This window comes from Musa acuminata, chromosome BXJ3-8, assembly GCF_036884655.1.
Source record: "Musa acuminata AAA Group cultivar baxijiao chromosome BXJ3-8, Cavendish_Baxijiao_AAA, whole genome shotgun sequence".
Lineage (NCBI taxonomy): Eukaryota > Viridiplantae > Streptophyta > Magnoliopsida > Zingiberales > Musaceae > Musa > Musa acuminata.
Window position 1 is genome coordinate 36,228,336 of NC_088356.1, and position 72,089 is coordinate 36,300,424.

At 36.7% G+C, this 72,089-nt stretch overlaps 5 protein-coding genes across 7 annotated transcripts; 1 reads left to right on the forward strand and 4 right to left on the reverse strand.

Moving 5' to 3' along the window:
* Positions 1-4,119: 4,119 nt before the first annotated feature.
* On the reverse strand, positions 4,120-4,878 carry LOC135644663 (large ribosomal subunit protein uL24y-like). The gene has a single exon (XM_065162443.1). It carries the CDS (start codon positions 4,814-4,816, stop codon positions 4,355-4,357), a length of 462 nt encoding a protein of 153 aa, XP_065018515.1. The 5' UTR covers positions 4,817-4,878; the 3' UTR covers positions 4,120-4,354.
* A 579-nt stretch (positions 4,879-5,457) lies between these two features.
* LOC135645357 (receptor-like protein 4) lies at positions 5,458-13,984 on the reverse strand. The gene is made up of 9 exons (XM_065163670.1): positions 13,719-13,984; positions 12,583-13,635; positions 12,332-12,482; positions 10,880-10,951; positions 10,267-10,335; positions 9,512-9,580; positions 8,217-8,294; positions 7,022-7,227; positions 5,458-5,872 (listed from the first exon to the last, which is right to left on the reverse strand). Exons 1-9 carry the CDS (start codon positions 13,810-13,812, stop codon positions 5,769-5,771), a joined length of 1,896 nt encoding a protein of 631 aa, XP_065019742.1. The 5' UTR covers positions 13,813-13,984; the 3' UTR covers positions 5,458-5,768.
* A 6,720-nt stretch (positions 13,985-20,704) lies between these two features.
* LOC103994908 (transcription factor NIGT1) lies at positions 20,705-23,550 on the forward strand. Its single transcript, XM_009415371.3, has 5 exons — positions 20,705-20,950; positions 21,019-21,242; positions 21,339-21,648; positions 21,812-21,888; positions 23,017-23,550. Exons 1-5 carry the CDS (start codon positions 20,830-20,832, stop codon positions 23,401-23,403), a joined length of 1,119 nt encoding a protein of 372 aa, XP_009413646.1. The 5' UTR covers positions 20,705-20,829; the 3' UTR covers positions 23,404-23,550.
* Positions 23,551-37,841: 14,291 nt separating this feature from the next.
* LOC135645415 (uncharacterized) lies at positions 37,842-51,118 on the reverse strand. Of its 3 annotated transcripts, none has more exons than XM_065163757.1 (13): positions 50,859-51,118; positions 50,669-50,766; positions 50,490-50,576; positions 50,240-50,402; positions 44,280-44,996; positions 41,700-41,842; positions 41,420-41,608; positions 41,249-41,339; positions 41,010-41,181; positions 39,615-39,725; positions 39,434-39,530; positions 38,509-38,621; positions 37,842-38,038 (listed from the first exon to the last, which is right to left on the reverse strand). In XM_065163757.1, exons 1-12 carry the CDS (start codon positions 51,033-51,035, stop codon positions 38,510-38,512), a joined length of 2,157 nt encoding a protein of 718 aa, XP_065019829.1. In that variant the 5' UTR covers positions 51,036-51,118; the 3' UTR covers positions 37,842-38,038; position 38,509. The 3 variants fall into 3 exon arrangements, with proteins under 3 accessions (XP_065019829.1, XP_065019828.1, XP_065019830.1); XM_065163756.1 differs by having other exon boundaries at positions 39,615-39,731; XM_065163758.1 differs by lacking the exons at positions 37,842-38,038; positions 38,509-38,621 and adding an exon at positions 39,174-39,304 and having other exon boundaries at positions 39,615-39,731; positions 50,859-51,110.
* Positions 51,119-53,533: 2,415 nt separating this feature from the next.
* On the reverse strand, positions 53,534-54,978 carry LOC103994906 (AP2/ERF and B3 domain-containing transcription repressor RAV2-like). Its single transcript, XM_009415368.3, has one exon. The coding sequence runs from the start codon at positions 54,718-54,720 to the stop codon at positions 53,722-53,724; it is 999 nt and encodes a 332-aa protein (XP_009413643.1). The 5' UTR covers positions 54,721-54,978; the 3' UTR covers positions 53,534-53,721.
* Between the last annotated feature and the right edge of the window lie 17,111 nt (positions 54,979-72,089).

Below are 72,089 nucleotides of genomic sequence, written 5' to 3' on the forward strand. Positions count from 1 at the left end.
CGATTTTAGTTGTTTCAATTTATGTGATTTATTTCATACAAGCATGCCTTATTTTTTTATGCTAAATCAAAAATACGTATCATCGTTTAAAACCGAAAAAATAACTTTCATTACGAAAAATATCAATAGTCATAAATCACAAAAATCATCATGTATAACTTCAAAATCTCAAGCATAGAATAAAATCATCAAGCATTGTGTCAAAACTTTTAATATTTTCATTACATCATTACATATTATACATTATCAAAATTGATTTCATCAAACATAAAGCATTTTCAAAATCATTTTGTTTGTTGTAGTAATGCATTTTTCTTTTTAAGTGAATCTAACTTTTCACGCTTAGTGCTAGGAATTAACATGCAATTGTCATGCTCAAATTTTAATTTTTTTAAAATCACTTAGAAAGAGAAGCATGATAATTTTTATATTTTATATTTTTAATTTTTTACTAATTAATTTAAAAATAACTCATGAAAAGCATCAAATAATTTCAAAATAAGGTAAAGGAGTTTTGTTTGAGTTGTTTACCTCATTGTCGAGAGTCATCAAGGAGAAGTTCGTCATTTCGTTTTCATCGATTTACTCCTCGTCTTCAAATGCACTCATTTCGTCCTAAGTCACCTTGAGTGCTTTGTTGTTCTTTGATAATTTTTTCTTTTTAAGTTTTAATATATTTTACCTCTTGATACAATGAACATTTTTATGATAGCTTGATAAATTAATTCCAGGACTATGGTTAGTCGATAATATCTCCTTACCAACACTCTTTAACCATGAGGGAAGAATTTGGTTCCTTGAATCCGTGATGAGTAGATCATTTAATTCAAAATACTTTTGAGTTTGGTTGCATAGGGTGGTTCTTTAAGGCTACCGATTGCTGTAGAGCTTCGGATAAGAGTTAGTCAGAACAAGTGATTTCTTTCTCGATGCAGTTGTGATGTCGCGTTAATCCCTCTCATCTGCTTTGTTTTTCTTGATTGGTCTATCTTCTCTTATGATGTCTTTTATGGATTTCTTATTGAAACTAAAGAATTCGATTTCATCTGCATCGGTACTTTGCGTACATAGTTTCTGAATCCGTGGTGTGTAGCTCATTTGCTTCGAGATAGTTGAATCCAGTTGTATAGGAAGGTTCTTCAAGGGCTACAGATTGTTGCAGTTGATTTGGCGGGGAGTTGATTTGAAGAAATGATTTCTTTCTCGTCGGAGTCGTTATGTTGCGTTCTTCTATTCTCTTCTATGGATTCCTTTCTATTTTGTTCTAATTACCAAGAAAAGCATGACTCAAGTTGATTTCATCTGAAACAAATCTTTGAATGTTGGTAGTTTCTTGAGCCTGGTAATGTGACTACATCATTTGCATCGAGATGCTTCGTGGTAAGGTTAATGCTGGAGAGATCCGATCGCAATGACTTGGCTGGAAGTGAATTTTTTCTTGTCGGATATCTTGCGTTGCCTTTAACCTTCTGTTTCTTTGATTTCATTCCACTTTCTTGAAGTGGTTTCATCTTAATCGAATCGGTGTTATATCATCTTAGTTTCCCCTGTATTCTTGGTTGGAAATTGTGACGCCTAAAAGCCGACGGAGTCAGACAGGCCCGCCGAATGGAATTGGGCTCACGGTAATGAAATGAAGATGACACTGTTGATAAAATGAAATTCGAATGTCGTTGATAAGATGACCCGAGTAACAAAGATAACGAACGATGGTGGCTGGAGATGAAAGGAGCTGGACGGCAGATCTGACCGAAGGAATAGATGCCGTTGAAAGCAGCAAATGAACAAAAATGATCGTCTTCTTTCTCATCTTAATACTAATTCAAAATTAATATAAATAAGAATTATTTTTTAAATAATCAATTTTATTGAAGTCTATTGATTCATAAATCTTAATAACCTTGTGATGCAACCTGAAAAGCATATATGTATATGGATCTGAAGTGAACTCAAAGCTAATATCCATTTGTGAAACATGGTTCAGTTGATAAAGCAAAACTCCAAATATCACGCTCCCTCTCGTGTTCTAATAATGACTGTAATCCAAACACACTTCGGAACGATATGCATATATGGAGCATCAAACTCGGATTCGGATCAAGTCGTACTTAAATTCCACAACCTTCCCCTTTAAGACATATATTTGCTCTTATTTCAAAACAATCTGAAAACACAAAATTTAGAAATTGTGTACCACCCAGTCTCCCCTTGTTATGACCCACGGGCAAAAAACCATAGCATCAATCTGAATATATAAAGCCCCACAACTAAACATCAAAATTTTGGAGGAATGGAGCTCTCTAACTGATATATGCTAGCTTCAAAATTTCCTTGGTTCAGAGCACTACTCCAACAGCCATTAGATTTCACTATTGACTGTGTGCACCATCCATTAGTTTCAATCAGAAACTGACAACCCTAAGGAAGAATCAAGAACTTCAATGATTATATAATTATCAAAATAAAAAACCCGAGGACATGAAACTTTAACGCGCTAGAACTCCCCATGATGACCTACTCTAATAATTGAGCTACAACTATTCATCAGACTTCAAAGGAAGAGCTCAAACGATAGATACTGCCTTCAATATTTATTGGTTCAAACAACTATTCCAAGGAGCTCTAGATTTCAAGAAAGACTATCTCTAACATCAATTGGTTTCAATCGGAAACTGTAGACCCTAATGTAGAATCAAGAATATCCATTATTTTATAATAATATGTATCAAGAACAAAGAAACAACTATGGAATCAGGAATTTTCATAATAATGAAATAATAGAAATCAAGCGCCTGAGAAAACATCGTCAACATATTATGAGATGGAATCAAGAATTCTAAAAACCACAACATCAAATTGTATCCAATTGGATCTACCATGATGATTTGTCTAAAAATAAAGCTACAAATAGACATCAGAATCTAAAAGGATAGAGCTCTAATCCATAGATACTAACTTCACCATCTCTTGGTTCAATAAACTATACTAACAAGCTCTAGATTTCTAGAAAGACTATCTGCATTTTCAATTGGTTTCAGTTAGAAACTAGCAACCCTAATTTAAAAAACAAGAATATCCATAATTTTATATAATATAAATTAAGAACATAAATGGACAGCATTTCAAAGATGGAATCAGAAATTTCCATAATTATAATATAATGGAAATCAAGAAAATAAGAAGATACTGCCAACATAACATAAGATAGGACCGAAAATTTCTAAAAACCACAACATCAAATCCTAACCAATTGGATCTCCCATGATCACCTATCTGAAAATAAAACTACAATTAAGCATCGGATTTTGATAGGATAAAGGTCTAATCAATAGATACTACCTACAATATTTCTTGTTCCAAAGCACTATTCTGACGTGCTCTAGATTTCAAGAAAGACTATCTGCATCATCAATTGATCTCAATCAGAAACAAGCAACCCTAATGTAGGATCAAGAATATCTATGATTCTATAATAACATATGTTAATACAAGATAACACACAGCATTCTAAAAGATGGAATCAGGAATTTCCATAATTATAAAATGGTAGAAATCAAGAACCTAAGAATACACGGACAACATATTATAAGATAGGATCAATAATTTCTGAAAACCACAGCATCAAAATTTAATCAATTGGATCTCCCATGATGACTCAGCTGAAAATAAAGCTAAAACTAAACATCAGAGTCCAGCAGTGATAGAGCTCTGATTGATAGATACTAACTTCAATTTCTTGGTTCAAAGCACTATCCTATACTTCAAGAAACACTATCTGCAACATCAATCGGCCTCAATTAGAAACTAGCAACCCTAAGCAGAATCAAAGAATCAAAGAACATATTAAAAGATGGAATCACGAACTTTCATAATTAGAGAATAAGAGAAATCAAGAACACAAGAATATCCATGATTCTACGATAATGGAAATCACGAACGTAAGAAATGAACAGCCTATTAAAAGATGGCGTACGGATTAAAATAATAAGAATCAAGAAGAATAGAAGAGACGAACAACATAACAGAAGGGAAATCACATACAGTAAGCAGTACGCAAATGAGGACTAACAGCATACCCATCATCAACCTGGAAAGAGTCAAGATCACATGCAATGAATCTAAAAGAGAATGTTCGCATCAAATCCATTGATGTAGGTTCGCATTAGATCTAGTCATAAGAATAGTAGACTTTACTTGAACCATCATCTACCAGAAACAACGCACAGTTCGAAATCAAAAACATCTCTTAGATATCGAAAAAGCAAAGGTAGTAGTGCAAGATGACGACATAACTATGGTCGGTAGGTGATGAAGGACGGACCGATCGGGCTAATCGTTGGAGGGATTGATGAGATCAATCGATCTCCTGGAGAGAGGGCGCACCGGCAACGGCGGCGGCGACCTCCTCGGCCGAGAACTTGCCTTTGGCCTTGTCGGCGGCCCGGCCGCGGGCTTTGCGGTCGAGGAGGGCCTTGCGGTCCTTGTCCAGCTTTAGCTTCGTTATGACGACCTTGGAGGGGTTGATGCCGACGTTGACGGTGGCGCCATTCACCTTCTCGCGGGTGATGCGCTCGACGTGGATGACCCACTTCCGGCGGTATACCTGCACGACCTTGCCCTCGCGGCCCTTGAAGGTGCCCCGCACCACCTGCACCTCGTCGTCCTTGCGCACGGGAACCGACCGCACGTTGTACTTGTTGCGGAGGTCCGCTGAGAGCGGAGCGCTCATCAGCACCCGCCGGACGCTCGACGGGGCAGTGAAGTGCGCCTTCCGGGACTTCCTCCGGGAACTCGACACGCGCGGGTTGTACTTCATCTTGACCGGCGGCTGTGGCGGAGAACGGCGGCGAAGGAATTGCTCTTGGAAGAGAAGAAAAGAAGACGGGAAAATTATTAGTAATAAGGCCAAGGAGAGCTAGGGTTTGGAGACACATGCAATGACCTCAATACCCTCATTCTTAACACAAAATATATGATCAGGCATACCCACGTGCAATTCGCATCGTACTTACATTTTTATGAAGCTAAGGTAATTTACACGTGTACCCTTGAACACTTAACAAATGACATCATTTTCCTCCAAAATTATGGAATATTCTCCAAAAAAATCTTTCACTTACACTCGTGAAGTCATATATAAAATATTAAATTTTATTCAATTTATACTTATTATTATAATATTATGATCAGATTGATTAGGTCAAGCTCAGAATTGGGGACCACTGGTTGAGTATATTATTATTATATGTATTAGAATAATATATTATTATATATATTATAATCTGATTGATTTTATATATAATAATCTGATTGATTATATATATATATATATATATATCTGGGACCAATCGTAACTAATAAAACATCATTAACCAATGAAAAAAGGGGTTAACATTAAGTTACAATAAAAAATATTATTCATCACGACAAGCAAAAAATCTCATGTTTCCCGAGCATCATATCATCTACTTGTGTAATATAATACAATATTTCTCAATCCAACAGCAATTTAATTGCCGCTTGCATACATCTGGAGGATGTATATATTATACATAAATTCATATTGGGAATTAACAAAATTTGGCTGATTCCATGGTCATAGATTATACTCTATTTATGTACACACTTCACCCCTAACATCACACACCCCACGCCTTAAGCTAATCAACTCCACGTTTGCTGCTACCAAGTCATACGTTTAGACTACAATAAAGCCATCTGAAAACCCTTCCAAATCAAAGAATATCTTCTTTTTAATCATAAGACCGCTAATGTGTAGCCGAGGTGCTTGGAAAACCATTAGAATTTGGTGCTTCCATCTCAACAAGCATCACCTTCTGCCTTTGGTACCTATTTCTTTTTGCTGCAATTGCTGAGACAAGGAGAAAGGAAAATGTAGTAAGTGGAAGCATAGTGTACATAAAATGTACAGTTTATTTGAGAGATTCAGAAGTAAACAAGAAAAAATGCCTGTAGAAGGTTTAATCAATCAAGTTTACAGCCAAATACTCAATTACCACATGATGGCAACGAATAAACACAACTCATAAGGTGAATAAAGTCTTCTTGGTTAGGCAGCATGCTAAATTTTCAACTGGGAGACATTAGAGTTCCAATTATGGCTATTTTTTAACCAACGTACACTTAAAAAGCAACTTGATGAAGGTTTAAAAATGAATCAGACGCAAAATCCCAATCCGTATCTTTTAGACTGCAAAGAGACATAATCATTCCCCAAAGTACATATTTACTAGAACACTGATGTTGAGTTGACAAATAAGTGCATGGCCCCTAGAATTTGAACCTTTAAGAATTAAGATATATGAAACCAAACTAATCAAAAAATGCATTATCCTAGAATGGATTTGGTCACTCGAAACATCTTCAGTTACTCTATTTCACTGCTAACAGTATCATATGAGGTAACATGATCTACCTCAATAACCAGGTTAACATAAGTGGATGGAGCTCATTTAGTAGTGATCTATTCCAGTTGTGGTCCACATTCCAGTTGCACTTTGGGAGGATTGTCAAGAACACTAGCAGACTAGGAAGGAGACTCAAAAGTAGTCTGATATGGAGTTAAATCCTCTATATTGGAGACTAGACTAATATTTAAGTCGGAAGGTAAATCAAGCATATATATATTAGATCCCAATCAGTACTGCTCCCCAGCTCCTCTATTATTATGTGATGTCTATCTGATCACCTTATTGTTCAGCTCAAAGTACACCGGAAAAGAACATATGTGGTAATGAAGTAATAATAGATTTTACAGGTATCAGTGTGGCACAACAGAAGAAACATAATAAGCAAAGTTACGGTACCAGAATGCACTAAAGTATGTTGAGCATAAATCATAATACGAGGTATCTTATAGTCATAACTTTTATTTTGATCTTGTTTCTCAATTAACAAAATCTCACTTCTTATTTATGGAGTAGTAATTTTGTTAAGCTAGAAGGATGTAATTAGAAAAGGTTGGAAAACTAAGAACCTTGTAGCAAGTTATCGTACTCACATATTAAATCTTGAGGAAACTCAAAATCATAATCATCGCTTCGCCTTCTTATGCAGAATAAGTAAAGTAGGAGTAGCATGATGAGAATAAAGGCACATGATAAACCAATTGCAATCTTGCCAGCTGCAGAAAGACCTTGTTTGTCCCAAAACAAAGGGCAAGCAGGCAAAGTGGGTACACCACAAAGCCCTTTATTACCTGAGAGACTGAATAAGAAAAATGCAATTATTTCCCACACAACAAAAAGAAATGCAAAATAATGAACCTACAAGTAAAAAAATTGTATCATTCAGAGTATCCTATTTCTGGATATAGAATGCTCATAGGTCCATCTCTGTGCACTAATTCATAAAGGAAGAAAACAATTATCTTAAGTATTTTGAAATTTGGACCTTGTAACAAAAAAGGATTTGTAAAAGATGTCACAGCCTCTTTACTTCCTTCTCAGTTCATCCTCATATTTTCTAAAATTATTTTGCTTTTCTACTCGCTCTCTGTTTTTTTTTTTCATTCAACTCTCAAAAGTGATTTTTCCCATTTAGAAATAATGTAAAATATAAAATAAATATCCAGTAAATTGAGGCACTTGTGGCTACTTGATAGCTCTATCAATCTAAATGATAAACTACCATTAACTTTTGTAGGTCATAGAGTAAAAAGACTGATCTATCAATGTTCAAAGTAATATATGTATCATCTCAAAAATTTGTATGTATGTATAACTACAAAATCCATCCTGTGCATTTAGTTATTTCTTGCATAAAAAAGGAAAGAAAAGATGGTCATAAGCATTGTTCTGAAGCTCCCATGATAATCCTGCCACTTACAGAGTATTAGGCTAGTTGATCATAGTAGTCAACAGAATTGTATTAAAGTTACCAACTTTTATAATATTCTCATCTCTCTCAAATGTAAAGAGAGCCCGCGATGCTCGTGTCTATACATGTCGACCAAAAATATTAGTATGAAAAAATTCCATCACCAAAATAATTTGTGTGTGCATGTGTCTTGTGTCTAACTACTATGTAGACTAGAAAAACTGCAGAAAGTTGGAGAATAGCTTTTCAAAACCAAATGCCACCGAGATCTTATCAGAAAATTTTGAAATAAGAACAAACATGAATAATTCTACAAGAAAGGAAGATCGTTCTAAGAGCAACGTCAGAAAAGGGAGGAAAATTCACGGATAGCTTACTCTATGATTCCACCATGTACACCAATTGAATAAAGTTTCTCAGGAACTTGTCCATCCAACTGATTGTTGTTTAATAATCTGCATGAAAAATTACAAGTTAAAATAAGTTAGAACCAAACAAAATGGAAATTCAACACTCACAGTAACTCCTCTTTTGCAAGGATTCATATTTTTATCTTCTGCCCATTTTCTTGATAAATTTGGATGGGGTTTTAGAGAAAAAATACAGATGCTAAGCTATGAATAAGTAGAAGTTCCTCCAATGGTTGCCTATGCTTTTGTCTCAATAAAAGAAAATTATTGACCAAATTGTTAACAAAGAGTCATGTAAAAAACCAAATACAAGAAGTTAAAAAATGGAGCTTCATGATGATGCTCCGGCAGGACATCGCTTGCTATCTGCCTATTTTTAAAGTCAACCTATCCCTATGTATAAATATGTATTTTATCAATCATGCATAGTGTGTTTCAGTAATATAATCTGTAACAAACTTGAGATGACTCCAATTGAACTTTTACCTTCTGTGAACACGTGATTCATTTGTGAAACCAGATTCTGGTAAGTATTCACTTGAAAATTCATATCAGAATATGTTCATGAAATTAAACAGGGCATTGAAAGCAGCAAAAATGTCCCCAGTTCTATCTGGTTCCCAAAAGAGAATTCCTTTACCAGTATAAAATTGCACGAGCAAAGCATAGCCTACTCTCGGTAGCTGCCTCTAATGTTCATGTGATCAATTACTCTTAGAGTCTCCAATTAAGATAGTCCTTGATATTTTAAGCATTATGGACTAGAAACAGCATTGACCACCTCTTGTTCTATGATTCCGTAAGTCATATGGTTAGTAAGACTAATGCATGCAAGTGCTTCAATCTATATATGCAATAACTTCATCGACATATACTAGCGTACAGTTTACAGAACACTCCAATGGACATGGAATATGTTTGGTTGGTATGCCTCCATCCTTTGGAAGTGATTGGTGTGCCTCCATAACAGCCAAATTCTAGTGAAAATTTGGACACAAGAATGGCAATACAAAGGAAGAAAAACAATTGAATGATATTGTTAATATACCTCATGTAACATATCTTCCTAGAATAGCTTATGTATTTTTTATGAGTTAGTATTTTTCTCTGATTATTTTTGAGACATGGATTAAGGGATAATGTATGGCAACTGTAAGATTTATTGATTGTGACTACTAAAGATCAATAATGTAAAACAAAAAGCCACTTCAAGAGCATTTCTATCAACTTACACAACTTTCAGAGCATTTCTATCAACTTACACGACTTTCAAGTTTGAGGATCCCAAGCTATCTGGAATACTACCAGTAAGCTGATTTGATGACAGATCCCTGATTAGAAAAAGAAACATTACTGAAGTCGCAGAACAAAGTGATAAATCTGCCATACAAACATCTCAAGATAGAATTATAAATTTACTTTGACTATGATGTCATAACTACTCAGATTGATGACATAAAGATATTAAAGCCATAAAACCTTCTGAGGAAGGCATTACATTCTTCTCGTGCCTCATATGGTTGCCCAGTAACTTTGGCATGTAAAATTCAATTTATGATGTCATAACCTCATTTTTATCAGAAAAATTATAACTATAAATTGGGGAAAGGAGAGTATATAATCCATTAATCTATCACCTATAGAACCAAATGGCACAAAGTGTCTTTTACAGTTCTTTTATTTTCTATTTCACTTCAGGTTATGCAGAATTGACATCAACTGACTTGTGCAATGAATCAAGAACCGGAGACCATACAAGAATTTATTAATATGCAGTTTAGGTGCATTCCATCAATTTGGTCTCCAATGCATGGACTCGAGACAAAAAAAGACAGATATGCTGCAAAAAATATATATTATAGTGCTCAAAATATAATTGTCATAAAAATTAAATGCAATAATTTTTATAACCAATTAAAAATGTGTTAGAAGCATATAACAAGAAGTAGTTCACTATGCCATTTGGGGAAAAAAGGCAAATCTGTGACTGGAACATGAACATCAAAAAACAACTCACAAGCTCACAAGTGACGCTCGACCCAGGCCTGATGGCAGACTTCCTTCCAAGGAATTGGAACTCAAATTCCTGTCCAAATTGTTAGCAGTAAGCACGGGAGATAAGAGAATTGATGAACACATACCAGATATATCTAGTTCGAAAATGTTAACAAAGTTAACAAAGTATTCCAAAAAGCTGATATAATCATCAGTCTACTGGTTAAGACAGATGAAAAGGTGTGTCAAATACAGTCTTCAGAAGCATCTAAAATAGATATCCTTCCCAAGTTAGCAATGTATATCGAGATTAACAATTTTTTATTTTATTTTCTACATGTTGATCTACATTAAAATGAGTTTCCAGTATTTAATATTTTCATCACCTATCACAGAGAGAAGAGTTTAGAGCTAAAGGCAATTGGCAGTTTTAGCACCTAACAGCTTCATAAGGCTGGTCAAACTGTCAACATAGACAGATAGACTACAAGCTCTTCAATTTAAGAGATCATATGAACCATATTTGGTACAGAAGCAGCCTTCTGTAACTCTTTTATGAGTAGCAAGTATCTCCACTTGTACAATGCATATAAAAAGTCAACTATAAAAAGCAAATTAGAGAAGCTGATACTTACAAGCTTACCAAGTTTGTTAAAAGACTTATTTTGTCACTAATAGAACCTTTCAAGCCTTGACTGCCTAAATCCCTGCTATTCAGAAATATGTGAAAACAAAGCAGGTCAGCTACATCTGCACCTAAATTTCAGACAGAAGGCACAAAGCTCAATGTCGAGAAACCAATATAGACTAACTCCAATCTAACAAAGTTAATACTAACAAAGTAGCAAGTGCACTAACAGAATCTATATCCATGTTAAAGAAAGTAATCTTTTAACATAGCAAACTATATAAAGGAGTAAAGGACAATAACCAACAATGCTTGATGCAATCATTTGCACAGTATTACCACATTTAAAGATGAACTATAAGGAAAACAAAAAACAAAAAAACTAAATTGTCCCCTGTCTCAATAGTGAAATATGAATGGAGATTTAGGAATAGGAATGGTCATAGGCAGAGTGAAATGCATTTTTATGCAGCCTATGCAGAATTCGACATTGTATGCATAATCCATGTAAGGGTAGATTCCTGAGAAATAACTTCACACATGCATGGGACATATTTGCAATTTAATCTTTTGCAAGGGATGTAATTCTATACCAAAATTATAGCATGTTCGAACAGAATGATTATAGCTGGAAATATGAGAAAGGAGGGATAGTAATACACAATTAAAGAAAGACAATACTTGCAAATATTGCCTTGATAATCATACTCTGCCACTATATCCTTAATTTACACATCACAAGAATATGGGCATAGGTATCAATGTTCTAGGTTGGCATTTAGCATAGTCTTTGAACCTTGAACCTGGTTACTGACAAACTACCTTCAGCCTAGCATATAATCTTTGTTGTCCCAGTGAACTAGGTCGATGTTCGGTCACAAGACAGTAGCTCTGATATCATAATATCTTGAGCCAGACATACAGATCTCCTTAATGTCTTAGCTCAGTAGGAGATTCTATGCAATTTCAAATTAATCCAAACAAGAAAGCCACGTTTCCTACCCACCCACTGTTTACGACCATTCACCTGCCGCTCAAGTCAACAGGAAGCATGACAAACTGGAAAACAGCCACAGCTTCTGCTGCCCAATTCCCATTTCCACAGAAAGCAGGTGAACATGCAGTCAGCTAGGAAATACTGCCTTCACAATAACTTGGTTATAAAATTTCCTACTGAGCACTCATGGTAATTTCATTGATATCTATGGCTTATTTTTTGCAATTTTCCCTTACAATAATGTTAAAGAAAAAACAGAGCATCACTTTCATAGTCATCAAAGATGTGTGACATCAGATTTTCTCTGCCATTGGAAGACTATGCTGGTGAATGAAGCTGCAGATATTAAAGACTAATCAGCAAAACTACAACCAAACACCGCTAGCTGATCAAGAGTATGAATCAAGAACATGCAAAATGGCATTCTAAAAGCTGCTCGCAGAACGAGATTGTGTTGCTTACAATTGGGTTACAACAAGATTCTGTCCATTGTCACTGTGATGACAAGTGACGCCCTCCCAAGAATCCCATGTGGAAGGTGCGCAGGGGTCCCCATGCCAACCCATCCTGTCTGGTATCCGCAGCGATTCCTTTAACGCCTGCATCGCCATCACTGTCAAAATAACAGAAAGAGATTATGTATAATCAACATGAAAGCAAGTTGTTCTTCGCAGTCGTAAGATCATTCCATTTCGAGTTCTTGAATCACGCACCTTGGCTTGGCACCGTGGCAAGATCCAAGGGCACAATGGCGTAATTCTCAAGCCCACAAATGATGGGCTTCCCCACCACCGGCACCAGCTTCACGACCAGCGGCGTGTTTGTCAAGTTCTCGACGATGTAATGCCACTTGAACGCTGTGAACCCTCCGACCTCCTTGTAGATGTCGATCCTCGTCGCGTTTTCCCCGCCAATCAATACGTCGAACACCCTCTGCCCGGCCATGGTCACCCCGGAATCAATCTCTGCGAAGTGGAACCAGACCATGTAATCGAGACGCGTGTCCACCGGCAGCAAGTACATGAGAGCGTCCGCGGAGTTGACGGTGGTGACGGCAGTCTCGTACACCTTGACGGGGAAGTAGTCGGGCGCCTGGTTAGCGCCGAGGATCTGGTGGCCGCTGGTGGAGAGCGCCTTGACGGGGACATCGCGTCTGCGGAAGTAGGCGTCCGGCTGCCAGACCCGGGAGAAGGCGTCGGAGTCGTTGGTGAAGCCGGGACCGAAGAGGGAAGAACCAACGGTGAGGCGGCCGTAGTTGACTAGAATGAGGTCGACGCCTGTGGAGGCGGCGCCGTAGGCGAGAGGGTGGATGGCAGCAACCTCGACGGAGGCGATGACGGGGGGATCCGTGGCGATGCTGTAGAAGCAGAGGTCCGCGTCGCCGTCGGGGACGGCGGCGATGAAATCCGCGTAGGCGCCGGAGCGAGCGGCAGCCTCGGGCCAGGGGGAGCGCCAGGTGAAGACGAGGGTGCCCTCGAAGGAGACGTCGAAGCTGGGGGTTCGCAGTTTGGAGTCGTAGTTGTCGTAGACGGTGAAGGTGCGCAGGTAGTAGCGGCCGGGGGGGAGGGGCACGGAGTAGCAGTTCTTCTTGCCGGCGGAGACCGGGGGGAAGAAGCGGAGAGTGCGCTCCTGCGGCAACCGGAAGTGGTGTGGCTCCGCCACCAGCCCAACGGCCCCGCCGGAGTAGTATCGGTCCGCCACCCAGGGGCGCCCGAACTCCGACGTGAAGTTGGAGGTGCCGCCACAGTCGATGTTCAACCCCACGCCTACGCTTTCCAAATCAAAGAATTGGGCCAAGAGTACGGACATTACAAGGAGAAGTAATGGCAATGTGGGTGGGCGAGCTTACCGGCGGTGAAGGGATCAGAATGCGGGGCGGAACTGGCATCACCGGCAGCGGAAGAGAGGAGGAGGAGAAAGAGTGGGACGAGGTGGTGAGACATCGCTCGCTTGTTACGGGCTTCGCTGGAGTGTGTGCGAGTAGAGATCAAGTAGAAGACGAAGCCGTGAATCGTGGCCGTTCATCACGCATCATTCGCGCAGTAAGTCCACTAAGTGGTGTTACCACATGATGATGGTGGGAAAAGCAGCACCCAACAAGACGAGGCATCTCTTGTCGAACAATGCGCCCCACCACAAGTGCGCGTCTCCGCGGCAGAGAGCGCGGTAAGCGGATTAACTAGAAATTGGCCCAGCGGGACGACCGAGGGACGTGCGAGCTTAACACGTGGACGGCAGGGATCAGCTGAAGATGCGGCGTGATTGATGGCTAATTAAAGTGGTTGGCTTTGACGCATCTCCAACTCATAATTCCATTCGTTTCCGATGGGTTCGGTTCGAGTCCTTTCCTATCACATGCGAGTCAATCCGGTCGAGCATTAGGATACTGATCGGAAGGAGTGAATGTAACCCACGAAAAGGACAACTTGTACACAGAGATCACCGCTATTCACTGTGAACTGCAAACACGAATATGAAAACATCATGGATATGCAATAGTACGTTTTTGATTAAGCAGGATGATAAAAAGTGGATGGCAACGAGGTATGATATATGAGCGTCCTATTGAAATATGTGCATTTGGGATATCTTATTAGGGCTCAATTACTTGATCACATGCGAAAATATTTGATCAATACTTATCTAATGGATAAAGTTAGTAAATGATTTTATACTCATCCAAGATCATTCTAATTGACTTAACAAATAATTATAATTATTTAGTATCATTAAAAATGATTATAATCGATACCTATCAAATAGGCTATGTAATATTTCTACCCAGCATCCATTATAAAAGTGGAGATAATATAATAATACTCAATTTATTCGATTAGCTCAACTCATCTCAATAAAATAATACTTAATTTATACAACTAGTCTGACTCGTTCGACTTGTGTACTAACTTAGATATTTGAGGGATATTATCAAGATTGTCCCTGAATTAGTTTTGTATGAATTCAATAACAATAAATATCTTAATGACTAATTATTATTAAGAAAAGGAGTTACAATGTAACATATTCTATAACATATTCTAAATACACCGGCTCTGGTAATTACAAAAAAAGAAGTTACAATGTAACATATTCTATAAAAAAGGAGTGACTAATTACAAAAAATCATATTAGACCTGAGTTGGTCTATAGCTCCGATAATCTAAAATCATCTATAACATATTCTAAAGACACCGGCTCAAAACCATCAAGATATCGTGGGGGCATAAAAGGAGTTACAATGTAATGCAGTGAAAGCAGCAAGGCAAGAACGAGATTAGGACTAGTCACCCATGGCCCTTCTCTTGGAAAGATTTGGCCATCGAGAAAAGGTGGGGCTAATGGCACTAGCCATCCAATGATTTATTATTATTATTATTAATGGAGAGGATAATGACACGTGGAATAGCTTCGATCTAATTGGCAAATTTAGAAGTTTTTCTAAAACGCCCTTCAATTTATCGTTTATTAGGCTATTAAAATGGATAAATTTATCATTTATAGGACTATTTTATCAATTTTTTATTTATTTTTTTATCAAATCGAAATCGAATTGAAACCATTTGTTCCAAATCTAACCGTAATAGAACCGTCAAAATATAGTTTGAACTACTGAATCATTTATTCAATTCCAATCGACTATGATTGTGTCTAAAGTAAAAAATTGAACGTCACATTAATATTAATGTGACACGAAATCGGATATATATTCAATCCCATACAATGGAATATATAATTTGCATATGACACCGATATTAATGCTCAGTTCAAACTACTTTGATAACGTTCAACATTCTTGGAAAATTGTCAAGAAAGAATATATATATATATATATATATATATATATATATATATATATATATATATATATATATATATATATATATATATTCTTTTAGCCAATGACAACTTCTTGACATAATTATATCACCTTAAATATATTCTAATTTGAGCATGAAAGACATCTTATTGATATATTTTAATTATGGGGTATTCAAACCAAACAAAAAAATCTAATGGTCTAGAACTAATTGGGTCTAAAATCGATTCATTAATAGTTTGGTTTAAAATATTATGAATATTTTTTATTTGAGAGCATTCTATGATTTGATTAACTAGTTCAAACTAAATCAAATCGATTTTAATTTTAAAAATATCAATTCAATTGAATTAGTTGTCTTAAGCCTATAATCGATCAAATCAATCCAATTTGATCCAATTTTAATATCATAATTTCATGAATGATGTGGATCCAAATTTACAAATCTTATCATGTCAGTTCTAGTGAACCAAGATTCTAATTCAATTGAATTGAACTGAATTAGTTCATTTAAAATATATTTTTTTAAAAATTATTTAAAATTATTTAAAATTATAAATCGATTAATCGAACTTGATAAATCAATTTTGAACTTATCCAATCGAGTTTTGATTCAAACCTATTTTATTTTAATTGAATTAAACCATAAAATAATTCAGTTCAATTTGACCCGTAACGATTCTGTTCCAACCCATTTAAACATTCCTAATCTCAATTTTTAGCCAAAAACCCTTTCGAATCCAGTCCAATTTTTTTTAAAAAAAAATTCAACCAAGTTCGCTCTAAGGGATTGATTAATACCATTATTGTCACTAACATATGAAAAATAAATAAATAAAGGATCGAGACAGCAGTAACTCGGAACCTTTTTACTGTCCCAAACTGTTGATCGGCGTTAAAAGACAACAGAACTTAGGAGATGGTGGCCTACTTTTTGATTGGGTTGTATTCCAAGCAATAATACAAATGTACAAGACGCTACTCATGACAAATGGACAATATTATGTTATCATCTGACAGTAACCTTGTCCCAATAGATACAAAGGAATGTGACGTGTCAGTTGTCACCAAGGACACCTTTTCTACTACGAACACCTAATGCATACAAGAATGGACCAACGGAGAGTCATTTTGGAGTTGGGGATTTTACGTAGTGGTCATTAGGGAAACACAAGTTGAGGCAAATAAATGTGGCTTGTAATCATCAAATTCCATATAGGTTTTCTATTCTAATTCGATATTTGATGAGTTTTAACCATTGGATCAAAAATTTTAAACTCAAATTAATGGTAATATACTCAACATACTTTGTCTCATAACTCAAAATAATTCTTTCTTTAATTATTAAAAATATTCACATGTGTGACATAAAAAGAGATGGGCTAAGAAGATTATCTCATTTTTGAAAGAGTTATATTACAAATACTAGGTTTGACTCATAATCTAGAAACTTAAGATTTTGGATTGAATTGATGTATGATTTGATATATGTTAGTTCAGACTTATTTTTACAAAATTTATTACATATTATTAGAGTAGGTAAATAAAATTTAAATTGAATAAGTCAAAAAATTTAAAACAAAACTGAGTCAATCAGGCTAGATTTGATTAAATGAAGATGAGTCACACTATAACAAATAGATGTGGATGAGTGAACCATCTCATAGCATTGGAAAAAAAATAAGAACTCTAAAAAAGTTTGAACCTTGCAAATAAAGGGAAGATAGTACACTTGTACATCAATTAGTGGATAATATTGAGAATATATATATATATATATATATATATATATATATATATATATATATATTCTGATCATAAAAGAACTTAAGTTTTTTTGGTTGAATTAATATTCGATGTGATATATATTAACATTTATTAGTATGAGTGAATCTCGTCATTCTAAAACTGTGAGAGATTAGGGATTCTTTTGGAATTGTGATGGCATTGAATGATTTATTTACATGAAACCTTACATCAAACTGAATTAGTGTTATACTGTCAAAATGATTTAAGATCGTTGGATTAAGTCTTCAAGATATTTTAGTCTTTTGGCCCTAATCTAAGATTTGATCTATCCGTTGGTTGACTTTCAACGCAACCATTACATCATAAGAATATACCATTCGACTTTTGCTTGTGCAAGTATACAATAATAAAAAATTATCATAAATTTTTTATATTAGTAAAAGTGTAGCGCATTTTCTTGAAAAAAAAAACTCAATAATGTATTACTTGAATGCTTGTTTTTCATTGTTTTGCCTCTCTCCTCTATTGATTTCATATCATTTGGTTGTTGTTGGGATGTTATAATATTTGTGTGTTTTTTGCCCATGATGTGAAAACAATCTTCTGTCACACTCCAAGAGCGATTCTAGTGTTGGGGCTATTAATGCCTTCCCTCCACCAATAATAATGGTGATTTTTCCCTCCAGAATGCTTCTAATGCTATAATCTCTGTAACTTTACTCTCATCTATTTTGTTGTTTTTTTTTACTTGATTTTGCTGGTGGTAGATGGTCGTCTATGTTCTCCACCATCGTGCTCGTATGAAACAACATCAATTGTCTCTTGACGTAGTTTTCCCATATATATCTTCACGAAAGGTTTATAATTCATCTTAAAATAATGATTCACTTTCAGTTTTCTTCTAACCTAACCTAAAATCCTTTATTTTTTTATTAGCTATTTTGATCAGCTTTATTACAATTCCTTTATCATTATTCTAATGCATTTAAGATATATGCCTTTGTGCCACATAATTGAAACCATTCTTCTAACTAAATCCAGCCTAAATTAATGAGCAAAGAGCATTTTTCATGAAAACTTGGTGGCATAAGGAGCATAGATGTGCTATCATCACATCAGCTTAAGACAATTGACATTTTGGTATTCCTATAATTTTCCCTAATATTCAAATTAAATCAAAAATCTAAATTTAATCAAAACTAAATCTAAATCGAACCAGTTTGAATTTAGTTTAGTCCGAATCAATTCATAAATGGTTCAATTTTAAAGACTATAAATGATTTTATTTCGATTAATCAGTTGGAATCAAATTGATAATAATTTTAATTTAAAATATATTAATTCAATTAAGTTTACTGTCCTAAGCCTTTAATCGGTGGGAACCGATTAATCAAATAATATTAGCTCAATTTAATAAATATTATTATATCATCTAATTAGATTAAGATTTTGATTCGATTTAATTAAATTAAATTTATTTATTTAAAATTATAAATTGATTAATTGATTAACCGAATCGAATTAATCATTTTTAAACTAGTTCCATTATGTAGATTCGAATAGGTTCTAGTTTGAATTATTTTATTTTAATCAAACAAAATAAAAAATAGATTGAGTTCGATTTAATTTAATACGATCCAAACTGATTTGAACACACTAGTGGTTCATATATTATGATCCATAAAATATTTTTATTATATTTAAAAATTCAAATAATTAAAACATCATTTCGCTTTCGTTGTTATTAGAATTATGGTTCTTCACATTTAAATGTTCTTAATCTCATAATATTGTCAATTTTAAATAATATTTCCTGATCGACAAGTAAGGTAGCTAACGTGTGAGGTATGTGTGGAGGAACATATGAGAAAGTAACAACATTTACAATGTTAGCGAAATGTAAACAATCAGAAATAATGTTCTTCATGTGTCAGGGAATATCACTAACATTAATAAGGATGTTGATAAGTTTTACTGGATCAGATCGAATATTCGATATCATTTACACTATTAAAGCTCATCCTAAATGATCCAATATTCAATTTGACTTGCGTCATTATCAATGAGTGTTATTGCAGCCGGTTGTGATAATTCCAACCTTTACGTTGTTGATATTAAAATATTTCTTAATCTATGTTATCTTCAAAGTTCATTGTTCATTTTAGGAAAAACTCAACTGGTCCGAGACTAAATTTGATACCTGTCAATTCTCATCCGACGTGTCGAGGCAACAAGTTAGTATCGAGCTATCAAGTTACCAAGATCGAAGAAACTGAGTTATCGAGTTAGAATTCTCAATTTGCCAAGCTCCCCCTTGCTGTAGAGAGTTGTTCCCAAACTACCGAGGTTATTGTTGAGGCTCAAAATCTAGCTCTTACATAAAAAGTTTAATATCGGATTTTTTCAGATCACCGGTAAGGAGTGACGAGAGAGAAGAGAGAAAAAAAATTATAATTGATATTCCTGATCATTCGTTTTTATTGAAAAATAATTTTGTTATTTTTATTGAGATAGCACATATGAATGACATAACAAATCTTATCGTTTCAATGTGCACGTGTCAAAGTTGTAAAAGAATAATTTTTTCCTTATTAATATGAGATTTTAGAAGCGAAATAATTTTTAAAAATTCATAAAGAAAATTTGCTATATATTTTTAATCCATGTGTTAAATCTTAAATGGACGATTATACCCTTTTCAAATATAACTAAAGAAAAGACATATTGAAGTTTCTTCTCTTCCTAAATAAAAGTTAATATATATAATTTTTTAATATTACCAAACGTTTCATGCCTCGTCAGCACAAAGAATGTATTGACGAGAGGACAGCATTTACAATTAGTACAACTGTCCAAGGTATCTAACGCCCACTCAAAAGAATATTCTTCCGGAATCTCCATCACACAATTCTTCAACCTACGCCACCCCCCAATCAATTCCCACATCCCTATCCGGTCGCTCCAAAACCCCGCGGCGGCATCCGAAGCCGACCCAACCCGCCCTCAACCGGCACTTAGGAAGCGCCCCTTGGTTTCGGCGAGGGCCATTCCCCGCCCCCCCAGTCACGTGCGCCCTGATAGCCCCCACCAAAACTTCGGGACGCAGCGGAACTCTCCAGAATCTCGCCGACCCGTACGCGGCGACAAGAATATTCCTTCGCCCCAAACGCATCCCAGCCATTCGTTTGCTCCTTCAGCGACATCCACCCGTTGGCTTACGCGCTCCGTGGAATCCCACGGCGTTAAGATTCAAACCCCCCCTCCGCTCTTTCCCCATCCCCCACCTTTCACCCTCCAATCCCTCCCCGCCTCATCAGACCGAGTCGGATCTCTCTACGCGACGCCCCGACCCTGATTGCATCCTCTCCAACGAGATCTCAACCAAAGCACATCGATGGACCTGCTGGGGCGAGCGCGGAGGTACCATGACTACATCCGAGCGCTCAAAGAGGAGCGCAAGAAGATCGAGGTCTTCCAGAGAGAGCTGCCTCTTTGCCTTCAACTCGTTACGCAGGGTATCGATCTACTTTTCTGTTTGCTGCTTTTGATGGTGTCACTCATGGAATAGTTGACGGTGCTGCAGCGATCGAGAGCGTGAGACATCGTGCGGGTGAGGAAGAGGGGGTGTATGAAGGGCCGGTCTTGGAAGAGTTCATCCCTCTGAAGCCGAGTCCCACTTCGACGTTGTCGGAGGAGGAGAAGGGTGAGACTAGGAAGAGCGCCGCGGCGATCGGGTGGGATAGGAAGCCGGAGTGGCTTAGATCCGTCCAGCTCTGGAATCAGGAGCCGGACACAGACCTTAAAGTGGTGAGAGGACGAATTTTGTAGTGGTTTCTTTTCTTTCGCCCTTTTGTTGATTTCATGTCGATGGGTTCTGATCTTGTTGGTGGTGGTGGGTGATAGGAGCCACCGAAGAAGCCGATAGCGGTGAGCTTGAAGAAGATCGGCGGCGCATTCCAGCCATTCGACAGGGAAAAGCATGTCGCGCCACCAGCGGTCGTGGCAGTAGCACCACCCGCGAGCTCCACTGCCGGTGGTGGTGATGGGAAGGGTGGAGGTGGAGGATGTGCTGACGTTGATGGCAGCCGCAGCGGCGGACGAGACAAGGAGAAGGAAGGGCAGTCCCAGCCCCATCGCAAGGCGAGACGCTGTTGGTCGCCGGAGCTCCACCGCCGGTTCCTGCACGCCCTTCAGCGGCTCGGTGGCTCCCACGGTAAGCCCCAAACACACACAACACCATTAATAGCGTCGTCGCCATCACTAGTCTCTGCTGCCTTGAGCATCTCACAAGACAGAATTCGTCTCATGCTCATCTCAAATTTGCTCCTTTTGCCGACCAAGATGCGTTTCTAAAAATTGGATCTTGTTGATCGCAGTTGCAACTCCGAAGCAGATCAGGGAGCTGATGAAGGTGGACGGGCTCACCAACGACGAGGTCAAGAGCCATCTGCAGGTCAGTTACAAGAACCTTTACCATTTCCTTCTCCTTGTTGATTGCGTGAGCTACAAACAAACCCGAAAAAGTGGAATGCACTGCGCCCCTGGTTTGGATGCATCAGTATCGTGTTGTACCCGCAAAGAATCCGATTCCTTCCCACCGATTCACTATCTTCTCCTCATGAACTCTCCAAGGTCCTTTTGATGCCCTTTGTTTTGGCTAGCAGAATCTCTCTGCTACTCGGTCTCTGCACCCTGGTAGAATTATATGCCTAGAATTACTAATATGTTCATTCCATCGACTTCCACTTCTCTACCCTGCTTAATTTTCTAAGATGGAGAACCCATCTTTCTTCCAGTGGCCAATTTAGGTTAATAGATTAGCATCCAAACCCGGGATTCCAGATATGCTACATGGACCACAATGTAAGCAGCGTTGTGGTCAAAATCTTGGTGGAGCCCGTGATGAACCAAACCACCCTCCATACTTAATGCCTAGACATTCTTATAGACACAATGGGCACCCTTGAGGGGAAAAACACTCGAAACCAAGATTTTAAGAAAAAAAGAGATCCAATGGGCACCCTACATTTAAAAATAGAACCAAAATTTTCATCGTATAAGATCAATTAAAAGACTCTTAAATGATCCTCACTCAATTATAATTCTCTTATATACCCTCTTATATAAAACTCGAATAATTATATCTTTTCGATCCTCCTTTAGAGCTCTATCTAGAGAAACCCTAGAAAGAAAGAGGCACCCAAAATATTCCACATCAAAACCTACAGAAAAATATCTAGAGAAACCCCAGAAACAAAGAGGCACCCAAAATATTTCTCATCAAAACCTACAGGTAGAATGAGATATTTAGAGAAAAATCAAATTCTGTCTCTCTATGATACTAGCTTCAGATATCCTCATGTATTTATAAATCATTAACGTATCTATCCGCATGTATGGTTTAGGTTAAGTTCCATTGTAGCTATCTTAATCTCTTCTCTGGTTTATCTTCCTCTAAACCATGCTTTGCGTTGGGACTATTGGCATTTGATTCAGTGAACAGGGCAATTATTGTGTCATAATGACATGTTTTCGATGCCAATATCTGTTCGACGTATTGACATATTTGATCTTTGTTCAGAAATATCGGCTGCACACCCGACGGCCGACCCCAACGGTACAGAGCAGCAGCAGCAGCACCAGCAGCCCCCCGGCCACCCAGTTTGTGTTGGTCGGCGGAATTCTGGTTTCGCCGCCAGATTACGCAGCAGCATCACCTGGGAATGGTGCTTATGCTCCTCCGGATAGCATCTACGCCCCATTAGCATCGGTTCCATCGGACTCGAAGCTTCGAAACCAGCAGCTACATCAGCAGTCGCAAAGATCCATCGCGAGGCCTTCGGACACAGAAGACAGATCCGGCGGTGAAGATGACAACAGCATGCGGGATGATGGCGATGCCACCAACTCTGCGTCCCCTACGACCTCTGCAACTTCTCAAACCACCACAGCCTCGCCTCTCTTCTGACTTCACCACGATTTTGCTTGCATCCTTTGTCTCGGTCTCTTTGTAAGGAGAGCTTTACGACAGTTGTACACATGATCAAGATTTAGTATCGCCGGTGAGTTGTAAGTGACCATATTGAGTTCATACAATTATGCTGAGCTTTGCCAACATTGTGCTCATTTATTCTTCTGAATTCCACTGTTCTTATCTATAAATCCGATGTCATCATGTTCAATTATTTGGTTATCAAACATTTTCTGATTTATGAAATATATGGAATTTTATTATGAAAATATTATAAAAAATATTGAAATTTAGAATTTGATTGTTATATGAAAATGTAATGTGCCTTTAGCTTTTGATGGGAGGGAATATACAAAAATATTTTGTTCATATCATTTTTTTATAAATTTAAAAAGAAGAAAAAAGTTTATTTGGAATTTTTGTGAGAGCATATAGAAAAGATTTGGTTTTGAATTTGGATTAAATGGTAGGAACTATACTTTATGTTTTTCCTCTCACAGATAATAAATATTGAAAAACATCAATCTTATATTATTATTGAATTTTGTATTGTTCTCTTAGGTATCTACGTTTTTTTTCCCTTTTCACAAATTCTATAGTATTATCATTTATCTTGCGCAATGGATCGAGAATAATTAGAATACAAAACTTCTTAGACCCCATTCAGACTCAGTGGAAAGGATCATAAAATTACAATTGACGGAAAATTTTTGGTTGTTGGATTGGTTCAAACAACAACAACAACAAAGAAAACAAAATTGTAATATCCCAACTTAGTTAGTAGATTGATTATGAAATAATTATTTAAAAAATCACATGGTATATTATGTTGAATCTCGGATTTTGATGATGAAATCAATCGATGAGTTTATAAACTAATGAGCCATTGAGAAAAGTGACGCAGGATAAATTTCGATCATAGAAAGACAAATCAATTGAAGCAAGAGAATCAGACGTTGAGCCAAAGAGCATCATGTTAGAAATTGGACATTGGGCCGGAAAGATCGGGCATTGCGTCAAGATCGGATGTTACGAGAGGTCAACATACCGATGGATTGGGTAATATACTGAAGGAAAGGATGATACATTGAAAGTTCGGACGAAGTGCCAAATGAACTAATGACATACTGGACAATGTAGGCTTCATGATTTGTAGTTGTTGAGTCTTGATCGAACTAATTTAAGTGTCTAATTGAGTTAGTTTTGAGTGTAACAATGTCAATGTCAACTTAATTAGGAGCCCATGTGGCCTAAATCAAGATTAAATTGGGCCTATTAGATGGCAAATTCACTAGGGTCAGTAGTGGTACTACCTAGTATCAAGCGATGGTATCGCCAGAACATAGTCTTCCAGACTATGTTAGGTGGTGATACTACTAGTGCTTAGGCTGTTAGGCGATGATACTGCTAGTACCCCAAAAACCCAGAGATTTAAATTTTTGGCTTAATTTCTGAAATCGTTTGGGGCCTATAAATACCCCTCTCATGCTTGCTTGCAAAGTATGAAAAGCTTATGATTTTAAAGTATTATAAACTTTTGAAAAGCATTGAGTCTCTTCCTTTTTGAGTCTAGAAGTTATTCTAAGGGAGGTGAGAGGTCATTTATAAAAGAGAGGTATAAGGGTTCTCTCCTAAACTTGTGAAAAGGAGAAAGAGTTGTAACAAGGGTAGTTGATCTTCACTTATTGAAAGAAGATTAGTAGTGAAAGTCGGTAGCCTCAAAGGAATAGGAATCAGGAGTGGATATAGGTTGAGACAACCAAACTGTTATAAATTAGTTTGCATTTCATCTTTTATTTTAATTTACTATTGCATACTGATTTACTTACTAAGCAATCCTTACTTGCACTTTTTGTTAATCATATTTTCGATACGGGTTTCATCGATCGAAACCTTTAAATCAAAATTTTTAAAAGTACTAAATCACTCCACCTTCTCCCCCTCCCCCTCTTAGTGCTTTTACGATCCTAACAATTGGTATCAGAGTATGGTTCTTTCAGTTGGTTTAATACCCAAGAGAGATTAAATGACTTTTTATAGCAATCAAGAGGGTCACTCTTGTTGAATCTCGTATTTTGATGATGAAACCAATTGATAAGTGTTTATGATTTGATATGTGTTTTGAGTGAAGCAGGATGCTTCAATTAGGAAGAGACATTTAAAGCAGAAAAAATCATGTTGGACCGGAGAAACATGTTAGAAAATTAGATATCGTGTCGAAGGATCGGTCGACGTATCGATAGAAGGCTTCGGGCCACGATTTCGGGCATCGGGCTAAGAAGAGTGGATATTATGCCAAGGATATTAGAGTTACGGAGGTTAATTGACCGATTGGGCAATAAACTACAAGAAAGGGTGATGCGCCGAAGAATCGAACGAAGCGTCAATGGACCAATGACATATCAGACAACATGATTCATGCTTAGTAATAATTGTCTAGATCGAAGTGAGTTTTACGTGTGCATGATTAACTATGATAGCAAGTTATAAAGCAAAATGAAGTCCTGGAGTCAAGAATATGATTTTGTTGGGAGTTCGAGAGTTCGTCGGAAGTCCGAACGTTCGTCGAAAGTTCTACCGAAATTGATTGAGAATTCTAGGAGCTTACCAAAGAAGCTCGTTAGAACTCACCAAGAAGATCGTCATGAAGTCTAGGAGCTTGCCGGGAGTTCGTTGAAACATTGCCGAGAGATCGTCGAAAGTTTGCCGGAAGAATCACCGAAAGCTCGCCGGAAGAAACTAGACTTCTGGACTCGAGCGAAAGCACAAGCGATGATGATGACTTGGCACTCATCACAAGAAAATTTAAAAAGTTCATAAAAAGGAACAAAATAAATCTTGTTAAATAAGACTCTAAGAATAAAAACAAACTCAAAAAGGACACAATCATTTGCTATGAATGCAAAAAACCATAGCACTTCAAAAATAAGTATCATAATTGAAGAAGTTGCTAACACAAAAGAAGAAAAATAGCACTCAAGGCAACTTAGGACGAATCAAGTGAATTAGAAGATGAAGAGCAAACCAATGAAGATGAAGTGGTGAACTACGCATTGATGGGTTTCAACAATGAGGTATGTGACTCAACTGAAACTTCTTTATGCATTTTATGATTTGTATGTATTTTATGATTTGTATGATGAACTTAAAATAGTTGACAAAAATATAAATTACTAAAAAAGGATCCTATATCTCTCTCTAATGAATTTGATAAATTGAAAAAAGAGTATGATAAATGCTTGTTAACATCTTGCACTAAATGTGGAGAGTTAGATTCATTCAAAAAGAAAATTATATTATTGAAACAAATATTAAAAAAATTTAAATTTATAATAAATCATTAAACATGATTATTGCTAATAAAGGTCATGTACATAGAAATGAATAAATCGACTTCGTGAGTAGTAACACTCGATAAAAACTAATTACATTTGTTAAAGGACTCACATTACATGTTCCCCTTAAAGTTAAATATAATTTTTATAGTAGATGTGGTCATCATGCTTATAAATATTTATTTAAAAAGATAGCTTGCATAAATTAGTTTGGGTTCATAAAGGAACCATAAATGACTTAATGCCAAATGTCAAGATAGGTAAATCTAACCATATGGTATAAAAAATTAAATGGGTACCTAAAAAAAACCCTCCTTTCTTACATATATACCTACAATTGAAAACTAGGAGCAAGAGATGGTATCTTGATAGTGAATACTCAAGGCATATGATCGAATATCTAACATATTTCTCTAAGCTCACTAGCCAAGACGAAGGATATGTCACATTCGGAGACAACAATAAAGAAAAAAATATTGGCAAAGAAAATATAGGTAACAAATTAAACCTCTTGATTGAAGATATTTTGTTAATAGATGGTTTAAAATATAACTTACTAAGCATTAATCAATTATGTGAATCAATATATCTTGTCATATCTGTATCTGTGTAACCTGTCAACATAGGTGGTCCACCTCCAAAGCTTAAACAAACCTTAAAGCTTCCTTTGAGATATCTAAAAATCCACTTCACTGCTGCCCAATGCTCTTTGCCTGGATTTGAAAGAAATCTACTAGTAACACCCACTACATATGCGATGTTCGATCTCGTACATACCATCACATATATTAAACTTCCAACTGCTGAAGCATAAGGAACCTTTTATATTTTCTTCTTCTCCTCATTACTTGATGGACTCTGCTCTGAGCATAACTTGAAGTGACCTGCAAGAGGAGAACCAACTAGTTTTGCATTGCTCATACTGAACTTTTCCAATACCTTCTCGATGTATTTCTCTTGTGACAACCAAATCTTCTTGGTTTTTCTGTCACGAGAAATTTACATGCCCAGTATTTGCTTTGCTGGCTCCATGTCTTTCATTATAAAAGACTCACTCAGTTCTTTCTTCAACCTGTCAATTATAGACATATCTTTCCCAAGAATAAGTATGTCATCAAAATAAAGTAAGAGAATCATAAAATTCTCACCAAACTATTTAATATAAACACAATAATATGAAGTCGTTCTTTTGTATCTATTTTCTGTTATAAATAAATCAAACTTTCTGTACCACTATCTTGGAGCTTGCTTTAGCCCATACAAGCTCTTCCTTAACTTGCAGACAAAGTTCTCTTTACCTTTAACTTTGAAGCCTTCTAGTTGCTCCATGTAAATTTTCCCCCCTAAATCATCATTAAAAAAAGCTGTTTTCATATCTAACTGCTTAACCTCCAAGTTCTGGCTAGTAGCAATACTAAGAGCAATACGAATAGAATATATTTTAACAATAGGAGAAAAAATCTCTTCAAAGTCAATCTATTTCTTTTGACCAAAGCCTTTCACAACCAATCTAGCTTTGTACTTTGGTTGAGAACAATATTTTTGAGTCTTCAACCTGAAAATTCACTTGTTCTTTAAGGCCTTCATTTCTTTTGGTAGTAGCACTAAATCATAAGTATGGTTCTTCTGAAGAGCATCCATCTCTTCTTGCATAGCAACTAACAACTTCTTTTTTTGCTTACTTTCAACTGCTTCCTGATAACTCTCTAGTTCAACCTGAAAACCCATCATACTGCACATCTCTCCCATTAACATCAAGTTAGATCAGATCTAACCTGAGATGATTGAGAACAGTCTCTTTGCATTATCCTTATTTTCTTCCCTTTTTTTATTTTTTACCCTTTTCTCCTAAGTTTTGGAATCACATAACTGTAGCAAAAATCTATCAGTTTTTCTCTCTCAAAATCGCAGCCACCACATCCCCTAATTTGGATCTAGGGTTTAGAAAAAAAGATAAGTCGTGGGCTGTTAAAGCTCATCATGGGTTAAACCAATGGGTTATCAGCCCAACAAAATAATCTTACATAAATTGAATCACACGATGTAGGTCAATAGTATATTTCCATAACGCCATGGCTCGAAGGATTCCTGCAACTCTTGCCATTTGAGACGAGAAAACCTATCATCATTGCAATATAGCAAGCGATATTTTGTTCAACAGCAAGGCAGATCCAACTAGCCATCGGTGTTCTTTAATGTGCTGTCTTGTTTCCATTGTGACTTTGTAGGCCCATATAGCGCTGTTTGACTTTTAATGCTATCGGAGTTTCCATACCGATCAATGAAGAGGCAAAGTTTGAGCTTCATGTGGATTTCATTACCAACGGAGGCATACGTTGGATCTCATGGACATATTAATTCTTGGGATCTCAACCAAGACCTCTTTGATGACTTTAAGATGTGCACTAGCATTTTTCTACAAGTTATTATTATTTTTCTTTTTTGTTACCACCTAATCATCTAACCCACTTTGGAGGGGAAAGACTGATCCAAAAACTTTTTCTATCAATAGGTAAGATAAATATTTCTATCTTTGCCAGCTAAATTATCTTACAAAGCAACAAATGACAACAAATTATATGATATGCTAAGTATTTTTCTATGAGATTTTCTTTTATTAGATTTTTTTTTCTTTTGTCATTGATAAAGAAAATATTTACCTCTAATCAAAACTTGACACATGGCATTCTAACCAGTAGAATAAGATAAAAGTCTTCAACTATCAAATTAGTCATGTTAGCATCCCTTCCATAGAAAATATTCATAAATATTTCTTGATATACAAAATATTTTTCCTAATCACTAGTCGCTAAGAGGGGACCAACTATAAAAGGCGAATTAGGGTAACTTACCAAGATTAGATTTTTCTTACCCTCGTTAGAGAGACTATCTCGAAAACCCCACCCAACATCAGTAAGTACATATCAACCCACAATGAATATAAAAAAGCATATGAAAGAAGCTAGTGTAAATCAACCCCGCGTCAAACACCAAGCAGCAGCACATCAAACAAACTAAATGGCTCTTAACGTAAGTTAGATCACGACTAAGTCGTAGTTAAACATTCTAACGTTAACCACCGATATCATTTCCTATCAATTGCAAAGGTAAAAGTAAAAATAGATCAAGGACATTTGTAGCAATAATTAAGATCTTTATTAGCTCAATTAATCTATATCCTTAAAATTGTATGATCACTCAACCTATAATAAGTGCATTGTATATATCAGTATCACATTTGATATTTTAGGTGCGTAAAGGATAAGAAGTGGCATCGTTTGCCGAGACTAGAAGCAACCAAAGCTTACCAAGTTGAGTTGAATCAACACGACGTTGAGTCTTGATCTAAAATAACTGTGCCACATGTCACCACGTGAGTCAACCGCTGTTGATTCTCATGGAATCTTCTTTTCCCGTGAAATAATATCATAAATGTCACCACTCACTAACTCAAACTCACTCCTCAAGCATCGAGTAGATTTATGAGTAGATTTATGAACCGGACAAAGATTCGATCGTTTAAGACGGAGTCTACTTTGGATACTGTTGGGAAAAATCTGTTAAAGTGGAATATTTTTTTTTCCTCTTTGTGTATCAAAATGGATTCCTTATCAAAATACCAACTTGATATTTAAATGTAAATATCAACCAATACAACATAAACAATAGAGCAAAAAATCAATCACACAGTGAGATCAAATCTTTTAACGTAGAAAACCCAATATGGGAAAAACCACGGGACCGTAGTCCACCTCAAACTTCTACTATCAATAGTCATGATAAGGTTTACAATAGGTCTTCTCTAGAATAATTAGAGGATCACAATAACATCAATATCATAGATCTTGGCTCAAAAATAGTATATCTTCATCACGTAGGGTGGATCATCTCATAAGAGAATTCTAGGTGTCACAGAGTAGATATAGCATAAAAGTACCTTAGAGAGGGTAAACTATAGATCAACACCATTAGGATTGTAGAGTTTGCTACAAGGATTCTCCACATAAAATTTGGGTCAAAACTAACAACGTTTGGCCACGAATCGTCAAGTAGAAAACTTAGAAACCTAATCTTTCTCTCTCTATTTCTCTCTCCTCTTTTCTCTGCACGACGCTCGCTGCACGCACGAACGCTTCCACGCTGCACCAAACCCTATCTCTCTCTCTCTCTCTTTTTAATTTCTGCCTTCAATTAGTGATTTGGGCTCAATAGACCCTATTGTCCAAGCCCACATATGGGCTGGACCTAACAATTCTCCCCCTCCAACTCATATGATGGGCTGTATCAAGCACGTTCTTTGTCTACATGCTTCAAGCTTCTCTTTAGGCAAAGACTTTGTCAACATATCTGAACCATTCTCATTGGTATGCACTTTTTCTAACTGTAATTCTTTCTGTTGGGAAATCATTGGGGGGCGACATCATATGCGCAGCGGAAGAACAAGAAAACAAAAATCCCCGATTCCCAAAAAGATGTTTGTCGTCGTGCGAAGATTGGTGCGCAAAAATCCGCAAACCACAAAACTGCGTATAGAGATTGTGTTACCTAGGGAGATCGTATATCCCTGTTTCCTTGCAAATCCTTAGGAGAGGGTGAAGGAGGTCAAGCGTCCTCCTCTCTAGCGGTGATCCACACAGCAGGGTTGCGACGACGCTCCTCAAAACTCCAGGCCTACTCTGAGGTGGAGAGGGAGAGGAGAATAGGAAAGGCAAGCAAAGACTCTAGCCTATGAGGCTGTGAATCCCTCCTATTTATAGAGATCCCGTGTCAAACCCTAATGGGTCCTTCCCTAGTGGGTATTGGATCTGCATCCAATAAGACAAGGAGTCCGTCGGATATCTCATATCCGAACCTCTACTCATCGCAATGCCTACCATATGTGTGTGACCCTCTAGGCCCAATATCGAGCTGGCCGTGAGTCATACCTGTCAGAACTCCTTCTAACTCAGTGAATTATTATCTCTGTAATAATTCACTCGACTCATCGACTACGGACGTACTAGGCCACTACGCCGTAGTCCCCAGACGATACAGGGGAATCCAATCCATTGGACCTGTCTGTCCTCAGTTACCATGTACCTATAGTCCCTCATCCATCTAATATCCCAGATACCGTATATCGAGCATGGTGCTGTCAGACCCATACGGTTTCTACTCGAGTCTCGCTCTAATCGGATTCTCCCGGAGAACTCTTTCTCTCTCAACCCGAATGACCCTGGCCAGGGATTTGTCTGAGCAAGAACACATAGGATATTCCTCTCATGACGCCGAGAGTGGATGATCCTCTATTGACACTCAATAGCCCTCGTAAGGTCGACTACCACTCCCAATGACCAACTGTACTAGATCTGGGGACAGCCAAACCTATAAGTCTGGTATCAAAGAGTGGAGCACTCATACAGGACATCCTTGGTGTCTCAAGTCTAAGGACCAGATACACCACTAGGACTACGGAATCGCTGTCTGACAATAAGGCATCATCAACCATCCAGCATTCCGTAAGCGGATCAATCAGTGAACTCATTCTCCAATGAGCACCTGTACTGTATCCCTAGTGTCCCTACACGAGCAGCTATGAGACCAGCTGCATCCATCATATGGACGGGTATACAGCACACCAGTCTATCCGGTTATCACGATGTCCCTCTCGAGTAACCTATGACCGGGATTATTTAGGATATGTGTTTAAAGGTGAATCGATCTCATTATCGTGATCTCATCACGATCCGATTCCCATTGTACAAATCCAAGGACATCACAATATATATATGCATTTATGCAATAGTTATAAAGTGATATACGCCAAAATATAATAAGCAAAAAGATTCTGTATCAAGTCACACGTGCCATCACTCACGTGATTGGCTTGCTGGGCACCTATGACTAGCACTTTCAACTCAAGCACATCACGAATCCAGTGATATCTCACATCAATATGCTTGGATCTAGAATGGTATGTTGAATTCTTGGAGCGGTGAATGACACTTTGACTATCACAGTAAACAGTATATCCTTCCTGTTTCAAGCACAATTCCTGTAGAAACATTTTCATCCATAAAGCTTCCTTGCAGGCTTCAGTAATTGTTATATATTCTGCTTCTGTGGTTGATAGAGCAATACACTTCTGTAACTTAGACTGCCAAGAGACTGCTCCTCCTGCAAATGTCATCAAGAATCCCGAAGTTGACTTCCTAGAATCATTATCACCTGCCATGTTTGCATTTGTGTACCCTTCTAACACAGGTTCATCATTACCAAAATATAAACATAACCTGGAAGTATCTCTTAGATATCTTAATATCCATTTCACTGCTGTCCAATGTTCCTTTCAAGGATTAGAGAGAAATCGGCTAACAACTCCAATTGCATGAGCTATATCTGGCCTAGTACAAACCATAGCATACATCAAACTGCCTACTGCAGATGAGTAAGGCACTTTGGACATTTCTTCTTTTTCTTTCTCACTTATAGGACATTGTTTCGAACTAAGCTTGAAATGACCTGCAAGTGGAGAACAAACTGCTTTGGCTTTACTCATGTTGAATCTTTCAAGAACCTTTTCAATGTAAATCTCCTGAGATAGCCAAATTTTCCTTTTCTTCCTATCACGAAGAATCTTCATGCCAAGTATTTGTTTCACTGATCCCAAGTCTTTCATGGCAAAAGACTTACTTAGCTCTCCTTTAAGCTTTCTAATTTTTTCAACATCATGGCCAACAATCAGCATATCATCAACATATAGTAGTAAAATAATAAAATCATCATCTGAAAATTTCTTCATAAACACAATGTTCAGATGTGGTTCTATCATACCCTTGGCTCATCATAAAGGAATCAAACTTCTTATACCATTGTCTAGGTGCATGTTTGAGTCCATATAAGCTTTTCCTAAGCTTATACACCATATTTTCTTTTCTCTTGACTTTGAAACCTTCTGGTTGCTCCATGTAAATTTCTTCTTCTAAGTCACCATGAAGAAATGCTGTTTTTACATCAAGTTGCTCAACTTCTAAATTTAAGCGAGCAGCCAAACCAAGAACAACTCGGATAGAGGATATTTTCACAACTGAAGAAAATATTTCTTCAAAGTCAATACCTTTCTTCTGACTGAATCCTTTCACAACTAGTCGTGCCTTGTATCTTTGCTGTGAGCTATTATTTTTAGTCTTCAATTTGTAAACCCACTTATTTTTGAGAGCTTTCTTCTCTTTAGGCAATTTTACCAAGTCATAGATGTGGTTCTCAAGCAAGAATCTCATCTCTTCTTGCATGGTTTTAACCCACTCATTCTTATTCTCATGTAGAATAGCTTCTTAGTAAGTTTCTGACTCTCCCCCATCAGTAAGCATAACATACTTATATGGAGGATATTTGGTAGATGGTTGTCGCTCTCGGGTGAATCTTCTCAATGGAATCTCAATTGGTGGTGGAGGTGCAAGTTCAGTTGGTTCAGCATCATCAATTGTAAGCGTATCATCACTGGTATTCTCACCACAATCTTCTTATTTATCTCCCCCATGATCATCATGAACTACAAGTGAAGGAACTGGACCCAAACTCCAAGGAATATAAATAGAGGTTTTTGGCTTCTCAATATTATCACCATCATCAAACAATTGGTCTTCAAGAAATACAACATCTCTGCTTCTAATAATCTTCTTGTTCACTGGATCCCAAAATCTGTACCCAAATTCTTCATGACCATATCCCAAGAAGATACATGCTTTTGCTTTACTATCAAGCTTGGACCTTTCATCTTTGGGAATATGAACAAATGCTTTACACCTAAAGACTTTTAAGTGATTATAAGATATATCTTTTCCTCTCCATACTCTCTCTGGAACATCACCTTTCAGAGGACCTGATGGAGAAAGATTTATCAGATCAACTGTAGTTCTCATAGCCTCCCCCAAAATGATTTTGGTAACTTGGCGTGGGAAAGCATACACCTAATCCTTTCTTCAATGGTTCTGTTCATCCTTTCTGCCACATCGTTCTGTTGAGAAGTTTTAGGAACCGTTTTCTCAAGCCTGATATCATGGAACCTATAATAATTCTCAAAAGGACCCATTATACTCGTCACCATTATCTGATTGAATACACTTTAGTTTTCTACTAGTTTCTCTTTCAACACTGACATGAAACTCCTTGAAAACATCGAGTACTTGGTCTTTAGATTTCAAAGCAAAATCCCACACTTTTCTAGAATGGTCATCAATAAAAGTAATAAAATAAAGAGCACCTCCAAGAGTTCTAGTTTGCATAGTACAAACATCGAACTAAATCAATAACATCTGATCTTCTAAATGATGGATATATATGAAATGCAACTCTATGTGTTTTTCCAACTAAGCAATGATCACAAGATTTAAGAGATGTACTTTACAACTCTGGTAAGAACTGCTTTCTAACAAGAGTTTGAAGTCCCTTCTCGCTGATATGTTCAAGCCTCTTATGCCAAAGATCTATACTTTCACCTTTTTGAATTGCATTAATCTCTCCTTTGTGTAACTTAGCTTCCATGATATAAAAAGAGTTAAGTTTCTTTCCTCTTGCCACAATCAAAGAACTTTTAGTGGGTTTCCATTTGCTTTCACCAAAATATTGTGCAAAGCCCTTATCATCAAGTCTCTTTGTAGATATCAAGTTAAGACGAATATCTAGAATATGTCTTACATATTTGAGTATCAATTTGCTCTATATACGAGTCTCCAAGCAAATATCTCCAATACCCACAATCTTAGATGTACCACTGTTTCCCATTCTGATATTACCAAAATCACCAGCAGTGTAAAATCTAAAGAAATCACCATGACAAGTAACATGAAATGAAGCACCAGAGCCAATTATCAAATTACTGTCCTGAGCTACAAGACTAACATAACCTTCATCACAAACAATAGTGATATTACCTTCAGCAGCAACTGTACTAGTCTCTTTCTTATTTTTCTTCATTTCATTCTGTTCTCGCTTCCAAAACCTACACTATTTTTCCTTCATGTGACCTAGCCTGTTACAGTGAAAACATTTGATATCTCTTCTAGACTTGGATCTTCCTCTATATCCATATGGATTTCTGCTATGACTTCTTCCATGTCTTTCTTGTTTTTCAGTAACAAATGCCCCAGAAGAAGATTCACCCTGTTCTTTCCTTCTGGCATCTTCATTTAGCAAACTGTCTTTAACCATATCTATAGTTAGAGTTCCCTCTGGCGTGGAGTTGCAAATAGTCATCACATACGTTTCCCAACTTTCTGGTAAAGAGCTGAGAAGTAATAATCCTTGCATCTCATCATTTATATTCATTTTCTTAGCAACCAACTTGTTTGCAAGACTCTGAAATAGGCTTATGTGCTCAACAATGTTACCACAATCTTTATACTTCAAATTTACAAGCCTTCTAAGGAGAGAAATTTTATTTCCTACTGTCTTTTTCGCAAAGAGGTTTTCTAACCTTTGCTAAACAACATCAGCTTTGGTTTCATCAGAAATATGCTCATGCAAGTTTATATCAATCCATCTTCTAATATAGGCAATAGCTTTTCTATATTGAACTTCTCATTCTTCATCGTCCATAGTAGAAAGTTTATCTTTAACCTTAATAGGCTTATACAAATCTTTGCAATAGAGCAAATCTTCCATCAGACGCTTCCAAGTGGAATAATTTGATGAGTTCAATTTAATCATACCATATGACCGCTCCATTTCAATCACACAAGAAAAACTAGCACCAAACAATCTGTTGCATACCACTTGTTGGGAAAAAAACCTGTTAAAGCGGAATATTCTTTTCCCTCTTTGTGTATTAAAATGGGTTCCTCATCAAAATATCAACTTGATATCCAAATGTAAATATCAACCAGTACAGCATAAACAATAGAGTAAAAAATCAATCACACAGTGAGATCAAATCTTTTAACGTGGAAAACCCAATATGGGAAAAACCACGGGACCGTAGTCCACCTCAAACTTCCACTATCAATAGTAATGATAACAGATTTACAATAGGTCTTCTCTAGAATAACTAGAGGATCACAATAACATCAATATCATAGATCTTGGCTCAAAAATAACATATTCGTCAGAGAATTTTAGGTGTCACATAGTAGATATAGCAGAAAGTATCTTAGAGAGGATAAACTATAGATCACTACCGTTAGGATTATAGAATTTACTATAAAAATTTTTCACATAAAATTTGGATTAAAACTGACAATGTTTGACCACCGATCGTCAAGTAGAAAGAAACATAATCTTTCTCTCTCCTCTTTTCTCTGCACGCCGCTCGCTGCACGCACGAAGCACGAAACGGGCTTGGACCCAACAGATACCTGCCGAATATTCCAACTGACATGCTTCATACAACGGAATGTAACGATGACATCTGCCCGCATCTCCTCCACTTGGTGCACGCCCAGAATCAGAATATTTTGGAAACGTTAGGTTTACGGCGCTAAATCCTTCGATATCAAATTCTTGGGATTTATTTTATATTGAAAAATTGCCGTGTCTTCTTTGTTGGTGGTAACACTAGTCTCTTTTTACTGAAAAATACTTCAATAAAACACCGAATGGATAATTAAAAAAAACACTTATGATTAAATTTTTTTAATTATATCAATCATTCATAATTTTTCAATTACATGAAGAATGTAAAGTACTCAATACGTTACATCACATCATCTTTATAGAAAAAGAACTATTATGCAATAATTTCTCTAAACATTCTTTAATCATTAGTTAATTGTGTACCAAATTCAACACTGATCTAACAATGGCATATTAAATTCATGTCGATCACATCTAAATATCACTCGCTTTTATCATTTATTATTTACAAAAATATAATAATAACAATTTCTTTACGCATCTATCTTTTAAATTAATTTTCCCTAGAATCAGATCAACTAACTGCTGCAATTTATTATCAGATGATAACGTTATATGATTGGTAGTAATAACAGTACTGTTCTAATAGCGGAACACAATTTAAGGTGTATATATATATATATATATAACTTTATATTAGCCAATATAAGCATTGTTGAGGCACTTAATGCAGCAATTATCATCAGCGGCGATAACTTTGAGATGGTCATAATGAGAAGACCATCTATCAGTCACTACAGCCTCTTAGGGCACTGACTGAGATCCAGATATCAGATTGACCAGCCTCTACAGGACCCCGTTTCTGCTCGTATTGCAACAGGTCACTCGAAGCAATTATCCAACAGTAAAAAAAATCCAAAACTTGCTGCATCTCTTGCTCCTTGCTGAGTTCCCAATTCGAGGCTCATCTGATCAGAATTAACAGCACAAGTTAATCTTTAGCTAGTTAATCCAAAACAGTAACAATTACTATCAACATTGGCGAGCAAATAAAAGCATATTTTTAATGGGAAAGATGTTCTTTAGCTTTGATGAACTCGTTTTGCTTGTTGCATTGCAAGCTTCAGTCTAACATCTAACTTTGATTTCACATGCCTGACTGTGTTTCATATGAACTGTCACAAAAGAACAGCTGAGACCATGCTTTTTATGAACATAGGACTATTTATCTCATATAGTTCCTTTCAATCAATTAGAAGTACCATGCAATTCTATTGAGAATAAGACATTATGACTTGTAAAGGCATTATTTATGCACTTTAATTACAAGAGAATGCAGATGATTCATTTTCAGGGGAAAATAGCTCAAACAAGCTTCAAGTATCAAAATAATGGCCAGCTGTATGTTAATCTGGAAAAAAAATGACACTTGTAGTACCTTAAGCAGAGCAATTTGAAGATGTTAATTCCTCACCGGAGTCACAGCCGACACCATGTCCAAAGTGGGATTCTTGTTTCACAAACCTCCCATGAATTCTTCGGCTCAGGTTCCTGACAATATTGTATATTACTAATTATCCACACTAGTGACTTTAAAATTAAATCAAAGAGGCTAAAATATTTATCCTGTATATGAATGGCAAAGAAGGTAAATAAAGATAGCACAAAAATGCAAACAGCTAGTGCAAAGTCCAACTGGCTATTGAGATCATCAAGGGGCCTAGAAAGGCAACACCGCAAGTGTTTTCAGAAGAATCAGACCAAAGTTATTAGTACTCACTGAAGAAAATCCACATATATGCTCTATAAAGCTTAAATGTGTTGCGACACTGGGCATGTTTAGAAATTTGTGAAACCATTTGAAAACTGCCTAATAACAAAAGTTAAATTTGACAGAGTCAGGTCACTGATATGAACTTCCTAGCACATCTAGTTCATCAAGATAAAAAATGAATCAATTTTTATAGCCAAGTCATAAGTGATTGGAGGTTCTAGAAAAAGAAAATATCTAGTAGAAATATGAGGATTGCAAACTATCATGTGGCATGTACTAGGCAGACATTCTCACACAATTTGGATCATCACCTCTGATGGAGTCATTTCCATCATCAGGAAAAGAGGGATCGGGAGAGAAAGATGATGGTTAGCTGGCTGACTTGAACAAAAGTCATTCTACCGGCATTCGTCTTATGGTGAAGCCCACGTATCGAATATCTCCTTCAGACCCTTCTTTTCTATTGATTATGGGACAGGAGATACACTATTTAAAGTTCAATAATTATCTCCCTTGAAAAGTAAGCTTGTCCTAATAACCAAGAGAGTTTAAAGAAACTAGGAATTAGTTCAAGAATAGAATTTCATACCGGACAGATGATATATGTCTATCAACTGCTTTTTCTTCCTTTTCATCATATGCAAACCACTTATCCTCAAGTATCACAGAGTCCCAGCTCCCAATATCTGCAAAAAGTAAGGGCTATCTACTGATACTCAGTTATGCAGTGATAAAACAGAAGAAAGCATAACACTTCCGAGAAGATAAACCTTGAAGGATGATTTTTGGATTATTGCAACAGCCCGCAAGTTTCCAATACACATATCCTTTTCCTTCCAAAAATACAGGTTGAGTTCGAACAGCATCACATCTCATGTTATCTGAATCTGTACTCATGAAGAGAAAAATGAATATGTTCACAGCAGCACAGAAAAAATAGTTCTAGTTAGAAATCTCTACCATAATGATGATTTCACATTGTGAAGATTAAAGTTATTTGATATACAGATATACAGATCTCATTGTGAAGATTAAAGTAAAAAGGGAGAAAGAAGCAGTACAGATAAACAACAAAAATTATTTGATAAATTAGACCTTTGCCTCTAAATTGTCAGTCCCAGTCATCAAAGAACTTGATCAAATAAGAATAACAAAGTATACTGTACTGGCTCCAGACATCAACAAACAGTGCAATCATATGGTATACCATATAAAGCACATCATGATAACAGTACCTTAAGCTAGTGAATTTGCTGTGTTTTGCACTTTAAAGGTGAACCTGGACAGGCGCACACAGTAGACATCAAGTCTAATGTTCATTCACATCATCTATTGCAGGCAACTCAAATATGCTCTTGAAAATGTGAAAAACAAGTTATTTCATTTTTTTTACTAAAGCCACTATAAAATCACCTGAATTTAGTCAATTTGAGACAAATTATGGGTAACGGAGAAAAATCCTGGTTGATTTATAGAAATCTGAGTTTACAGATAATGGGTAACGGAGAAATTAGTGCTTCACTCACTCCAGTGAAGAGTGATAGATGATATATCAAGCATTATGAAAAGTGTTTGAGTGATGAGACTCTATTTAGAATTTTGTTATTCATATCAATGCTTCAAACATAAGTTCATTAATAACAATCATTGGTGTTGTCAAATATCCCAACAAGGTCAATATAGCTAAGGGTAAATGGAGGAAGAGAATGATTGATGCATCTCATGGCACATGTGGTAACAAAGAAACAAGGAAAAGTTGACCATGAACCTGTGTGGCCATAGTGAATGTACATTCAATGAGAATATCTAACTATTACAAACAATAATAACCAGAAACAAGAAATCATTCAAGGAAAGCCACACATGTGAAACATCATTGTTAAGATACATCAAGCTCAAAGTCATCTAATCAGGGGCTTTGCTAAGATACAGTTTACTTCATTACAATGCAAATGCAAGCTGGGAAACAAGGTTCATCTCATACAGTATGGGTAAAACTAGTTAGGATGATTACTGAACAGATGTAGAGCACCAGTCATAATAACTGATGAAGAAACAACCCAATCTTAATTGTGAATCATACAATCAATATCAATATGCCATAAAGCAAGACCAGAGAGACATTGCAGACTGAAAGGATCAGTAGCATCCAATCTAAAACTTACTCTTTGGCAATAGCTCCATTATCTCTAGCATCTCTGCATGAGCTTTCTCTGTTTCAGCACTTATTTGTGAGACAAGATTCTCATGTTCAGCAACAGAGAGAGGTGGTCCTTCTCTCAAAAAAAGCATAGCTTTTGCCACATCATCCTTAAGCTTTTTCTTTAGATCCTTTCCCTGCACAAAATCTATTAGTTCAAGAACTAGCACGACAAACCATCAACAAACTTTTGGGACTCCAAACCTTTCTTTTAGCAGCAATGATTGTTTCTTTCAACTCCTTGTTTCTTTCAATGTACTTTTTATTTTCTTCATCAATCCAGTTCCTCACTTCTCTGGAAAGGGGTAATCGGTGACAGTCTGAGTAAGTAATTAAATTGGAATATAATAACCAAAAAGATATCATGTCACTCACTCAGTTCCAAGAGTCCTATCACAAAGAAGATTCAGCAATCTGAGCTTCTCTGATAGATCCAAACTATTATGTGTCAGAGGACCTTTGTTCAAGCACTTTGAAGGAATCTCTAAGGCACAGTCAGATTCATTTAGGCAGTCAACAAGAGACTGCAACCATTTTTCTCCACTAGTTGAGTATGAGATAGACCTACCAGATCAAAATAATTAAACAGTTTACTGGGCTGAATACCAAATAAAAGTAAAAGCAACACAAAATCTTATGCATAAAAGGATGGTACCCGTCACCCAAGTCCTTTTGAATAAATGACAGTAATTTGATATGGAACTGAAGGATCGAAGAATACACTCCTCGACGACCAACACGCCCTCTTGCTAATTCTCTGAGAACACATTCGGGTTCTCCTTTCTTTATATCAAGGACCTAAAAAGAATGGCAAGCTCATTAAAAAAAGAATTCAGCAACCAAAATGGTCTTCAAGTGTCCTTAAGATGAGAATATATTTAATTTGAACCAAAAATACATATATAAATTAAATACAAGGAAATCAATTTGGTATGATGAGTAGCAGAAGTATAAGATGCAAACTAACCAATTATAAGAGGACAGAGCACTTTAATTTGTTGCCAACATTGCAAGGAGAAACTTTGAAAGATCAAAATAAGATCCTCAGATATGGCAACTTGAACTTAGTTTCCCTTAATAATAGGTTGAGCTTTGATATCACAGTTAGGGTTACTCCTTTCTGATGAGGTTCTACCAATGTTAAAAAAAAAATCTACTTAAAGGGTAAGACTACATATATTGACACACCTCAAACCTAATATTTCTAGGAGTCTCCTAAACTGAACCATCCCTAAAGTTTCTCCTAATAAATTTACATTGAACATGAAGAATAAGTGAATCTATGTTTCTTTAATGTTATTTACTTTCACTTCCAAACACATTGACTCCAATTTTGTGGTTTTCTTGGTTCTTTTAGTACTTGGATGTAATTTATCATTTTGCTTTTTCTTATAATGAAGTGATATGATAATGAGAACATTTCTTGTGGCATTTTGACATAACATGAATAAAACACAGCACAATTACCAACTTTTATGCTTGCAAGAAACAAAGATCTGAAGTTTGGGGTAATCAAATATGCATCCTGTTATCGAACTCAGTTTATATGCTTCTATCACACAAAGACCCAGCTTCCAGACAAACAAAAGAAAAGAAAAGGGTATGGTTAGACCATATGTGATTCAGCTTTGAGATCTTCTTGTTTTCTTTTAAATCATGGATTCATGATTATCTTACTGTGCACTTCACAAAACAACTTATAAAAGTTTAAAACACTTCTCAAAGATCTAAAAAAATTATAGTTTGGATCTATCAATTAATTCACAAGTTGATTTCAAACTCCTATATTGAACTAACAAAAGTATGCAAACTACATTTCATTGGCCTTCCATAAGATGACATACAAAGGCAAGGATTGAGATATGGCAGCAAAAAGGATAATATGAGATGACAAGCAAACAAAATTAAGGTAAAACTTCAAAATGAATCTTATTAAACCACCTAATCTGACAAACCAAAATTGACACTTGCATTTGCAATATGAACTGATATTATTATAAGGGACATGTCATATGGTGGCAACAGAGGATTTCACTAAATCATCTCTCTGCAATTAGTCAAATAATAAAATGCCCATCTAATACTTTTTTTATATCAAATCTGCCTTCTATGTCAATTAGTTTTTTTGTTACATAACTATTACACTTCTCATAATGAAGATTCTAGCTCTAGATAAAGCCCATGATTACCTGAAAGCTTATAATTTGCAATCATCTTGTCTTTATTTCATGCATTTTCATTTTCTTCTTTTCAAAAGTTCTCAAGTTTTTCATATAATGTGACTCATATCTGGAGCACTCTTAACCAGAATATCAGATAAGGGAACATTCAGTACCAACATCAAGACATGGCACCTAGTGACAATGAATATGGAAGCAAAACTAACAATTCTAGATTCCAAATTACTTTCTCAAGACACTTATCTCTGGACATAGATTTTTTCCTGCCACATCATGAACTTAGTTACAGATCGCACAAAGTAGAGTACATGATCACAAAGGATTTCAGCAGTAAGCCTTTTAGCATGTGCATCCCCTTGGAGAGAGTCTTCTAGCCACTTCTCCAAGGAAAAAGGAGAAACTGTCAAATGGAATGGGAAGAAAAACTCAAATTTAAAGTGTAGATTTCTGCCAGAATTCCTAACTAACAGAATGCTAAACTTCAGTTTATGTTCTAGACCATGCTGAATTTTCCTCTGTAAGCAAAAATGATTCCCTTGCCAAATTAGCTCAGAAAGTGAAGCTTTGACATATAAATAGTACATAATTAAAAAAATGTCTTTTACCCTACACATATTATATCATATCTTATCTTTTCAAGATTTCACATATTACCATATTCATATTGTGTCATGTCCATGTTTCATACAAACAAATTGAAAGCATCCTTCATAAACATTATTTTCTTAACCACTAAATTACATGACATAATATGCAATCAACATACTATAATTACAATGATCAAGACTTCCAGAAAACCAGTATTTAAAAGCTTAAAAAGCAAGACTTGGTCCACTAACAAAAGGGCCTTTATCTTTGTTCTGCAAATGAGCAACTCCACTAGAATCACACTATATCCACTACAAAAAGACTCATAATCTGCAAATGAGCCATGTCAGCGCAAGGACACAATGAGCAACCGAAGGCACATAATGCAGACACTACAAACACTTGCATCCCTTCCTCATTCAACATAACAGTACATTGTAATAATATTGAGCTATCTGACATCATACCTCTGAAAATGCATTGCAAAATTCCAGAAACTGCAAAGCTGCTCCAACATCCTCAGCTGCCCAGTCATACCCTGAAACCTTTATTAATGGTAAGCCCTGAGGAACAACTATTGATATGTTATCATGTTCAAAGGGGACTTTGGCACCAGGTTTCCTGGACTTGTGCTTTTTTGGTGGCAGTTTGGCTTTGACATTCTTGTTTGGCATGTCAACTAAGACTTCTGCTTCATCACTATTTGAGTTTTTAATACCATGTTTCTGGAACCTTTGTCCTTTGCACAGTGTTTTATTGTGGACATTGTTCTTTTTTCCTTTGTCAGATACTTTGATCTCATCTTTGTTAATACAATTATTCATGTCATCATGTAATTGCTTAAAAAGCATTACCACATGTTGCAAATCCTCATGTTCATTATCACCACAATTATTAGGGACATGCTCATCATTGTTTAGCTGCATCCCTATTTTGCTGGATATTGCAGATACTTTCTTTGCACCCTTTGTTCGTGCTTTTGCATTCTTCAGTCTTGCATTTCCATTGCAGAGCTCAATAACATTCCCACCATCACTCTCATTCAAACTTCTCAGCTTCTTCAGTCTTCTTTTCTTTTGCTTTTGTGCAGGTACTTCATCTTTCTCGTCATCAATGCTAGAACACCGTACATCCTTCTGCTCATCATGGTCTTTTTCCTTATCTCGACTTCTTTTGGGAGTCACCTGAGAAGAAATGACTAGCTGAATTTTTATTGATAGTGAATATGAATTTATATACAATAAGAGATATTACAAAATATGATAATTACATAATTTTCATGATCAATAATAAATATAAAATATTCACTAAATCATTTCATAATGTGGGAGATCATGTTGAGATCATGATTTTCATTATTGATAGAATCATGATAATATACTATCATAATTTCTATGATTTAGAATCATGGTAACATAGTATCAAAATATTGTGAAGATCATGATAATCTTATCATAATTTATTTTTCTTAATAATGTCTTTCCTAATATGCCCCTGTAAGATGGCGCTCCCATCGGAGACATCGATCTTGGATCGATGTAGAAGGAATTGCTAACGAAACAAGGACTTGGTAAGAACATTTGTAAGTTGATCAAAAGATGAGGCATGAGAGATACATAGCTCACCATTTTGAATTTTGTCACAAACAAAGTAAAAGCTAATAGTCATGTGCTTATTCGAGAGTGAAATACAAGATTAATACATAAATATGTAACACCAATATTATCAAAATATATAGATCGAGGATCAAAAATTATGATAAATAATTCATATGGCAATGATTAAATCCAACAAAGTTCAACAATTATATAAACAACTACTCGATATTCAGCCTCCGTAGAAGATCTTACAATAGAATGTTGTTTCTTGGAATTCCAAGAGATTAGATTATGACCAAGAAATACGATATAAGCATTGGTAAAAGTCCTGTCATCTTTATTACCTACTCAATTGATATCCGAAAATACATAAAACAATAAAGGAGAGTCCTTTTGGAAAAATAAGTCATAATCAATAATGCCTTTTTAAGTATCAAAGAAGACATTTAATAGCTATCCAATGATTAGAAGTAGGCCTATATATAAATTGAGATAATTTATTCACTGCATATACAATATCCAAATGAGTAAATGCCAAATACTATAGACTACCAACAATTTATCGATACTCAGTGGTGTCATTGAGATTAGCACTATCAGATAGGGTAAGAGAAATATTTATAGAGATTTGTGTAGCAATAGTATTGGCTTCAATCATTTTGGTGTGATCAAGAAAATCATGAATACACTTTTGTTAGCACTATCAGATAGAGTAAGAGAAATATTTATAGAGAGTTGTGTAGCAATAGTATTGGCTTCAATCATTTTGGTGTGATCAAGAAAATCATGAATACACTTTTGTTAAAAAAAAATAGATCATTTGCTATGTGGATTACTTAAACACCAAGAAAATAGCTAAAGGACCCAAGATCTTCAGTAGAAAACTTATTTCCAAACTACTAAATAAACTAATTAATTAGTATTGGTTTATTATCAATAATAATTAAGTCATTCACATAAATTAGTAAAAACATGATTATACCTTCAGGAGAATAAATGAATAACAAATTATCACATTGAAATTTATAAAATCTAACTAAGAGTAGATATATTCAAAGTTCATGATACGAAGCACGAGAGGCTTATTTAAGACCATAAAGAAACTTGCATAACTTACAGACATGTTGAGGAAGATTATGATAAATAAAGCTTGGAGATTGTCTCATAAATACATCCTTGAAAATATGACCATGAAGAAATGTATTATTCACGTTCAACTATTGAAGTCTCCAATTGTTAAACAAAGAAAGATATAAAATAATACGAATTATTGTTGGCTTCACAACTGGAGTAAATGCATCGGGGTACTCAAGGCCTGGACATTGATAAAATCTCTTTGCAACAAATCTCTTTATACTTATTGATGAACCCATCGGGATTTCATTTGATATGAAAAATCTATTTGCACCCTACAAGATTTTGATTTGGATGAGATAGGACTAAGTCTCATATATCATTTCATAATAAAGCATTATATTCTTTAGACATTGCTACTCGCCATTCGAGAATTTTAAGGCTTGGTTAACAATAAAAAGCTCAGAAATAAATTTTGGGATTATTTTATGAAAATAAAAAAATATTTATTTAATTTAAAGATATGATTTTTGGATCTAGTAACCATCGAATGAATTGGTATAAGGTCAATGACATCTCTAGGACATATTGAACGAGAAAAATTTAAAGTAAGGATAGTAAAACCAAACCTTGTTATAAATTCTCTTGTTGCATGACACTCTCATGAGACAGTTGGATGGATGAGATAACCTATTATTCATCATGCACCATTGAGAAAAGACCTGGTAGGATCTAAGTGGATACAGTATTTGGATTGGTGGATGGGTTTCATATTTCAACTTGAATGAGAATGATAATATAAGGTGACTTATGAATTTGGGGAATCAAATCAACAAAGTTATTGGAAGTTAGTCTAGGTAAAAAAAAAGAAATGAATTATAAGAAAAAATAAATTCCATAAAATCAACATGATGAGAAATGAAAATTCTTTTTGTTAATGGATCAAAACATTTAAAAACACTTTAATTAATAGAATATCCAAGAAAAAAACATGGTTTTGATCGAGCTACCAATTTGTTGTGGGTGTACAACTTTAATCATGGATAATATAAACACCTAGAAACATATAATTTACTATAATTAGGAATGGATCCAAATAGTTTTTCAAATGGTGAAACTATGTTTAGAACTGAAATGAGCATGCAATTAATAAGATAAGTTGATGTGTCAAATACATGAGACCAAAATTAAAAACGTAAGAAAGCATGAGTAAAGAGTGTGAGACCAATTTGGACGATGTGTTGATAACAACGTTTTGCGGTCCCATTATGTTCAAGAGTATGTATACGAGTGAGAAAATGAGAGATTCTATTAGTTTTAAAAAAATTATAAAGCTCTTGAAATGCACCACCATTATCAGAGTAAAATGAAATAATAGATCGTTAAAAGAACTTTTCAACAATAAGTTTGAACTTTGAAAAACGATGAATACTTTAGATTTTTGCTTCATAAGAAATAACCATATGTACTTAATGAAATGATCAAATAAAATATTAGTTAAATCTGTCATGAGATTATATTGGTGATGGACCGACTCCAAACATTAGAATATATAAGTTCAAGAGGCAAATTACTTATGAAAGAAGATGTAGAAAATAAAAGCTTATGCATTTTATTGCATTTGTATAAGTTACACAAAAAGGGATGACAAGATGATGATGATAAAAGTAAATTGCAAGAACAAACAATATGATTTAGAACCTTAAAAAAAATGCCCTAAGCGATTGTGACATTCTTGAAATGGAGCCTTGATGGTGGCCAAAGCAAAGATAAGATGGATTTAGATGGTTCAATTGTTGGCTACTCATAAACTCTCTCTATTCAACCCCTGTATGAGATGTGCCCCCATGTTGAGATTCTTCACAACAAATGAAGAGTAAGAATTCAATAAAAACATTATTAGAAGAACATAATTTAGAGACAAATATTAGATTCTTCTTCATATCAGAAACACAAAGAACATCAAAACCTAAAAAGGATTTTAAGAAAAACGAAAAGTTTTTGAAACAAGTATAAGTTATTTTGAGACCTTTATCATCACCTATCATGATATCATCTAAACCATCATAATCTGAATAAAAAAACAGATTATTCAAATCAAATGTGACATAATGAGAAGCCCCAAAATCAATAAACCAATTTGATAAAGGCTGAAAAGATTGAGCAACAAAATTAACACATGATGATGGTAATAAAAATCGAGTAGGTGGTGCAACAGGATATGTAGAATAAAATGAGTATGAAGGCTGAAACATCTATAGAATAACAATTTGCAAGCGATGATATTTCTTAACAACATAGCCTTGCAAGTCACATATTTGACAAGTGACTTTATTGTTGAATTGTTAATCGGATTTGTTGACACTTTTATTGTGATGTTGTATTATGTTGCCTCCAAAATGATTGTTTGGACAGTTGTCTTGCTGGCTGTGAATCTTGCCTTTGTTACTAGAATTAGCTTTATTAACAAAATTGACAATGATGGAAACAACATCAAAAGATGGTGACTTTTGCTTAAGATAAGCTTCATAGTGAAAAAGTTTATCATGAAGTTCTTCAAAAAATATAAAACTATCGTGAGCACGAATCGTAATTGAGATCTTATAATCTGAACCAAGACCATTTAATACATAAAAAATGATCTCTTCATCATCAAGAGGTGCATCAACCATAGCAAGTGCATCAACTTGAGTTTTGATGGCCTGCATGTAGTTCAAAAATAGACATTGTGCCTTTAGAAAGTTTGAAGAGAGTTTTTCGAAGTTGTATGAGACGACCACGAGACTGGTTAGCATACATTATTGCAAGCTTGGACCATACTCATAAGAAGATTTGATAGAAGCTACGTAGGGACTGATATAAGGAGAGAAAGAGGCAATGATAGCACTTCTAAGAAGAACTTGACGGATCCAAAAAGTGTATTTAGGATTAATAACTTCAAGATTATTCTCTCTAATCGTTTGTGTAGCACAAGTGATGGTACTAATTACATAGCCTATAAAATCATAACTGATTAAAAGAGAATAAAATTGAGTATACTAAGAGATATATTTTGCAGACGTGAGTTTGAGAAGAGTTTGGACAACAACGTTAATAGAGATAAGAGTCTTTTCAAAAATAAAGGAGTTGGAGATGATATGAGATGAGTAACTAATTGAAGAGGCATTACTAGCTATGTCCAAAAGTGAAGAAGAAAAAGATCCAAAGCAACTTACAAGAAAGAAAGACTTACTAAAGCATAAAATTCAATAGAAATTACAATGCTACCTTCAACTACGATGAAGAAGGATGTACAAAATAACAATAGCACAGAGAGGATCAAAGGAAAAAAAAAAAAAAACTCCTCGAAGCAACCATGGCTCTGATACCATGAGAAGAAATGACTAGCTAAATTTTTATTGACAATAGTATGAATTTATATACATAAGAGAGTTTACAAAATATGGTAATTACATAATATTTTTAATCAATAATAAATATAAAATATTCACTAAATCATTATATAATACGAGAGATCATGTTAAAATTATGATCTTCATTATCGATAGAATCATGGTAACATGTTATCATAATTTTTATGATTTAGAATCATTATAATAAAGTATCAAAATATTGAGAAGATCATGATAATCTTATCATAATTTATTTTTCTCATTAATATCTTTACTACTACCACCGACCCCTTTGATAAATGCTAACTTATAAGCTCAATAAAGACATGTAAAATGTGTATAAGAGAGAACTAAGAGTCGTACCTTTGTACAGGTAGGAGGTACGCATGCGCTCAAACTTCTCAGCCCATTTGCAGCACTTAACACATCAGATCCCTTGTTATCCAGCAATTCATGCACCGAAGAGAACCCAGTTGCCTTGGCGGCATGGATGAGAATTCCCGTTGGTTGCTGGCCCTTCTTCTTCCTATCAAATTAGGAACCAATTCCTTCATCTCCTTACGATGGAAAGAATAGAACAAATCATATGACTATTCCAAAGAAGAATGATTACATGCAGAAGCTACAGTTGCAAACGCCACGGCATTTGGGGCAACTCCAATTCTCCAGCACAGCAGCCTCTTCCGCGTTCTCCCCGTATCTGAAGCAACGAAAACCCCTGCCGTCGTTACCCTCGGATCGGAACAAGATGTGAAACAAAAAGCAGTGAGAGTTAGCGAGTGTATGCGGCACCTGTTGAGGAGGCACTTGTGGCAGAACTTGATAGGGCAAGGCTTGTCCCCCCTTAGCTGCTTGCACGACGCCGCGAAATCCATCGTCTTCTGCCGACACTGCGAATATCACACACAGCAAAATAAGCGCGATTCGTCCAAATCCAGAAAAATGCAAAGGATCATGAAGAAGAAGAAGATTGTCGGGAAACCTGATGACAAGTCTTGCCGTTCTCGGAATCGTAGATTCGGCCACCGATGACTCGAACGCCAGGCGACTTGGTGCGCTTTCGGGGGGAGGTGGCAGAGGAGGAAGAGGCTTCGGCCGTCGTCTTGCTTTCCTCCGCGGCGCGGCGGTCGGCAGCGGCGGCGTTGCGGGGCACGGCCATCGGGTCGGAGATGGTTAGGGGAGGGGACGGAGGAGAAAACGGTGTGTTCGATGGAGGCTCTCAAAAGGAGGGAGACGAAGGAGGGCTTGTGAAAATTTTGGAGGTCGATTTAAAATAGAGCCGAAGCGGGGTTTCGGCGAGGGGAAAGTTTTGGGATGGTAGACGCGTGGGTGCGTTCCTCGGTGCGAAAACAAAAAAAAAACGATCCTTTCCTCGAAATCAGTACTTACTCATTTCCCCACCCCACCATTCGGGAATACTGGTAGCCTTGGAGGGTCCCATTTACACACCAATCACTAGGTGGTAGTTCTGTGTCACGTGGTGTTTCCTGCTTCGGCGAGCGCGAGCGTGAAATCCGGTGTTCAAATTCTTCTAACACCTACACTTACATCCATTAGTACACCCGGATGATGAACCGGGCCGCCAAATGGGCCCATGACCCGTTAATTAGCAGACGTGTTCTTTGTGTTTAAGTTTCGATTGGATGCGCCTTTATTTTAAATTTATAATTTGATAACTCCTGTAATTATAATTTTTTGACACAATTATATTTCACATTTTACCCCTTTGCTTCATGTTGGACTTTTGTCTGTCTCCTTTCAAGGCTCGTTTTAGGCCTGTTTACTTTCATTATTCCATGGAGACAGGGTTTAGCACGAATACTTTCATTATACCATGGAGATATGAGATTGGTATGAATTCCATCCATTTCCATTATGATCTAATGCACGAGATCCTTCCACCAAAACCAACCACTTAAGTTTACTCTCTACAGCTAAATATCATGTCGAATCAGAATCGAATCAATCGATAATCAATTGGATTCGAATCAATTTATTAATAAATTAATTTTAAAAGTTATAAATGGTTTTGATTTGATGTACTATTCTTCTATTTAGTTAATCAATTTAGATCAAATAAAAAAATTAATTAAAAAAATTTAGTATGATCGAATTTGCTATCTTAAACCCTTGACCAATTAATCAAATCTGTCTAAAAACCTCCAAACTCCTAAAAACTCTATTGTTCAATTCAATTTCATAAATCTTATCATGTTAATTCAATTTGATCAAGATTATTGAACCGAATCAATTTATTTAATATATAATTTAAATTATTTAAATTTTATAAATCAATTAATCGAATCAAATTAATAGATTTTAAATCTATTTAGTTTGATAGGTCTAAATCGTTCCGACCTATCTTAATTTTATCGAATTAAATCGAAAATCAATTAGACCCTTAAAATTTTGATTCGAGTCGATTTAAACCCCCCGACTCATTACATACTCGACTTCAGCTTCTCCAAGATAAGTCTACAGTGTGGTTTTTGTTTGACACCGCACAAAAGGACCCACAATCCAGTAGTATTGTTAGGTCGATCCGTGGCAGCAAAAAGAAACATCAATCAGATGTGTTTCCGATGTCTGCTGTCACTGTAGCACCCAAACCATTTTACTCGAGCTTCACATTCTCCTCTTACGTGCAACGACACCAGCCATGTTTCTGTGTTATCTGAATCCAACCTTTGTCTCCGCAACAACAAGCTAAACAACAAAATACACCATGTCCGAGTCGCCTGGTGTCCAGATTAAGCGAATCCCCTGGTAAGTGTTGCTGATCCGTTCAATCCAAGCTTGTCGTCTTCAAAAAGATCAAGCGCCATCATCATTTCTGGTTGCCCTTGAGATGATCAGGACGAAGACAGGGAATCCCCTACTGGCAGCGCATGCAAGTTGGTACGTCTGCCACAAGAGATAATCCCCTACTGTTAGCCCTAGCAGAAAGCACATGATTGGAGTTCGGTGATCCACGTTTCTTTGTACGTCGAATTGTATCGAATACACAGACATGGAAGAACAAGAACTAAGATCTGTCAACCACAGTTGCCCATTAAGTAACTAAGAACAACAATGATCTGTTAAAGAAGGCAAATCCTAAGAATAATTAGAACATCCTGCCTTCAAATCGTTGATACTTCACTTGACAACCCAACCGTAGTATACTGATATGTGCGTTTTCTTCTGACGATGAACACACACAAAAAGGAGAAGATGAAATTAAAGAAAGCTCAAGCAGGGCTTAGTTTGGCAGCTAGCACTCGTCACTGTGCTGCCTTATGCCTTTCACTTGTCCACATTAAAAATAAGAGAACTATGCTTATTGTTATTGACTTCCACTTGCAATGTAAATGTAGAAGTGTACTGGTACGAATTACTGCCACAGGCACCCAAAAATGTGATCAGATAAGTGCTTTCCACATATAGGTTGCATACTTTCTTACTCTATTATGTCCGACCATTTTTTCCTTCCATGTTTCTTCTTTGATTCTTGTGAACATTTTAGGAAGAATAATTATAACTAAGAGGAATCTTTTGCCTGCATTCTATATTATACACAGAAATATTCATTTTTGTTACATCCTCATGATCAAAATATCAGCAACATTTTGCTTCTGAGTGCAAGTAATAGACCAAGGAATATGAATGCAATGCATCTGGACATTAGAGATGCCACGCAAGTAATAGACAAACGAATGAAACAAACAAGTTAATCGAGAAGAAGTAACCTTCAACTTCTCCATTCTAAGTTCTCTCGCACAATTAATGTACTCTTTTTTGTTTCATGAAAGAAAAGATAAAAAGGAAGAACACTACAAAGCCTCTATGAAATGCTTCGTGAACAACTATTGTGATGGAGATGACTCCATTTCTCTTCCTCTCTTCCCGTCGCCGCCGCTCACCGATGGCAACTCTGATATGTTCACGCCGAACAGCTTCACAACCGGAAGCGGCCTAATAGCCGGCGTCATCGTGCGATTGCTAGCGACTGCTTCGGTTCTCCAATCGATGTAGAGCTGCTTCTCCGGCCCGGTGGATCGCCAGAAACTGACCACATCTCTGGCCTTGAGGTTCTTCTCCTTCACGAACCGGCTCCAGCCTTTGGTCAGCACGTAGCTCTGGCTACTGCTCCAGTACGAGTACCTAAACCTCCACACCTTGCCGCCGGCATCCTCGACGTTGAGCAGCACTCCCTTGCAGGCCATGCCGCTGCTGCTCTTCAACGGGAAATGCTTCTCGGCGTGCTGCTTTGGTATCACCAGCCTGTTCAGCTTGCTGACGTCGCTCGGCGTGACCGACTTATCGAACAAGATCACGCGAGACGACCGTAGGTAGCCCGGCGTCGTCCGCTTCCCGGCAAACCCGCCCGCTTCGTAGCTTCGCTTGCTCTGCTGGAGCTCGTCGCGGTACGTGTGCTTGCGCAGCATGTCCACGATCTCCGCTTTGGAGTGCGTCTCGAGGAAGGAGAGCTCGCCGGCCTCCTCGTCGTCGGACTCTGACAGGGGATTGAAGTTGGTGACAGCGTCGCGACCGCGGAACCGTTGCGCAGCGACGTCGTAAGCGCGCGCCGCGTCCGCCTCATCGCCGAAGGTGCCGAGCCACACCCGTTGGTGCCTCTCGTAGATCTGGGCGCCCCACCGCCCGTTCGGCTGCGGCACGACGCCTTTGTACCGGTACGAGGCCAGCTTCCTGGACTCCGCCTCGATCCCGCCCTCGGGTGCCGGGTCAATCACCAAGCTCACGCCACTGCCCAGTCGCTGCAGTGCCACGGCCGCGTGCAGTGGTGCCTGCAGCCGCTTCTCCGAGTCGATGCTCGATGCCTCTTCGACACAGCTACTCTCCATGGCTTAGGAAGCTTCAAGGCGAGACAATACGAGGGGAAATCTTATATAGGCTTACGTCTTACGGATGTGGTGTACACTTTTCAGGAGGTTCATGGGGAAGCTGGGAAGGTTCAAGGGACGAGTTTGGCTTTCGTCATTGCTCTCCTCTTTGGAGAAGTTGGATGGGATGTGGGTGATGTGATCAGAGCGGGTCCTGCAGAGCCGCAAGTTGGATCCAGTGGGGATGATAAGCTTGTCGGAGCATGTGGCCAGATGCATCCCCCGAGCTTCGGTCGCTCAACTGCTGATTGAGCTGATCATGACCTCCGTTCTTGCATTGATCTGTTGATACACAGTGAACAGAGGTGACGTTTTTGTTGGCGACAACCATGCATGCATGAGACTTTCCGTTTGATTAATTGGCTGCTTCTGCCGCAGAGACTATTATCGAAAACATAACGTGACCGTATGTTTCTGTTAATGATTTGTTTGAATGAGAAATAGAAGGAATTATTAGAAGCAAAAACTTGGAAATTATGGAGGAGGACTTGCGATTTCAGGCGATGCTTTGGCTATATGGGCCTTTGTCCCGGAGCCCTTCACCGGAGAAGCTTATGGAAGATGCAACGAATTACATATAGTAGACTTCGGGTGCTATTATTTTTAATCATTTCTATTTTTATTCGTCTAGCTGGCTTCTATCCACTTCGACACGGACATAATAATTGACATAATATTGTTCTAAGCTTTATTTTTATATATGATGACGTTAAATTTTGATCGTCTGTATAGAGCTAACATGATCTTATGTCTAAATATTATTTAACGCTTTATTTTATGTATGATGAGGTTAGATTTTGATCCTGTCCAAAATGATAGGCTTTGTTTCATGTCGAAATCACAAACTTAGATAATACGATTGACTAAACTTTGCTATGGATATATGGAAAATCATTGGTCCATAGTAGGCAACAAAATAACTAATGTATTGATTAACATGTTGAAGGTGAATCACTTATTCAAAATATCATTAGATTTAGCTAATTTTTATAGACCGGAGTGTTATTCAAACGCAGATGGATGTCGAAGTTATCTACAAACTATAAATCCCTCCTCGAGTCGACGAATATTCTTTAAGAGCAAGAGCTTCCTTACAATATTTCGAATAGGATCCTTTGTTTACTCAAATTTATATGGTTTTATAATATATCATTTGATTCTTTTGATAATACCTACCTCGCTAAGCCTAATATAAGTTAAAGGTTGAACTATAATGCTGATGAATGAGTTAGCAAATAAAGTTTAAATTTATTGATACATAATAACACTTCTCGAACTATCCTAGTTTAAATAGATGTGCATTTATTCGATGATGAGCTATGCTTATATTATTTATATGTAATAACACATCTCGATTCTGTCCCTATTCATTATGTTGGAGACTATCTTTTTTTCAAACAGAATATTTCATAAAATATTCTATAGGGAGGCAACCTCTAATCACATCTAATAATCTCTCCTTAACCTCTTATCTATGTTGGGTGGCAAGCCCATAATCTCCTACTTTTGACCCTTACTCATGTGGGCAAATGGATAGAGGGTGACCCTCGTCTTTTCCCTCCACCTTGTACACATGGCTATTACGTGTTAGATAACGATAAGTTGATAACATACTCCCTATCATTTGTCTCCCTCCCCCCCAAGGTGTGCTTCAAGACACTTACTAAAGGGGTCCAAAATGCACGTCTAGTTTATCTGATATGTCAAGCTCATACTTCTTTGATCTATTGTTGATCTAGAGGTGTATTTAGTTCCCCTAGCATGAGTTTGTCTGACACGTCTAGTCCATCATGCATCTCGCATAGTCTGGAATAAGTTCGTCTGACATGTTTGTCTGCGATCACCTCCTCCAATTGTAATTGTACTAGTGGTGATCTATTACCAACCTGATCCTTATATCATCAAAGGATGCATATTAATCAAATGGGGTCGAGTTTTCTGATCTTCATGCCTTGGGCGGAAGTAGTGGTCAGGCTTCCCAACCTCCATGCCTTAGGTAGCTTCCTAACTGTTGGGTCCAGCCCATATGTGGGCTTGGACAATTTGGGCCATAAGCCCAAATCAATAATTAAGAGAGAAAGGGCAAAAGGTGAGGGTAGCAAATTAGAGAGAGAAGTGAGCGTGCGCAGCAAACACATGCAGTGAACGGCAGTGGCACACGGCAAAAGAGAGAGAGAAGGAGAGAGAAAGATTAGATTTATGAGTTTTTCTGCTTGACGATCGGTGGCCAAACATTGTTAGTTTTGGCCCAAATTTTATATGAAGAATCCTTGCAGCAAACTCTACAATCCTAACGGTGTTGATCTATAGTTTACCCTCTCTATGGTACTTTCCTGATATACCCATTTTGTGAGACCTAGAATTTTCTTTTGAGGAGATCCATCATATATGATGATATGCTAAAGTCAAGATCTATGTTCTTGATGTTATTATGATCCTCTAGTTATTCTAGAGAAGATTTACTGTAAATCTGTTATCATTATTATTGATAGTGGAAGTTTGAGATAGACTACGGTCCCGTGATTTTTCTCACATTGGGTTTTTCACGTTAAAAGATTTGGCCTTACTGTGTGATTGATTAATTGCTCTATTGTTTATATTGTGCTGGTTGATATTTTCATTTGGATATCAAGTTTGGTATTTTGATGAGGAACCCATTTTGATACACAAAGAGGGAAAAGAATATTCCACTTTAACATATTTTTTCTCATCAAGTGGTATAAGAGCAACAAGTTGTTTAGTGCTAGTTTTTCTTGTGTGATTGAAATGGAGCAGTCAGATGGTATGATTAAATTGAATTCATCAAATTATTCCACCTGGAGGCGTCTGATGGAAGATTTACTCTATTGCAAAGATTTGTATAAGCCTATCAAGGTTAAAGATAAACCTTTTACTATGGACGATGAAGAATGAGAAGTTCAACATAGAAAAGCCATTGCCTATATTAGAAGATGAATGGATATAAACTTGTATGAGCATATTTCAGATGAAACCAGAGCTAATGTTGTTTGGCAAAGATTAGAAAATCTCTTTACGAAAAAGACAATAGGAAATAGAATTTCTCTCCTCAAAAGACTTATAAATTTGAAGTGTAAAGATGGTGGTAATATTGTTGAACACATAAGCCAATTTCAGAGTCTTGCAAACAAGTTGGTTGCTATGAAAATGAATATAGATGATGAGATACAAGGATTATTACTTCTCAGCTCTTTCCCAGAAAGTTGGGAAACGTATGTGATGACTATTTGCAACTCCATGTCAGAGGGAACTCTAACTATATATATGGTTAAAGACGGTTTGCTAAATGAAGATTCCAGAAGGAAAGAACAGGGTGAATCTTCTTCTGGTGCATTTGTTACTGAAAAACAAGAAAGACGTAGAAGAAGTTATAGCAGAAACCCACATGGATATAGAGGAAGATCCAAGTCTAGGAGAGATATCAAATATTTTTACTGTAACAGGCTAGGTCACATGAAGAAAGAGTATAGGTTTTGGAAGCGAGAACAGAATGAAATGAAGAAAAATAAGAAAGAGACCAATACGGTTGCTACTGAAGGTAATATCATTATTGTATGTGATGAAGGTTATGTTAGTCTTGTAGCTCAGGACAATAATTGGGTAATTGACTCTGGTGCTTCATTTCATGTCACTTCTCATAGTGATTTTTTTAGATCTTATACTGTTAGTGATTTTGGTAATATCAGAATGAGAAACAATGGTACATCTAAGTTGTGGGTATTGGAGATATTTGCTTGGAGACTAATATTGGGAGTAAATTGATAATCAAAGATGTAAGGCATGTTCCAAATATTCATTTTAACTTGATATCTACAGGTAGATTTGATGATGAGGGCTTTGCACACTATTTTGGTGAAAGCAAATGGAAACTCACTAAAGGTTCTCTGATTGTGACAAGAGGAAAGAAACTTAACTCTTTTTATGTCATGGAAACTAAGCTACATAAAGGAGAGATTAATGTAATTCAAAAAGGTGAATGTATAGATCTTTGGCATAAGAGGCTTAGACATATCAGCGAGAAGGGACTTCGAACTCTTACTAGAAAACAATTCTTACTAGAGTTGCAAGGTACATCTCTTAAATCTTGTGATCATTGCTTAGTTGGAAAAATACATAGAGTTACATTTCATACATATCCATCATCTAGAAGATCAGATATTATTGATTTAGTTCATACTGATGTTTGTACTATGTAAACTAGAACTCTTGGATGTGCTCTTTATTTTGTTACTTTTATTGATGACCATTTTAGAAAAGTGTGGGCTTTTGCTTTGAAATCTAAAGACCAGGTACTCGATGTTTTCAAGGAGTTTCATGTCAGTGTTGAAAGAGAAACTAGTAGAAAACTAAAGTATATTCGATCAGATAATGGTGGCGAGTACAGGGGTCGTTTTGAGAATTATTGCAGGTTCCATGGTATCAGGCTTGAGAAAATAGTTCCTAAAACTCCTCAATAGAATAGTGTGGTAGAAAGGATAAATAAAGCCATTGAAGAAAGGATTAGGTGTATGCTTTCCCACGCCAAGTTACCAAAGTCATTTTGGGGAGAGGCTATGAGAACTACAATTGATCTGATAAATCTTTCTCCATCTGTTCCTCTGAAAGGTGATGTTCCAGAGAGAGTATAGAGAGGAAAAGATATATCTTATAATCACTTAAGAGTCTTTGGGTGTAAAGCATTTGTTCATATTCCTAAAGATGAGAGGTCCAAACTTGATAGTAAAGCAAAAGCATGTATCTTCTTGGGATATGGTCATGAAGAGTTTGGGTACAGATTCTGGGATCCAGTGAATAAGAAGATTATTAGAAGCAGAGATGTGTTTTTTTAAGACCAATTGTTTGATGATGGTGAAAATATTGAGAAGCCAGAAACCTCTATTTATATTCCTTGGAGTTTGAGTCCAGTTCCTTCACCTGTAGTTCATGATGATTATGGGGGAGATGAACAAGAAGATTGTGGTGAGAATATCAGTGATGATACACCTACAATTGAGGATGCTGAACCAAATAAATAAGCACCTCCACCACCGGTTGAGATTCCATTGAGAATATCCACTAGAGAGCGATAACCATCTACTAGATATCCTCCACATGAGTATGTTATGCTTATTGACAAGGGAGAGCTAGAAACTTACTAATAAGCTATTCTACATGAGAATAAGAATGAGTGGGTTAAAGCCATGAAATAATATATGAGATCCTTGCTTAAGCATCATACCTATGACTTGGTAAAATTACCTAAAGAGAAGAAAGCTCTCAAGAATAAGTAGGTTTACAAATTGAAAACTGAAAACAATAGCTTACAACAAAGATACAAGGCACCATTAGTTGTGAAAAGATTTAGTCAGAAGAAAGATATTGACTTTGAAGAAATATTTTCTCTAGTTGTGAAAATGTCCTCTATCCGAGTTGTTCTTGGTTTAGTTGCCTACTTGAATTTAGAAGTTGAGCAACTTGATGTAAAAATAACATTCCTTCATCGTGACTTAGAAGAAGAAATTTACATGAAGCAACCAGAAGGTTTCAAAGTCAAGGAAAAAAAAAATTTGGTATGTAAGCTTAGAAAAAGTTTATATGGACTCAAATAGGCACCTAGACAGTGGTACAAGAAGTTTGATTCCTTTATGATGAGCCAAGGTTATAATAGAACCACATCTGATCATTGTGTGTTTATGAAGAAATTTTCAGATGATGATTTTATTATTTTACTACTATATGTTGATGATATGTTGATTGTTGGTCATGATGCTGAAAAAATTGAAAAGCTTAAAAGAGAGATAAGTAAGTCTTTTTCCATGAAAGACTTGGGATCAGTGAAACAAATACTTGGCATGAAGATTCTTCGTGATAGGAAGAAAATGAAGATTTGGCTATCTCAGGAGACTTACATTGAAAGGGTTCTTGAAAGATTCAACATGAGTAAAGCCAAAACAGTTTATTCTCCACTTGCAAGTCATTTCAAGCTTAGTTCGAAACAATGTCCTACAAGTGAGAAAGAAAAAGAAGAAATGTCCAGAGTGCATTACTCATCTGCAGTAGGCAGTTTGATGTATGCTATGGTTTGTACTAGGCCAGATATAGCTCATGCAGTTGGGGTTGTCAGTCGATTTCTCTTTAATCCTGGAAAGGAACATTGGGCAGCAGTGATATGGATATTAAGATATCTAAGAGGTACTTCCAGGTTATGTTTATGTTTTGGTAATGATGAACCTGTGTTAGAAGGGTACACAGATGCAAACATGGCAGGTGATACTAATTCTAAGAAGTCTACTTTGGGGTTCTTGATGACATTTACAGAGGGAGCAGTCTCTTAGCAATCAAAGTTACAAAATTGTATTGTTCTATCAACCATAGAAGCAGAATATATAGTAATTACTGAAGCCTGCAAGAAAGTTTTATGGATGAAAAAGTTTCTATAGGAATTGGGCTTGAAATAGGAAGGATATACTATTTACTGTGACCGTCAGAGTGTCATTCACCTCTCCAAGAATTCAACATACCATTCTAGATCCAAGCATATTGATGTGAGATATCATTGGATTCGTGATGTGCATGAGATGAAAGAATTATAGTTGGAAAAAGTGCATACTAATGAGAATGGATCAGATATATTGACAAAGTCTTTACCTAAGGAGAAGTTTGAAGCATGTAGGCAAAGAGCGGGCTTAGTACAGCCCACCATATGAGTTGGAGGGGGAGAATTGTTGGGTTTAGCCCATATGTGGGCTTAGATAATTTGGATCATAAGCCCAAATCAATAATTAAGAGAGAAAGGGCAAAAGGTGAGGGCAGCAAATTAGAGAGAGCAGCGAGCGTGCGCAGCAAATGCATGCAGTGAATGGCGGTAGCACACGACAAAAGAGAGAGAGAAAAGAAGAGAGAGAGAGAGAAGGAGAGAGAAAGATTAGGTTTCTAAATTTTTCTACTTGATGATCGGTGGCCAAACGTTGTTAGTTTTGGTCTAAATTTTATGTGGAGAATCCTTGCAGCAAACTCTACAATCCTAACAGTGTTGATCTACAGTTTACTCTCTCTAAGGTACTTTCCTGCTATACCCACTTTGTGAAACCTAGAATTCTCTTTTGAGGAGATCCATCCTATATGATGATATGCTAGAGCCAAGATCTATGTTCTTGATGTTATTATGATCCTCTAGTTATTCTAGAGAAGATTTACTGTAAACCTATTATCATTATTATTGATAGTGGAAGTTTGAGGTGGACTACGGTCCCGTGATTTTTCCCACATTAGGTTTTTCACGTTAAAAGATTTGGTCTCACTATGTGATTGATTAATTGCTCTATTATTTATACTGTGCTGGTTGATACTTTTATTTAGATATTAAGTTGGTATTTTGATAAGGAACCCATTTTGATACACAAAGAGGAAAAAAAATATTTTGTTTTAACAGGTTTTTCCCAACACCAACCTCCCTACCTCAACTAGAGGCAGAGGTCATGCTTTTTGACCTTCGTGCCTCGACGGAGGCATGGGTTGGGCTTCTTGACCCCTGCACCTCAGGTAGAGGTGAGGGTCAAACAATTTGACCTTTGCGCCCTGATAAAAGTGGGGGTTGGGTTTCCTAACATCTACATTTCAAACATACTGCCTTATGTCTTTCACTGTGACAAGTTTCTTCTAGCATGGGTCGGGTTTTCCCGACTCACTTACCTCGAGTATATTTTATCTTATGCCTCCCTCCATTATGGGTTTCTTCTGACATGGGTTGGATCTTCTTGACTCATATACCTTGGGCATATTTTGCCTTATGCCTCCCATCGTGGTAGGTTTCTTCGAATATATGTTAGGTTTTTTTAACTCACGCGTCTTAGACATATTTTATCTTATGCTTCTCATCGTAGCAGGTTTCTTTTGATATGAGTCGGGTTTTTTTACTAGTATTTCTCGAGCATATTTTACCTTATGCCTCATGTCATGGTGGGTTTCTTCCGATATAAGTCAGATTTTCTCGACTCACATACCTTGGGCACATTTTATTTTGTGCCTCTCATCGTGATAGGTTTCTTTTAATGTAGGTTAGGTTTTCTACACATCGATTACTTTGCACTTTTTGAGGTGTCCCTTCATCAGTCGATGTCCATTTGGAATCGATTTGAAGGGACACTTGTTATTATCATGGGAGGAGAGAGATTGATCAGCTTCCTACAAATCCCCCTTGAGCATAGGGTGGTGAGGCTCACTCTTTCATTTGAGCCTCTAAAGCCCCCTTAAGGGCCACTTCCTAGGTTTCTCATCTTCCCTATGTTGAATCTAGAATTTTAATGATGAAACCAATTAACACTATTTATGAATTGATCTACGTTTTGAGTGATGCAAGAAGCTTCGATCAGAGAGAGAGACAATTAAAGCAGGAAGAATCATGTTGGGCTGGAGTGGAACATGTTAGAAGATTGAACGTCGAGCTGGATGATCGGTCGATATATTGGCAGAAGGCTTCAGGCCATGAGTTCAGGCATCGAGCCAAGAAGAGCGAAAATTACGCTAAGGAAATCGGAGTTGCGAAGGTCAACTGGCCGATTGAGCAATAGGCCGCAAGAGAGGATGATTCGCCGAAAAATCGGACGAAGCGTCGATGAACCAATGACATGCCAGACAACATGATTCAAGCTTTGTAATAATTATTTAGATCAAAGTAGATTTTAAGTATGCAAGATTAACTATGATAGTAAGGCATAAAACAAAATGAAGTCCCAGAGTCAAGAACGAGACTTCGTTGGAAGTTCGAGAGTTCGTCAGAAGTCGGAAGTTATGTTTGAATTAATCGAGAAGTCCAGGAGCTTGCTAGAGAAGCTCATCGGAACTTGCCAAGAAGATCATCGTGAAGTCCATGAGCTTACCGGGAGTCTGCTGGAACATTGCCGATATATCATCGGAAGTTCGCCGAAAGATCGTCGGAAGCTCGCCGGAAGAAACCTAGACTTATAGACTTATTTAGCTTAATAAATATCTTAAAATTCATAGTTAGCACATAATTGGGTTGGAATTGGGTCAACTTAATTAAGGATCAATTGAGCCAAGTAAAAAAGGCCCAAACAATGACCCAACAGGTGGAATCGACATGGCACAATCTCTGAGACTGTGTCAGGTGGTGCTACTGTCAGTTTGGGCAGTGGCACCCCCCAGACTCAGTCTTCGAGACTGTCAAGTGGTGGTACTGTCCGTACCCCAAAATTTCGGGGATTTAAATTTTGGCTCCAAGTTTTGAAGCCATTTGGGGTCTATAAATACCCCAGCTATTTCTACATGGAGCAGTAAGAAAGGTGATAAAAAATTCTATGTTCCTAAAGTTGAAAACCTTGTAAAGTATAGAGTCCCTCCTCCTAAACTTTAGAGACCATTCTAAGGGAGAGCGTGAGGAAAGCTTTGTAAAAAGGGGTTGTAAAGGTTCTCTCCTGAACCTGTCAAAAGGAGAATCAAGTTATAATGGTAGTTAATCTTCGCCCATTGAAGAAAGATTGTTAGTGGATGCCGGTGGGCTCAACGGAAGAGGAATCGACGGAGTGGTTGTAGGTCACGACGATCGAACCACTATAAAATTCTGGTTTGAATTTATTTCTTGCCATTTACCTTTATTGCAAACAGAATTCTTACTTTTACTACACTTCCACATGCTTTCAAGTTAAGCATTTCCGAGATCGGATTTTATCGTACGAAGAAATTTCAAACTGATGTTTTTATCCGCTGCACTAATTCACCCCCTCCCCCCCCCCTCTTAGTGCCGACTCGTTCCTAACAGTGTTAGGATCGGAGCGGCACTAAGAGGGGGGGGGTGAATTAGTGCAGCGGATTAAAACTTCGATTTTAACAAAATCTTTCGTACGTTAAGAACGAAACTTGAGAAATTTAACTTGAAGGCGTATTCTTAAAATTGCGCAGCAAGAGTAATAAGGAACTAAAGCAGTAAGAAGATTTGCAGTAATGTAAATGACAATAATAAAGAGCAAACCAGAGATTACGCCGATTTTTAGAGTGGTTCGGTCAAATGACCTACTCCACTTGCGAGGCCCCTCTTCGATGAGGCTCCCACCTTCCACTAGCAAGTCTCTTGAAATGGAAGGGTAAACACCCCTCTTACAACTCTTTACAAGCAGTTCACTCTCTTACAAATTTTTAGCAAGAATGAAGGAGGTGAACACTAGCAAATTGAAAATAAGACAAGCTAACACTTTTCTAAGGCCTTTCTCTCAAACACTTGCTGCTCAAAAAGTTGTTCTCTCAGCTGAGATTTGAGGGGTATTTATAGGCCTCAAGAGGATTCAAATTTGGGCTTCAAAATTTGAATTCTCTTTGGGTTCCCGCTGTTAGAGGTGCCACCGCCCAGCCAAGGAGGTGTCACCGCCCAGCTCTCGGGTGCTGGGCGGTGCCACCGCCCAGCTAGGCGGTGCCACCGCCTACAGTGTTTTCAGCCCGACTACAGTGTTTTCAGCCACTAGTTGGGCTTCAATCTTGGCTCTCTAGTTCGCTGGTTTAGCTTAATTTTTAGCCTAAACCAACTCTGACTTTGGGCCCAGTTGGCCCCTAACCAGGATATAGGATTATCTCTTAATCCTAATCCTAATTACAAGTGAACTACATAACAAAAACACATCCTAAGCAAGCTTTCAACCGCGAACGTCGAGTCTTGTTTCGGCGAGCTTTCCGACGAACTTCTTCCGACGGACTCCCATCAAGCTCCCGATCTTGTGATGACTTTAACGAGTAGCCGAGCTTTCTCGGTGATCTCCGTGAACCTCCGACGATCTCTTCGGCGAACTTCCGATAGGTTCCCGATTTCTTCTCGGTTGGTTCCGGCAGCATCTCCGACGATTCTTCGGACTCTTAAACGTCCATCGAGCTCGACTCCGGTATCCTTGCTTTATGTTTTCTGGTTATCGTAGTTAATCCTGCACACACAAGCAAACACTCTACTCCGATCTAGACAATTATTATTACGCAAATTGACATTCTGTTGCCCGACACGTCATTGGTTGGCGCTTCGTCCGATTCTTCGGTGCATCATCCTCTCTTGCGGCTTGTTGTCCAATCGGCGGTTGACTCCGCAACCCCGATATCCTTGGCGCAATTTCGCTCTCCTTGGCCCGATGCCCGACGCCCGAAGCCTTCTGCCATCTAATATCCTGACGTGATCTCCTCCGACGCAACGTCAATTCCTCCTGCGTTAATTGTCTAATCCTGATCGAGTAGACCTGTATCACTCAAAATGTAGTCAAACATTTAAACACAATCAATTAGTTTCATCATCAAAATCCGAGATTCAACAATCTCCCCCTTTTTGATGATGACAACTAATTGATGACTAACGGAGTTAACCTTAACTCCCCGGAGTTTAACTAAACTCCCCCTATCAATATGTCATTGATAGAACACTTGGATTATCCCAAATCCAAGTAACATTCATCACATGTTATGAAAAACATTTAAACTATCATGCAAATATATAAAATATTTAATTCAATGCATGAAGTCATCAATATACTTCTCCCCCTATGTCATCAACAAAAAGGAGAAGTAGCTCCAGCTATTTTAAAAGATATGCAAGTTTTTGCAACATAAAGCTAGATTTTCATCACAACATATAAGCACAAAAGTATAGCAAGATTCTTAAGTTCAATCATGGCAATTCAATACTTGCTTCTTGTGCACGATTGCACTTTGCTTTTCTTTGCAATGTGCATGATAGTATTTCTTTGTAATATTCAAAATAGCAAATTGTACATCATGCTAGCTAGCATATTAAAGATGTTCAAGACAGTAAGTTTTTCTTCTCTTTTGAGAAGTGTTATTTTTGCTTCCTTTACAAAGTGCAAGCTAGCAAAGTATTTGAAAAAGTGAGCAAGTTTTGTAACATACAAGCTAGTAAAAATTTCAAAAGCAAATACAAGATAGCTTTCTTGTTGAAGTGTGTAAGCTATCGATTCTTACTTCCTATTGCAATGTGCAGGTTGCAAGTCTTGCTTCTTGAGATGGGCAAGATAATGATGTTCAAGAAGACAACTTTTGCTTCTTGAAATAAGCAAGTTAGCAATCTTTGCTACTTAAGATAGGCAAGCAAGCAATCAAGTTTTTACATCTTCTTGACTTGTGCAAGCAAGCTATCTCCCCCTTTGTCATTGTCAAAAAGAAGGGAAGACCCATTACATCAATTATGACAAAGGTAAGTATCAATCTTAATTGTGCATCATCATATTTTCAAATTAGAATATGCACATTTTCAAAAACCTTATATTCATTCATGCATGATATTGAATAAATCGATCAACATTATAAGGATATCATACATGATACTAAAATTTTTAACTATTTGTCAACATTTTGATCATGATACCAAATATTCATCATTTAGAGTATTCATGATATAAAACATTAAATCAATATTTATAATACATCATTTTAGCGACAACTCATAGTATTTTAAATCATGATTTACATCATATGTAATACATCACATCATAATTAGAAAGCACAAGTATTGCATATATCATTGCAAATCATCAATGTTTCATATCATGATGGTATCAATTTGTCAAATTATATCCTACCAAAAACTTATCCCCATTTGTATTTCATGCATAATTTCACTTCATCACATTAGGAGTATCAAGAGGAATTAATTGGGTGATGAGATTAATATTTCACGAATACATGAAATTGTATAACAAATCATATCATAAGTGTTTCATACATTCATATCATCACATGAAGGAATATAAACAAAAATTAGTGATGAGATCTTACTTCATGAATACAATAAAATTCATATAGCATATCATGGTTTATTAGAATTAGTCTTCCTTTTGGTGAATAGCAAAAAGAGTGGTAGGAGAGCAAGATCTCAATTCATGCATATCAAATATTCAATCATCAAAATCATGAACCATCTAGAAAATTCTCCTCTTTAAATATTCAAAGAGAGAATCATGATGAACATTCTTGGTTTATATAAAGTTTCAATACATAATTGTCAAGATTATGAATACTAAAAGATTATGAAACATTTCGACAAATCTCCTTTTAAATAGAAAAGAAAATGTTGATTCATAAAGGATTTCATGTTATGAATTTCAAGAGATCAAGATCATGATTTCAATAAAAAAATTATTCAAATTTAAATCATCAAAATCATTATCAAAATCCAAGAGATTCACAAAAATAATACAAATAGATTCATCAAAATCAATAATATAGAAAAAATAATTTTCAAGAAGAAAAATGTTCTTCTCTTTTAGTTGCTTCAATTCATGTGATTTATTTCATTCAAGCATGCCTCCCTTTTTTTTTTATGTCAAATAAAAACATATATCATGTTTAAAACCGAAAGTGCTAGATTTATTATGACAAGGATCAATAAGGCACTTTCATTATGGTAAAAAGAAAATCGATAATCTGTAAATTACAAGATTCATTATGCATAATTTTAAAAATCTTATGCATAGAACAAAATCATCAATCATGATATCAAGACATTTATCATTTAAAGCATTCATGATTCACATCATATGCAATACATCACATATATTATCATAATAAAAGGCATAAGTATTGCATGCATCATTCCAAATTATAAATATTTCAAATCATAATGGTATTAATTTGTCAAATTGCATCAAAATAATCTCAAGAGTATTTCATGCATGATTTTATATCACCAAATAAGGAATATCAAGAAGAAAATAATTGGTGATGAGATAAACATTTCATGAATATAAGGAATTACATAAAAATTTTATCATGAAGGATTAGAACATGTGAATACCAGAAGACATGATTTCTTTTTGAAAAACCTACTCATTAATAATCAAAAGAAAATCTTAGGAGATCAATTAATGAAAAATCTTGATTCATAATAAATCTTAATTTGTAAATATCACGGAATCAAGATCATGATTTTAGATAAAACTCATTCAAATTCAAATCGTCTAAATCATCAAAATCTCAACATTTCTTTCAAGAGATTCAAAATGACATAAATAATTTTATTGGTCTCTTAGGTATAAATCAATAAGATAGAGAAAAAGAAAATTTTCAATAAAAAATCTTTCCTCCTTTTGTTTCAACTTATTGATTTGATTCCATGCATGCATCTCCTTTTCTTTCAAATCCATGCATCATCGTTTTAAAACAAAAAAAAATCAAAGATCATCAAGATAAAAAAGTGCAACACATAATTCCAAAAAAAAATGATTTCAACTCATTACTTCAAGTCAAATCAATATCATGATTTTGATATAACTCATTTGTAATTCAAATCATCAAACCAAAATCATTTTCAAGGGATTCATATAAATCAACAAGATAGAAAAATAATTTTCAAGAACAATGCTTTTCTCTTTTTAGTTATTTAAATTCATGTCATTTATGCTAGATAAAAATGTGCATCAACATTTAGGATCGAAAAATGAATTTTGTCATAAAAACCATCAAGACCAAAAAATCATCATGTATAACTTTACAATCTCATGCATAAAATCATCAAATCATAGCATCAAAACTTTCAATAGTTTCATTACAACATCAAGTAAGGTTTTATTGAACATAATTTTGAATGATTCTTATAGATATTTAAAATTTCTTTAGTTTTACTTTATATGATTGACTTTATATTAGCATGCTTCAAATTTTTGTTCTTATGTCAAAACTATACATCATGTTTGAAAACCAAAGATAAGGTTCATAAAAAATCATCAAGCCTTCCATTCAAAAGTCATGCATCGTCATTGAAAATCAATATGGAAATCGTCAAAATACAAATTCTTGCTTCTCAAGCACATATATAAGATTAATCTTACTAGGTGTATAAGCATTAGATTTATATTTAACATTAACATAACACATGCAATTTTTAAGAAAATTAATCCTAAACTAAATTAAAAATAACTCAAGAAAGTATTATGTAATTTCAAAATAAATTAGTGGGATTTTGATTACCTCATTGTTGTAAGAGGGTGAGGCATAGTTTGCCACCTCGCCTTTCTTGATTTTCTCCTCGTCTTCGGAAGAGCTCAATTCATCCCAACTTTTGTTCTTCTTGCGTTCAAATCAAGTAGTTCCATTCTTTTTGCTTTTTAATTTTTGTTTCATTTGTAGTTTAAGTTCACCATCACTTGAGCTTATGCTCGAGTGGTCTTCATGTGTTCTATGTCCCAAATCCTTCCTATCATTTGGAAGGTTGTTCTCGAGTTTCTTTTTTGTCACATTGTTCATTTCGTAGGTCATTAGAGACCCAATAAGTTCTTCGAGAGGGAATGTTTTAAGGACCTTGGCCTCTTGAATGGCCGTAACTTTTGGATCCCAACTTTTTGGAAGGGATCTTAAGATTTTAGTGACTAGTTCAAAATTAGAAAAACTTTTACCAAGAGCTTTGAGTCCATTGATGACATCCGTGAACCGGGTGTACATGTCTCCGATGGACTCACTTGGTTTCATCCGGAAAAGTTCGTAAGAATGCATAAGAATATTGATTTTGGACTCTTTCACTCGGCTAGTGCCTTCATGAGTGACATCTAGAGTTCTCCAAATATCAAAAGCCGAGTCACACATCGAAACACGATTAAATTCATTTTTGTCAAGTGCACAATATAAGGCATTCATAGCCTTTGTATTTAGAGAAAACATCTTCTTCTCCAAATCATTCCAATGGTTCATTGGGAGAGAAGACATTTCAAATCCATTTTCGACTATGTGCCATAAATTCAAATCCAAAGAAAGTAAGAAAACTCTCATTCGAGTTTTCCAATAAGTGTAGTCCGTCCCATTGAAAAAGGGAGGACAAATGAGAGATTGACCCTCTTGAAAGTCGTAAAGAGCCATTTCTATTTGGGTGTTAAACCAAGGTAGAAAAACGTGGCTCTGATACCAATTGTTAGGATCGGAGCGGCACTAAGAGGGGGGGGGTGAATTAGTGCAGCGGATTAAAACTTTGATTTTAACAAAATCTTTCGTACGTTAAGAACGAAACTTGAGAAATTTAACTTGAAGGCGTATTCTTAAAATTGCGCAGCAAGAGTAATAAGGAACTAAAGCAGTAAGAAGATTTGCAGTAATGTAAATGACAATAATAAAGAGCAAACCAGAGATTACGCCGATTTTTAGAGTGGTTCGGTCAAATGACCTACTCCACTTGCGAGGCCCCTCTTCGATGAGGCTCCCACCTTCCACTAGCAAGTCTCTTGAAATGGAAGGGTAAACACCCCTCTTACAACTCTTTACAAGCAGTTCACTCTCTTACAAATTTTTAGCAAGAATGAAGGAGGTGAACACTAGCAAATTGAAAATAAGACAAGCTAACACTTTTCTAAGGCCTTTCTCTCAAACACTTGTTGCTCAAAAAGTTGTTCTCTCAGCTGAGATTTGAGGGGTATTTATAGGCCTCAAGAGGATTCAAATTTGGGCTTCAAAATTTGAATTCTCTTTGGGTTCCCGCTGTTGGAGGTGCCACCGCCCAGCCAAGCGGTGCCACCGCCCAGCGCTCGGGTGCTGGGCGGTGCAACCGCCCAGCCAAGGAGGTGTCACCGCCCAGCTCTCGGGTGCTGGGCGGTGCCACCGCCCAGCTAGGCGGTGCCACCGCCTACAGTGTTTTCAGCCCGACTACAGTGTTTTCAGCCACTAGTTGGGCTTCAATCTTGGCTCTCTAGTTCGCTGGTTTAGCTTAATTTTTAGCCTAAACCAACTCTGACATTGGGCCCAGTTGGCCCCTAACCAGGATATAGGATTATCTCTTAATCCTAATCCTAATTACAAGTGAACTACATAACAAAAACACATCCTAAGCAAGCTTTCAACCGCGAACGTCGAGTCTTGTTTCGGCGAGCTTTCCGACGAACTTCTTCCGACGGACTCCCATCAAGCTCCCGATCTTGTGATGACTTTAACGAGTAGCCGAGCTTTCTCGGTGATCTCCGTGAACCTCCGACGATCTCTTCGGCGAACTTCCGATAGGTTCCCGATTTCTTCTCGGTTGGTTCCGGCAGCATCTCCGACGATTCTTCGGACTCTTAAACGTCCATCGAGCTCGACTCCGGTATCCTTGCTTTATGTTTTCTGGTTATCGTAGTTAATCCTGCACACACAAGCAAACACTCTACTCCGATCTAGACAATTATTATTACGCAAATTGACATTCTGTTGCCCGACACGTCATTGGTTGGCGCTTCGTCCGATTCTTCGGTGCATCATCCTCTCTTGCGGCTTGTTGCCCAATCGGCGGTTGACCTCCGCAACCCCGATATCCTTGGCGCAATTTCGCTCTCCTTGGCCCGATGCCCGACGCCCGAAGCCTTCTGCCATCCAATATC

Excerpts from the sequence above, each read along its gene's own strand:
- LOC135644663 (XM_065162443.1), bottom strand. The coding sequence starts at position 4,816 with ATGAAGTACAACCCGCGCGTGTCGAGTTCCCGGAGGAAGTCCCGGAAG.
- LOC135645357 (XM_065163670.1), bottom strand. The coding sequence starts at position 13,812 with ATGTCTCACCACCTCGTCCCACTCTTTCTCCTCCTCCTCTCTTCCGCT. Across the intron at positions 12,483-12,582 it reads TGCCACGGTGCCAAGCCAAG|TGATGGCGATGCAGGCGTTA; the intron begins GTGCGTGATTCA and ends TTATTTTGACAG. Across the intron at positions 8,295-9,511 it reads TCCTCAAACTTGAAAGTCGT|ATTATTAAACAACAATCAGT; the intron begins GTAAGTTGATAG and ends TTTTTCATGCAG.
- LOC103994908 (XM_009415371.3), top strand. The coding sequence starts at position 20,830 with ATGGACCTGCTGGGGCGAGCGCGGAGGTACCATGACTACATCCGAGCG. Across the intron at positions 21,243-21,338 it reads CGGACACAGACCTTAAAGTG|GAGCCACCGAAGAAGCCGAT; the intron begins GTGAGAGGACGA and ends GGTGGGTGATAG. Across the intron at positions 21,649-21,811 it reads GCGGCTCGGTGGCTCCCACG|TTGCAACTCCGAAGCAGATC; the intron begins GTAAGCCCCAAA and ends TGTTGATCGCAG.
- LOC135645415 (XM_065163756.1), bottom strand. The coding sequence starts at position 51,035 with ATGGCCGTGCCCCGCAACGCCGCCGCTGCCGACCGCCGCGCCGCGGAG. Across the intron at positions 50,767-50,858 it reads ACGGCAAGACTTGTCATCAG|TGTCGGCAGAAGACGATGGA; the intron begins GTTTCCCGACAA and ends TGATATTCGCAG. Across the intron at positions 41,843-44,279 it reads TTTGCAATGCATTTTCAGAG|GTCCTTGATATAAAGAAAGG; the intron begins GTATGATGTCAG and ends CATTCTTTTTAG.
- LOC103994906 (XM_009415368.3), bottom strand. The coding sequence starts at position 54,720 with ATGGAGAGTAGCTGTGTCGAAGAGGCATCGAGCATCGACTCGGAGAAG.